Source organism: Erinaceus europaeus, chromosome 11 (assembly GCF_950295315.1).
Source record: "Erinaceus europaeus chromosome 11, mEriEur2.1, whole genome shotgun sequence".
In the NCBI taxonomy this organism is placed as follows: Eukaryota; Metazoa; Chordata; class Mammalia; order Eulipotyphla; family Erinaceidae; genus Erinaceus; species Erinaceus europaeus.
Window position 1 is genome coordinate 106,065,990 of NC_080172.1, and position 72,089 is coordinate 106,138,078.

A 72,089-nucleotide genomic window follows, 5' to 3' on the forward strand; every position below is an offset into this window, starting at 1 on the left:
AAATAGATTCAAAAAGGGTCACAGGAGCAGTGGCTTGGTAGTCCAGGCACCGAGCCCCAGCAATAACCCTAGAGGCAAATAATAATAATAATCATTATTATTATTATAATGATAATAATTCCACTCATTATGTTCTACATGTAAGAACAAGAACAAAAGTTTTTGTACAATGGTTCAAATGTTTAAGGTCCAATGATGAAATATCTTTTTGCTCAGTAGCATACTATAATAAGGCATTTTAAATTGACAAACCAGAGGTTTTTATATTTGTAACAGGATGTCTTCAATAAAACTTCTATTAATTAAAAAAAGGAAAGATTTGAAAGTAGTCTATAAAATGTGAAACAGACTAACAAGTAAAATGCAAAATTTATCTGGAATAAGACAGACATAAACAATATTCACTAAAGAAAGCACACTGTAGAGAAAGAACAGAATAGGCATAAACCCATCAGCAGATGACTGGGTAGAGAAATTATGGGGTATTTACTCCATGGAACAGGACTCTGCCATCAAAAAAGAGGATTTTGTGTGTCAAGTCCTGACACATGATGGTGGAGGAGGACCTAGGTGGGAGGTTAGAGTGTTATGTGGAAAATCGAGAAATGTTACACATGTACCAACTACTATATTTTACTGTGGACTTTGGGGGCTGTGTTGCCTCTGTTGCAACTTCTTGACTACTCCTATTAAGTCAAAGAAGTCACAGACTTCTTTCGTATGGGATGATCCCACTTATAAACAGAAGTTGAGAAAGAAGAACAGAATGAGAAACACAAAGCAGAATCTGACTGAGTTTGGAGTGGGGCACCAAAGTAAAAATCTCTGGGTTCTGGGTGTAGGGTGAGTGTAGATGTTCAGCTTCACTGGAGGAAGGAGGGACACACAGACCTTTGGTGGTGGGAATAGTGTTAATATACACTCCTATTAATGATCAAATCTATGGGGTTACAGTCAACAATATCGATACACTTTTCCCATATTTGGGAGCTACACTCTTCCTTAACCCAGCTTTCTTGCCCTTTCTCCAGCCATAACATCATCTCCCCAGACAATAACCTGGGTCCACCTGCATATGAGATGCCAGGATCAGGCAAAAACTAATAAAGTCATGGGCCCTTTGGAATACACCTAAAATAGGCCTACTAGCTAGTTCCAAAATGGAGACCCCCAAATCTTCATCTGCAATATTCCAGCCTTTAGGTGCATGATTAATCAACAATTTGTATAGCTCCATATGTAATTCTTTTTCAGCCACCAGGTTGCAGATGCTACTGTGATGCCAACCAGACTTCCTAGGGCAGATAACCCCACCAATGTGTCCTGGAGCTCTGCATCATCAGAGCCCTGCCCCACTAGGGAAAGAGAGACAGACTGGGAGTATGGATTGACCTGTCAATGCCCATCTTCAGCGAGGAAGCAATTATAGAATCCAGCTGGACCTTCTGCCTTCTACACCCCATGGTGACCCTGGGTCCATACTCTGATGGGGGATAAAGAATAGGGAAACTATTAGGGGATGGGATACAGAGTTCTGGTGGTGGGAATTGTGCCCCTCGTATCCTATGTTCTTATCAGTGTTTCCATTTTATAAATAAATTAAACTAAGCTAAATTAAATTAAATTTTTAAAAAGTCACAGATATCCAAACAGAAGAGTAACTGCCTTCCAGGTGAAATGAGGAATTTTAATTTTCAAAATGATCGATTTCTTTTCTAGAACAGGCTTCGATTACAGCAAAACTGGGAAGTGTGGAGTTCCAGCACACACTCCGCCTTCCTTCCCTTATCAGCACTGCACACAGAATGGTGCATTCCTTCCAACTGATAAACCTACATTGTCATCTTATCATCCAAGGTCTATAGTTTTTGTTTTTTTTTTGAAAATTTTATTTATTATTAGATAGGGACAGAGAGAAATTGAGAAGGGGTAAGATATATAGAAGAGGGATAGAGAGACAGATACCTGCAGCCCCGCTTCAGCACTCATGAAACTTTCCCCCTGAAGGTGGGGACCAGGGGATTGAATCCTTGTGCACTGCACTGTGTGTGTGCTTAACCCAGTGCACACCACCTGGCTGCTCAAAGTCTATAGTTAACATTAGGGTTCACTCACATTGTTTAATCAACAATGTGCAATGTATGGTGACAAATGTCCTCAACAATGGCATGGATCACATTGAAGAGCTTCATTGCCTATATAGACTGAATTTTTCTAGCCCCACCCTCTACTGTCAAAATTCATGTGTTGACCAGAAGTAGTGGGACTTCCTGAGGCGTGGCTATGGAGCAGCAGCAGCTGTGTTTTTCTTCTCTCTTCTTCCAGGTCAACTAGGAATACCAAAGGAGATTATCTGGGACCACAACAAGACAAGATTAGAATGACTTCAGGAACACACCAAATTGCCAGTAAGTGCAAACAGTGTGGCTCATGAACAGAGAGGAGCCTAGGGAGAGATTAAGTGCCTGGTAAGAGTCCTGCAGTTTACCATTTGAGACACCACCTCCAGAATGTTTCACCAACAAAAAGATGGCTGAAGGGAGGAGAGGACTCCTCAAGGACTCATCAAATGCAACTGTGAGACTCCATTGCTACTGCTCTCAGAATCTGAAGCAATGGTAAGGAGGCCCTGTGCAGACACCAGGGAACAGACAACTAACCAGGAAACTCAGAAGAAGATCTGTACCTCCATGGCCTAGCAGTGGGGTTGTGAGAGTCTCTTTGCATAACCACTAGATTATCTCTGCCCCACCCTGTTTTATCTCTTGGTCAGGAGTCACTGATTAAGCTAAGAAGCCTACTTATAGTTTAAAAGCCCTCAGGCTCCCATAGCCTACAGGGAAGAAAAATAACAAAAGAGGCTGTTAAGGCACTGAGCTCCAACTCAGGGATTAAAATAATATTGAAACAACTGTTAATTTTCATAACTGTGAACTCTTTAATTACCTTACTTACACACAAGTCAATCCAGGGTGATCAGTAATTTGAAAAGTACTGAGAGAGGGACCTCAAAACATGCTATATAAAATGGTTAAACCAACAAGAAGAAATATTAGAGAAATAGACCAGGACAAGAGTCCAGCTAAAAGCCCCCCAAAGGGTGAAGCACAAAACAATTAGGTCAACATCTAAACACTAGTTAAGGAAATAATCACAGGAATGAGTAAAGAGTTCGAAATAATTGTCATCAGAAATGCAGAAACAACAGATGAGACTCTGGAAGAAAACACTAATTATCTCAAGGTTATTAGAGAACTTAAAGCTGAAATAGCTGAGCTAAGAACACAACTAGCTGGACAAGCTAAAACAGTAACAGAATAAGGTAACAAAATAGATGAACTCCAGAAAACAGTAGAGGGGAGAGAGAATAGAATCAATGAGGCTGAAGACAGTATTAGCAAGATCAAGGATGTATTAGAGACAACTAAAAAAGAAGTAAGAGATCTCAAAAAAAGATTAGGACTTACTGAAAACAACAACAGAGACCTATGGAATAACTTCAAAAGAAACAATATATGCATTATTGGCTTACCAGAGGAAGAAAGAGAAGGAGAGGAAGAAAGCATTCTCCAGGCCATAATACCTGAAAACTTCTCTAGTTTAGACAACATCAAAGACATAATGGTTCAAGAAGCCCAGAGGGTCCCAAACAGAATTAACTCAGACTTAAAGACACCAAGACACATCATATTTAGAATGGAAAGGAATAAGGATAAAGAAAGGATCCTGAAGTCTGCAAGAGAAAAACAGAGTCACCTACAGAGGAAAACCCATAAGATTAGCAGCAGACTTCTCCACACAAACACTACAGGCCAGAAGAGAATGGCAAGATATCTATCAAGTGCTCAATGGGAAAGGCTTTCAACCAAGATTACTATATCCTGCTAGACTGTAATTCAGACTAAATAGAGCCATAAAAACCTTCTCAGACAAGCAACAGTTGAAAGAATCAACTATTACCAAGCCTGCCCTGAAAGAAGTTCTGAAAGGTCTCCTATAAACAGTCAGACTACAATAAATATGCTATATATCAGAACAATCTAAAAATCTACAAGAACGGTGTTAAAATATATTCAATCTTTGACATCAATAAATGGCAATGGCCTGAATTCCCCTATTAAAACACAGAGTAGTAATATGGATCAGAAAACACAACCCAACAATATGCTGTCTACAGGAAACACACCTAACTAAACAAGACAAACATAGACTCAAAGTGAAAGGATATAAAACTATCATACAGGCCCACAAAAAAGGGCAGGAACAGTATTCTTATATCTGACATGATAGACTTTAAAATCAATAAAATTAAAAAAGATAGGGATACTTAATGCTCAGAGGATCTGTCAATCAAGAGAACTTAACAATTATTAACATCTATGCACCCAATGAGAAGCCATCTAAATACATCAAACATCTACTGAAACAGCTACAGCAATATATTAACAGCAACAGTCATAGTAGGGGACTTCAACACCCCACTCTCTCAACTTGACAAATTATCCAGGCAGAAAAATCAATAAAGACATGAGGGAGCTAAGTGAGGAGATAGATAAACTAGAACTATTGGACATTTTCAGAGTCATTCATCCCAAGAAACTGGAATACACATTCTACTCAACTCCAGATGGGTCATTCTCAAGGACAGACCATATGTTAGGCCACAAAGATAGCATCAGCAAATTCAAGATCATTGAGATCATTCCAAGCATCTTCTCAGACCACAGTGGACAATCAACACTTAACAATCAACAAAAGATTAGTAATAGTCCCAAAATGTGGAAGCTTAACAGTACATTACTTAAGAACTATTGGGTCAAAGAGGAAATAAGATATCAAAATGTTTTGAGAGTTCAATAAAAATGAAGACACAAGCTATCAAAATATTTGGGACATAGCTAAGCCAGTACTGAGAGGGAAGTTCATAGTCATACAAGCACACATTAGGAAACAAGAAAAAGCACAAATAAATAGCCTGATTGCACATCTTAAAGACCTAGAAGAAGAAGACGAACAAAGGAACCAGAAGGACAGAAATAACTAAAGTTAGGGCAGAAATAAATAACATTGAAAATAAGAAAACCATATGAAAGGTGAATAAAAGTAAATGTTGGTTCTTCAAAAAAAGTGAGCAAAATCAACAAACCTTTAGCCAAACTCACAAAACAAAAAAAAAGAAGACCCAAATAAATCAGATTATAAATGAAAGAGGAGATATCAACATATCATGCAAGGCTTCTATAAACAACTATATGCCACCAAGCTAGAGAACCTAGAAGGAATGTATGATTTTCTAGATACCTACGAACTTCCAAAATTAAATAAAAAGGAATTAGATAACATGAACAGGCCCATTATAGCTAATGAAATTTAAACAGTTATTAAAAACCTTCCCAAGAATAAAAGTGGTGGACCAAATGGTTTTACAAATGAATTTTACAAAACCTTCAAAGAAGAATACCTCTACTTTTAAAAGCCTTCCAGAAGATTGAAGACACTACAAAAAATGGGAATAGATGGAAAATTCCTGAAGATAGTGGAGTTTATATATAGCAAACCTATAGCCAACATCATACTCAATAATGAAAAACTGGAAACATTTCCCCTCAGATCCGGGGAAATTAGACAGGGCTGCCCACTATCACCATTACTACTCAACATAGTGTTGGAAGTTATTGCCATAGCAATCAGGCAAGAGCAAGGAATTAAAGGGATACAGATTGGAAGAGAAGAAGTCAAACTCTCCCTATTTGCAGATGACATGATAGTAAACATAGAAAAACCTAAAGAATCCAGCAAAAAGCTTTTGGATATCATCAGGGAATACAGTAAGATGTTAGGCTACAAAATTAATGTTCAAAAGTCAGTGGCATTCTTCTATGCAAACACTAAGTTAGAAGAAGTTGAAATCCAGAAATCAATTCCTTTTACTATAGCAACAAAAACTATCAAATATCTAGGAATAAACCTAACCAAAGAAGTGAAAGACTTGTATACTGAAAATTATGAGTCACTACTCAAGGAAATTGAAAAGATATAAAGAAGTGGAAAGATATTCCATGTTCATGGGTTAGAATAATTATCATCAAAATGAATATACTACCCAGAGCCATATACAAATTTAATGCTATCCCCATCAAGATCCCAACCACATTTTTTAGGAGAATAGAACAAATGCTTCAAATGTTTATCTGGAACCACAAAAGACCGAGAATTACCAAAACAATCTTGAATGAAGAACAATGAAGAAAGAACAATCTTGAGAAGAAAGAATACAACTGGAGGCATCACACTCCCAGATCTCAAATTGTATTATAGGGCCATTGTCATCAAAAGTGCTTGGTACTGGAACATGAATAGACACACTGACCAGTAGAATAGAATTGAGAGCCTGGAAGTAAGCCCCACACCTATGGACATCTAATCTTTAACAAAGGTGCCCAGACTACTAAATGGGGAAAGCAGAGTCTCTTCAACAATGGTGTTGGAAAAAATGGGCTGATATATGCAGAAGAATGAAACTGAACCACTATATTTCACCAAACACAAAAGTTAATTCCAAGTGGATCAAGGACTTGGATGTTAGACCACAAACTATCAGATATTTAGAGGAAAATATTGGCAGCACTCTTTTCCACATAAATTTTAAAGACATCTTCAATGAAATGAATCCAGTTATAAAGAATACTAAGGCAAGTATAAACCTATGGGACTACATCAAATTAAAAAGCTTTTTCACAGCAAAAGAAACCACTACCCAAACCAAGAGACCCCTCACAGAATGGGAGAAGATCTTTACATGCCATACATCAGACAAGAGGTTAATAACAAAAATATATAAAGAGCTTGGCAAACTCAACAGCATGAGAATAATCCCATCCAGAAATAAGGAGAGGACATAGACAGAATATTCACCACAGAAGAGATCCAAGAGGCCAAGAAACACATGAAAAAATGCTCTAAATCTTTGGTTGTCAGAGATAACAATGAGATGCCACTTCACTCCTGTGAGAATGTCATACATCAGAAAAGGTAACAGCAGCAAATGCTAGAGAGGTTGTGGGGTCAAAGGTGTCATCAGTGTTCGGGGTGCCAGTAGGCCAGACTAGCTTCGCAGCGGTAGACAGAGACTCGGGATCACACGGCTGAGCAGAGAAGCTGTATTTCTTTATTCAGGAGCAACGATTCAAAAACTAGTCTAATCTAATCACACACCATCAACACACCATGTCGTCCTCCATCTTTCTCCTCCAGCAGCAGCCACAGGAACCCAGAAAGTACATAGGGTAGGGAGCGGGGAGAAGGGAGAAGTGTGAAAACTAGCAAAGGCTAAACCAAATCTCCTGGTGGGGTAGAGTGAGACCAAACCAATGTAACAGAAAAGGCTATGTAAATAGACCACAATGTCAAGCAATGTAACAGAAGCAGAACTAGATCCCAGAAGCAGAACTAGAAGCATACCAACAATTCCCCCTTTTCTTTTTAACTAAATGACCATAGTATCAGGAGTGTGGGGTGAACAGAAACCTATATCGTACAGGCATTTTCAAAAAAGAAACTGGCGCAAACATGGAGGAACAAGTAAGTGAGCAACAAGAACCAGTGTGCTGCCAAGGGGAGCCCTGAGGGGGGGCGTTTTTTGCCTCTGTGGGCATTACCTAGCATGGAGGGAGGGTATGGCCTAGAGTCCCAAGGCAGCTGGCTGAAGTCAGTCTTTGAGAAACCCAGCAGCATAAAGGGAAGCTGCTAGTTTTGTGCAAAGTGTCCAAGAGGTGTGCCAGTGAGTCCAGTAGAAATGTCAGTCCAAAGCAGATGTCCACGGAAGAATGCCAGGGGGTGGAACGTTGTATGAGGAAGGTCAGCTGCTGGAATTCTGCTTTTCTGTAGAGAACTTGACAGCTACAATTTAACTTGTAGCAGGCTAGAAGTTTACCACAATTTATAACTCTATTACAATTGGAAGTCTTTTTTAGTATGATTTTAAGGTTGTTTAAAGTTTAAACAATAAAATGTGGAAAGGTAAACAGAGAACCATGGGGAAAAAAAGCCTCAGGCATGAGAATCATTAGCATAACCATTGTGCTATCTACCCCGCCCATATTTGAACACACATAAACATGGTTTTCAAATACACAAGGAGAAAAACTTTTGTTACAAAGACATGTCATTTTAAACACAAATTTAGATCTGTACTATCTAGTTGTTCAAGGGTGCATTGTCCGGCAGTGGCTTCTTGCACAACTTCAGCTCCAGGAATTGTAGGTTGCAATCTCTGGACGAATCTCTGTGTATTCTAGCTCCTCTGCCTTCAGAGCTGAGCTGGGAATCTCGGCCAGGGAGCCCAGTCCTGGCAGGGAGCCTGAGATCTCCAGGTGGTCTGAGATCTGCCCAGACTTCATAGCAGGAGGGTGGGCGGGTGGACTGGCCATGCAGAAGGCGCGGGCTGAGGTGCCCCGGGGTGGTGGCCAGAATAGGCTGCAGCCCTGCCCACCATGCCTGCTGCCCTGCTCCCAGTGGCCGAGCAGTGTGGAGGGAGCCCGCGCCCAATGCCCCGCACCACCGGTTTCTGGGGGTGGGCGGCAGGCAGAAAGCAGTGTGTGGCCCAGAGAGAAATGTTTGAGAAACAGAAAAAAAGTCTCATGTAGAAAGGGAAGAGGCCTTTGGAAACCTCTTCACAGGCAGAAAAGCAGCCATAGTAGATAGGTAGCCAAATTGACTTCACTTATCTGTGTGCAGGTCAGGTCCCACGTGGGTGCCATATGTCATCAGAGTTCGGGTTGCCAGTAGGCCAGGCTAGCTTTGACATGGTAGACAGGGACTTGTGATCACACGGCTGAGCAGAGAAGCTGTAGTTCTTTATTCAGGAGCAACAATTCAAAAACTAGTCTAATCTAATCACACACCATCAACACACCATGTCGTCCTCCATCTTTCTCCTCCAGCAGCAGCCGCAGGAACCCAGAAAGTACGTAGGGTAGGGGGCGGGGAGAAGAGAGAAGCGTGAAAACTAGCAAGGGCTAAACCAAATCTCCCAGCGGGGGAGAGTGAAACCAAACCAATGTAACAGAAAAGACCATGTAAATAGACCACAATGTCAAGCAATGTAACAGAAGCAGAACTAGATCCCAGAAGTAGAACTAGAAGCATACCAACAAAAGGAACCCTCCTACACTGCTGGTGGGAATGTCAATTGGTCCAATGTTGGTATGCTTCTAAATTCTGCTTCTAAGACTCCTTCTGTTTCATTGGTTTAATCCCCCCTGCTTAACACTGTATTCTATTTACATAACCACTGTTGACTAAGCACTACCCTGCCTCCAGGGCATTGGTTTAATCCTCACTGTTTTGCATGCTTTTTCCTTCTCCCCACCCCCTATCCTACGTACATCCTCTTTGGACCTGCCTCTTCCACGTCAGGATATATAAGGACAAGATTGTGATTAGAGATAGCTTAGATTGTGCTACGTTCCACATGCATAAAGACTGAACTGCGTACCACTCAGCCATGAGTCCCTGGTCGTCTCTCTCTTCTGCCTGTGAAGCTAGCCCAGCAGTCCAACCTCTGTGGAGAACAGTCTGGAGAAGTCTCAGAAGGCTAGAAATGGACCTACCCTATGATCCTGCAATTCTTCTACTGGGGATATATCCTAAGGAACCCAAACACACCCATCCAAGAAAATCTGTGTATACATATGTTCTTGGCAGCACAATTTGTAATAGCCAAAACCTGGAAGCAACCCAGATATCCAACAACAGATGAGTGGCTGAGTAAGTTGTGGTGTATATATATACAATGGAATACTACTCAGCTATAAAAAATGGTGACTTCACCATTTTCAGCCAATCTTGGATGTACCTTGAAAATTCATGTTAAGTGAAATAAGTCAGAAACAGAAGGATGAATATGGGATGATCTCACTCTCAGGCAGAAGTTGAAAAACAAGATCAGAAAACACAAGTAGAACCTGAACTGGAATTGGTGTATTGCACCAAAGCAAAATGACTCTGGGGCTTGTGTGTGTGTGGAGGGGTTATACAGGTCCAAGAAGGACAACAGAGGACCTAGTGGGGGTTGTATTATTATTTGGAAAACTGAGAAATGTTATGCATGTACAAACTATTGTATTTACTTTTGAATGTAAAACATTAATTCCCCATTAAAGAAATTTAAAAAATTCTTATCTTCCATCCTACTGTCCACTGTGATGGTATTTAGAATTGGAAACTCTGAGAGATGATTAGTACATGTTGATTAAGGCCTCTTGAATTGTATTAGTGTCATTATATAGTGTCATGTATAGTGTCCCTGCCACTTTGTCAGGACACAACAAAATACAGCTGTCTATGAACCTCCAAGTAGGCTCTTTCTCTCCTGACACCAAATCTGCTAAAGCCTTCAGTTCAGACTTTCAGGCTGGAGCTGTGAGAAATTAATCTCTGTGATTTATAAGCCACTCTGTTTATGGCATTCTATTATAGCCACCCCAAATACCTCAGATGGTGCCTTTATTATTTCCCTATGTTTTACTAGTGATTTAATAATAGTTTACAAGTTTATAAAGGGATAGTTCCCCCACCACTGAAGTTCTGTGACTCTGCTCCCTATGCTAATCATCTAAGTTTTCACTAGGTAAAACACTGCCTTACAATCTGCATCCTGTCTATTCACTCTCCTCTTCTTCTAGCCTCTGAAAAACCACTGGGTTACCTTCTGTGTGTGTTTAAAATGCAGATTCCTGGTCTTCACGGAGGTCCTGACAAAACAAACAAACAACAACAAGAACAAAAAAAACCCAGCTCTCTCCTGGTATTAACCAAACACTCACAATTTTAATAAGATCTCTCAGTGATTCTTATGACTGCCACCTCTCCAGATTCAAAGGAGGTCTCGAAACTTTATATCAGGCTCAACCTGACGCTGTTGACTGGCTACGGAAGAAGGGAAAATGCTAGAAGAAGTGATTCTTATACCTATAAATTTGAGAATCATTGTGGGGGAGAAGGCAGATAACCTGACCTCCAGACAAATGGGTATCACCCACAAAAGGTCAGCCCTGATCTCTTTGCTGCCCTAGTCCAGAAGCCTGGCAAAAGAGATGACTTCCATTCTCTAGTCTTACAACAACCTTGATTTAATTAATTAATTAATTAATCAGTCAATCATGCTAGAACACTGCTCAGTTCTAGCTTATGGTTGTGCTGAGGACTGAACCTGGGATCTCAGAGTTTCAAGCATGAAAGTTGCTTGGCATAACCATTATACTATCTCTCCAACCTCTACTTTAACAATTCTTTGTGTTACATGTATACATACAAGAGGAACACTGAATTATTAATAATTCACTTATCTTTCTAGATAGATTCAGTCATTGAACTAGTCTTGGAACAATTCAAAAAGGTTAGTGCTATTTCTCTCAGGAAATAGTAAAGATATTCTACCCTGAGTCACCTTATTAAAAACGAAGCCCTGGAGTTTATTCAGGGCTCCTGCCACAATGAGAAAATTTAGAGAAACAGGAGAGAGTCCAAAAGGTGTCAAGTTACTGACTATATAATTCCACAACAGGAACATACTGACTTTTGGGCAAAGAAAAACTCTAGGTCCAACACTGGGCTAATGCTTTTGTGTTTCCATTGAAGTATTATTGCAAATCCAGAAATCACACATAGAGTAAAGAAAGTTATTTGTCAGATAATAAACACGGTTTCCAAATTCACATTGCAGCCTTGTAAATTCCAGTATAAAGTTATTGTGATACACATATTTCATCTAAAGAAAAAAAAACTTGCCTACAGATTGGGATTTTGTATTTTTTAAAAGCCACTGATTCTACAGAAATAGTTTGTGCTCATTGTAATGCCTAATGTTTCAGCACTTACTTATCATGATCACCCTATGATTAATAAAATTTTAATCTCTCAAGGTTATATTCATTTAGCCCTTAAAACAAGATAAAAAATTAATGAATCAGTTTCTTTGAAAAAATGCTGCACTGAGAAATCTTTAATCACACATTAATGGTTTTATTTCTAATTGTATATAAATGACTACAAACACACAACAGTTTACAAAATAAATAAGCACACCCAAGCAATTTCCAAGAGAAGTAGTACTTTTTTTTATATATAGTTACTGAGGCTTCACTGCTCTGGGCTGACTTTTTCAGATAGAAAGAGAAGGGGGTGCAGGCAGTGGTGCACCAGGCTAAGTGCACATGGTACTAAGCCCAAGGACCAGGTTAAGGATCTAGGTTTGAGCCCCCAACTCCTCACCTGCAGCAGAGACACTTCACAAGCAGTGAAGCAGGTCTGTAGGTGTCTATAATTCTCTCTCCCTCTCTGTCTCTCCCTCTTCTCTCAATGTCTCTCTGACTATCCAATAACAAAAAAAATAACAATCATTATGAGGTTAAATATACATTTGGTATGCTTTGATTTTATACATACAATATACTATTTAAGCTTTTTATTTATTTTTTTAAGATTTTATTTATTTATTAAGGAGAAAGATGGGAGGAGAGAGAGAAAGAACCAGGCATCATTCTGGTATATGTGTTGCTGGGGATTGAACTCCAGACCTTGTCCTTTAGAGTCCACTGCACCATCTCCCAAACCACCTATTTAAGCTTTTTACATGACTATTTAAAAAACAGAAGCTTTGTAATTTTTTTCTGTCACTAGAGTAATCTCTTCACATCTGCACAGTTCTGCCATTCCTGGTGGCCATTTTTCTTTCTGTCTGTCTTTCTTTTTTCTTTCTTTCTTTTTTTTTCCTTTCTTTCTTTCTGCCACCAGGGTTATTACTGGGGCTCGGTGTCTGCACTACAAATCCACTTCAGTGGAAAGAAAGAAAGAAAGAAAGAAAGAAAGAAAGAAAGAAAGAAAGAAAGAAAGAAAGGAAGGAAGGAAGGAAGGAAGGAAGGAAGGAAGGAAGGAGTCATTTCCCCCCTTTTGTTTATCATTGTTGTTGTTATTGTTGTTATTGCTGTCATTGTTGTTGGATAGGAAAGAGAGAAATAGAGAGAGGATGGGAAGACAGAGAGGGGGAGAGAAAGACACCAGCAGACCTGTTTCACCAATTGTAAAGCAAGTCCCCTGAAGATGGGGAGCCAGGGGCTCAAACCGGGATCCTTACTCTGGTCTTTGCCCTTCGCGCCATGTGTGCTTAACTCACTGCACTACCACCCAGCCCCTTCCTTCCCTTTCCTTTCCTTCCCTTCCCTTCCCTTCCCTTCCCTTCCCTTCCCTTCCCTTCCCTTCCCTTCCCTTCCCTTCCCTTCCCTTCCCCCTTCCCTTCCCTTCCCTTCCCCCTTCCCTTCCCTTCCCTTCCCCCTTACCTTACCTTCCCTTCCCCCTTACCTTCTCTTCCCTTCCCTTCCCTTCCCTTCCCTTCCCTTCCCTTCCCTTCCCTTCCCTTCCCTTCCCTTCCCTTCCCTTCCCTTCCCTTCCCTTTCCTTCCCTTCCCTTTCCTTCCCTTCCCTTCCCTTCCCTTTCCTTCCCTTCCCTTTCCTTTCCTTCTTTCTTTCTCTCTTTCTTTCCTTCCTTCTTTCTTTTCTCTTCTCTTATTTTTTTCTCTTTCTTTCTTTCCTTCTTTCTTTCTGTCTGCCTTTCTTTCTTTCTTTCTTTCTTTCTTTCTCATCCTTCCTTCCTTCCTTCCTTCCTTCCTTCCTTTCTTCTTTCCTTTCCTTCCTTCTTTCTCTCTTTCTTTTCCCTTTTAAATGCAGAAATGAGAGATACAAAGATGGGGGAGAAACTGAGTGGAAAGACTTCTGCAATACAGCTCCCGCCCTGCTCATGAAACTTCTCCCCCCAGGTGGGGGCCAGAGATTTTATTAAGGTCCCTATGCATGGTAGTGTGCACACTTTACCAGGCAACCCACCACCTGATCCCTAAAAGGAAACATTTTAATGGATCCTCCCCCAAGAAAACTAAATGCAACATCAAATAGCAGTTACCCTTCAAAACCAAAAAAAAAAAAATTTGTTTGAAACTGCATTTATTTGAGCCATCTATATTCCACATAAGAACAAAACCAGATGGTAGCTGTCCTTCACCTCTTCAACTTTTGTTTTTCAACCTCTTCACTTTTTTAACTTAACATAATCACCTCCAGTTCCAACAAATGTGTTCCAAACAGTACAGTCTCGTTTTTTTTTTTTTTTTTGTAGAGTAATACAGGAACAAATTCTGGCATTTTAGCCAGTGGTGTTTGTTTCCTACTTATTTCCTCCCTTTAAGAAGAGATTTTTTAAAAGTAATAATTACTGGATATATAGCGACCATCTCCTGTCTCTTAGGAATAGACTCTTGGTAGTCTATATTTAGTAATAATTACTGATATATAGCAACCATCTCCTGTCTCTTAGGAATAGACTCTTGGTAGTCTATATTTAGTAATAATTACTGATATATAGCGACCATCTCCTGTCTCTTAGGAATAGACTCTTGGTAGTCTGTATTTAGTAATAATTACTGATATATAGCGACCATCTCCTGTCTCTTAGGAATAGACTCTTGGTAGTCTGTATTTACTAAGCAGTGCAGTCCGGGCGTGGAAGGATACAAGGATACAAGGCCTAGCTGTAACATAGAGAACACATTCTAAAAGTTATGGCAAAATAAGGAAGAACAAGAATTCAATAACTTCATCAAAGTTAAACTTTCTTTTAAATAAACACAACATAAGGCTGCAAAGATATTCTTGTTTTAAAAATAGACATAAGTCTTGATCAATTGTGGCTGTTAATTTGCTCAAAATGGTAGTGTTTGAACACAAGACACTTGATCTTAAAACATTCATATAACCTTCCAACTCAGCAGTTCCCACTACTATTGTCCACAGCACAGAAAGTCCCAATAGCTACTTTTTACAACAACAGAATATAGATACAGCAGGATCGTCTTCTAATCTGTATTTTCCAGAATTAGGTAGATCTTTGCACTCTGATATAAATGCACAAAGTTCCGTCTCTGGGAAGCCATCTTGTTGGTAATGCTATAAAGAGTAACAACAACAACAAAAAACTCTTGTTAATCCCTTGAAAGTGGCTTTATTTCAAATTCAAATTGAATTTGGTCAATGGAGGGGAACTTTCTAGAGGGATATTTCAACTTCTAATCATTTTCAGGGAAATATAACCTCTAGAGTCACTCCTGCATTTGGCTAAAGTCAGATGGATTTAAGGAGGTTGCCATGACTTCCTGGACTCTCTTATATGAATGGATTTGGCTCATCCCAAAATGGACATGTTGAACCTGAATCCTGAGCACTCCTTCCAGAGAAGTCCAGTCAGTTATAAGCCAAGTCTGAGAACCTCTGTTTTACCCTGGAGCCTTATGAATTCCAGGCCAATGTGAAGTGGGGCACTGACTGGTACCAATCACGAGAAACTCAGTTGATGTAAATTAAGACTGTTATTAGAGGTTGGTCAGTATTGACCTCAGCACAATACCAGATACTTCTGACCAAGTACAGGTGTCTGGATAAAGACCTCAATATTTTAAGGAGCCTTCCTGGTCTTCAAACTCTTTTTTTAGAATCTGTCTTCTCCGCATACAGGTTTATTTGAGGACTTCATGTTTGTATCAGTTAGGGATCTAAGATCTCTGGATTTATCTTAACCAAAAAGAACCAAAATAGCTTAGCTAGCCCACTTGGCATATTCTCTGATCCCACGGAAAAAGGTTAATATCTAAAAGTATATGTGGAGCTGGGTGGTGGCACTCCTGGTTGAGTGCACATGTTACAGTGCACAACGACTCAGGTTTGAGCCCCTGGTCCCTGCCTGTTAGGGGGAAAGCTTCACGTGTGGTGAAGCAGTGTTACAGGTGTCTCTCTCTCTCCCTCTCTATCACCCCCTTCCCTCTTGATTTCTGTCTGTGTCTATCCAATAAATAAATAAATAAACATAATAAAAAGTAATAATACAAAGAGTTTGGACATGGATAAAAATATATATTAGGCACTGGGAAGTGGCACACCGGGTTGCATGCACATGTTACAGTGCACGTGGACCCAGGTTCAAGCCCCTGGTCCCCACATGCAGGCGGAAAGCTTTGTGAGTGGTGAAGCAATGTTGCAGGTGTCTCTCTGTCTATCTCCCTCTTATTTTATTTTTTAATTTTTATTATCTTTATTTATTGGATAGAGACAGTCAGAAATCGAGAGGGAAAGGGGTGATAGGGAGAGAGACAGAGAGACACCTGCAACACTGCTTCACCATTTGCAAAGCTTCCCCCTATAGGTGGGGACAGGATGGAGGTGGCTCGAACCTGGGTCCTTGTATTTTATAACATGTGCGCTCAACCAGGTGCGTCACCACCTGGCCCTCTATCTCCCTATCACTTCCTTCCCTTTTGATTTCTGGCTATCTCTATCTAATAAATAAGTAAAGATTAAAAAATTAAAAATATATGTGTGTTTTGGGATGACGATATTGATAGCTGTCAACTCATGCAACTCTTAATAGATCTTGGATCTATTAAATAACTTACAGTTCTCTGCATGCAGAGTTGAAGGCAGTGAAGTTTTAGAGCACTATGCAAAGGGTTTGGGACAGGCACAACTATACTGTTTCCCAGTCAGCACAGGGACTCTCAGCACACATCTGCTAACCAAGAATGAAGGGCACTCCATTCTTTGAAATCTGACTCAGTGGGGGGCGGGGTGATAGCACAGCAGGTTAAGCACACATGGTGCAAAGCTCAAGGACCAGCTGAAGGATCCAGGTTCAAGCTCCTGGCTCCCCACCTGCAGGGATGGAAGGGCGCTGAATCAGGTCTGCGGTTGTCTATCTCTCTCTCTTCTCTTGATTTTTCTCTGTCTTATCCAACAACAACAACTAGGGAGCAGTGGATTCGTAGTGCAGGCACTGAGCCCCAGCAATAACCCTGGAGGCAAAAAAAAAAAGAAAAAGAAAGAAAGAAAGAAAGGAAGAAAGAAAGAAAGAAAGAAAGAGAGGAAGGAAGGAAGGAAGGGAGGAAGGAAGGGAGGAAGGAAGGAAGATTACTCAGTGAGAATGGCTCTGGCCTCATGAGCAAGGTATGTATGATGATAAACTTGTCATCTATAAACTTAATGGCTTTTTCTTTATGCCCAGACCAATAATACAGCATCATATTTCATTACTCTAAAATCCAAAAAAAAAAAGTCTTCAAGTCAAAGTGTCTATGTCAATACTAAATTGTGTAAGTCATCAGAAATTTAAGTATGTGTGGATATTCATTCTTTCCATAAACCAAAGAACTCAATCTGATTGTTCAAATATCCTTTGTGAGTGGCATTCGAAATAATAATCTGTCAAAGTCATGTTTCCAACTATATCACACATGTAGAGAGAGTGCTTGACACACCAAGCCCTTCACTGCTCAAATCAGGCACTGTACAGGGCCATGCATAGCCTTGCAAAGAGTACAAGTGTGGCAGCACATTCCAAATGTTGAGGTCTAGTTTTCTTTTTCAAAGCCAGGCCCAGAGCTGGCAAGGCAGCACAGAAGTAGAGTGCTAGAGTTGTAAGTGTGAGGTCCCTGAGGGCTCAGGTTCAGTCCCTGCCATCACCCTATGCCAGAGCTGAGCACTCTTTTGGTTTCTGTCTTGTGACAATGGGTAAATAAAATCTTTTTTTCTTCTTTTTAATTTGGATTTTTAAAAATGTCCACAAAATACTGGTTTTCTGATTCCATAATATAGGTCAACACAGGAAGTTGCCTGCTTTTCCATGTGGACCCCACAGCATTGGAGGAAGCCTCAGTGCTGTGGTGTCTCTCCTCCTCCTCCTCCTTTTCCTACTAACTAGAGCACTGCTCAGCTCTGGTTTATGGTGGTATGGGGGACTGAAGCTGGGACTCTGGAGCTTCAGGCCAGATGGTATCTTTGCATAACCATTATGCTATCTACATGTCCCCTCTCACCCCCTCCTTTTCTAGCTGAAAAAAAAAAAAGTTGACCTGGAGCAGTGAAGCCCAGATGACAACTATAACAAATGTTTGGTTTTCTGAACTGCAGATTCACTTACCTAATACTTACTGATCTTTACAATAAGAGGATGAATTTTGTTTGAACAAGCACAATGAAGAGACAAAACTTCCAACATTCTAGAAACTCTATTTCTCCATCATTGTTTCTCAGTGTCTAAAGTCAAAGCCCTTCTTTCCTACCCTGAAGACATGAATGTTCCATCAGTTCCCCACCCCATTAAGTAACATATTTACTGTCATTCTAAAAGTTCTGGGAAAACCATGCTACCTATAACTCTTCATGAACCTACCTTAATGGTCTCGTATGTATCGGTGATGAGTGCAATGAACAGACTTAATATCATATATATAAAGAGACTGATGAACGAGTAGAGGTAAATCCTGCTAAACAGCCAGACTAAGTAGCTTTTTTGCTGCATTTTTGCGAATGTGGCGTACATATCATCTCCGTTTATCAGAGAGAAAAGGCACTCGGAGACCATGTTCAGAGAACGGAACTGGAGAAAAAAAAAACAAAAACAAAGACAGAAAAGGCCACTTTATTAGCATTCCTTCCCACTGGAGACTTCATTTATGACACCATATTCAAAATAATGGGATTAGATTGGCCCCAGTTGCCCTTTTAAGCAAATAGCCTCAGGCTATAAAGAAGCTTTTTTTTTTTCTTGGTGCTATAAATAGCATGTGTTAGCTTACTTTTTTTTTTTTTTTGAACAAGTGCTTTCTCAATTATTCCTTTAATAGAAACAAACTGAAAGCCAGGGAAACTTCATAATGATTATGCAAAAGACTTAATGGTCATGCTTGAGGCTCTGATGTCCTAGGCTCAGTGTCTGGCACGACCATAAATCAGAGCTGAGCAGTGCTCTGGTTAGTCAGCCTCAGTCTCAGCCTCAGCCTCAGCCTCAGCCTCAGCCTCAGCCTCAGCCTCAGCCTCAGCCTCAGCCTCAGCCTCAGCCTCAGCCTCAGCCTCAGCCTCAGCCTCAGCCTCAGTCTCAGTCTCAGCCTCAGTCTCAGTCTCAGACTCAGTCTCTCTCTCTCTCTCTCTTTCTGTTATCTTTCCTTTTGTATCTTGTTCTCTCATAAAAAAATAAAATAAAATAGGAGCAAACTGTATTAAAGGCAAAAGGGGTTGGGCTGCTTCCTCGGGACTCTTCCCAGTCATGTTTCAACCTCCTCTTTACCTCAAGTGATCTCTGAAATGCTTCTGCAGAGAAACCGAGTCCCAACTCTATGCGTTCCAACTCATGTTTTAAAGTCCAATTCTTTTAGGATAATAAAATTATTGTAAAAAATCTAACTCTAGTAACAGTTTTGAAATGATTCTATAAGTTTCTCCCAGTACAACTTTAAAAAATAAAATAAAATCTTTCCAAGAAGGCTTAGCTAGTTTGCCCTAATATACATCAATGAATCAAACTGACTAAACTTGACTTTGCTGAGAACCTGATAATATGACATATTCCATAAAAGGAATTTAAAAAGTATATATTTTTGTTTTATATCAATAACATATAAAGAAAAAGATACATATGGAGAGAGAGAGAGGGAAATAGGGAGGGAGAAGGAGAGTGAGAGGGAGATAGGAAGGGAGACTGAGAGGGAGAGGAAGAAGAAGTAAGAGGGAGCACGTCATGGCACATCTGGTTGAGTGCACTAATTATAATGTTCAAGGACCCAAGTTCGAGCCCCTGGTCCCCACCTGCAGTGGGAAAGCTTTGTGAGTGGTGAAGCAGTATTGCAGGCCTCTGTCTCTGTCTCTCTCTCTCTCTGTCTCTCACTATCACTCACTTCCCTCTCAGTTTTTTGGCTGTCTCTATCCAGTAAATAAATAAAGAGAGGAAAAAATTAAAAAGAGAGAGAAAAGCAAATTTTAAAGGAATCTTGAGTTAGTCCCACCTCACTGGCTTATAAACATAGCAAATACACTGTCTTCAACGTTTTAAGACACATACTGCTTGTAGTGTCAGTAGTTTGTTGTTAAAGAATGATTTAGCATGGGCACTAGTGTAAAAATGTAATAGTAACAGAAAAAAAAGTTGTTTATAAGTACCTTATCATGATAAGGTCCTAGAACAATCCATCCACAGAAGCAATAGCCCAAATAAATCATAGCTGCACAGCAGCAGAATCTTATGACATTGGGCAGTGCAGCTTGAAGGGTCAGAATGAGGAGCTGAGAAAGGAAGAGAACTCATTAAAACCCCTTGTTCTCCCACCACTGCACCACTTTGTAAGATAGAATTACCAACAGCAAGCAGACAACCTCACCAATGAATCCTGAAGTCTCACCTCTCCAGAGCCCTGCCCCACTAGGGAAAGACAGAAATAGGCTGGGAGTATGGGTCCACCTGCCAATGACCATGTTCAGCAGAGAAGCAATGACAAAAGCCAGGTGTCCCACCTTCTGCTCTTCTGCTCCCCATAGAGAATTTTGGTCCCTACTCCCAGAAGGATAAAGAACAGGGAAGATTCCAATGGAGGGGAGGGGATATAGAATTTTGTGGTGGGGAACTGTGTGGAATTGTACCCGTTTTCCTACAATCTTGTATAGCATTATTAAATCACTAAGAAAAACTGTTGGGCATTACACCCTGCTCCATGCTACTATGGTCTATTCACATAATCACTGTTTTGCCTGAGACCCGCCCTGCCTGCAGGGTATTGGTTTATCCCACTGGTTAGAACCTTCGCAACAGCTGCTATGGAAGCTATGTTCGCGCTCTTTTCTTTTCTCCACCCCTTCTCCTAGCCATTCCTTTTCCGATTTGCCACTTCCGGTTTCTAAGATATAAAGGCGTTGTCTCTGATCAATAAAGGCATTGCATTGCGTTCCCACTCAGCCACGAGTTCCTGGTCTCTTCTCTCTCCAGGGAAGCTAGCCCGGCATCAAAAAATTAAAAACAAAAGACATACAGGGAATTCCTTACATTGTACTTCTGAAAGAAACCAAGGTATCGGATGACTCCAAGCCACACAAGCATGGTAGATGTGCCAAGAAGTATGCTGCAGACGTCATAACTTGTTAGACTCTAGAACAGAGTGGGGAAAGAACTCGATTAGAAAGCAGCAATTGATGTGGGCCAGATACACTTAATGGGTAGTGGCAAAGATGGCAAGATCAGGCCCCAAACGTGACTCTGTTTCATGTCGAGTTCTACCAAGCCTTAATAGCTAACTTAGTAACAGTTTCAAATGCTCCACGGGGTATAATCTCAAACCCATCTGTCTGGGGTTTTCGCCTAAACACCTCTGCACAACCTCCTTAATAAGCCTCCCTTCCTTTTCCAAGAAGGTTGGGGGACAGACAGCCTGGGGTGTGTGTGTGGGGGGGTGGATACATGTGACATTCTCTCCTCTTTTTTAATAACTCTGCCAAACTCTTTCCTGACTATACCCCCCCATTCTATTTGATTTATTTAATCTAATTATTTTGCTTATATTCCAACCCATCCAGAAGGTTCTTTTTTTCTTTTTTTCCAGGCAGAGGGTGAGAGATAGAGAGGAGAGGGATACCACTGTTTAAATCTCTCTGTTTGTGTGTTACTCCCATGTGGTGACCGGGAGCTAGAACTCGGATCACTCATGGAAAAGTGTGTACTGAACCGAGTCGGTTGATTAAGTTCTGCCCATAACAGTCCCCATGGGCAGACAGTGGTCTGGCTAGAGTGAGTAGCCAATGCAGAGAGTCTGAGGATAGACGAAGAGGGGCAGGGAGTCCAGGGACTTGTGAGTAATTTATTCTGAATAGGTTGAAGAGATTTAGGAGTTCTGAACTGGAGTGATTTTTTTGTTCTTCCTTTTCTTTTATTGACCATTGCTTGGGCTTCCGCACTCCAGGCTAACTTTTTCAGATAAAGGCATACATTCTTCAGGTGCAGGTGTGTGTGGGGGTAGGGGCCAGTTTGAACCTGAGTCACTAGCATGGCAAAGCAGTGCACTATCTAGGTGAGCTCTCTGGCAGGCCTGAGGAGTGGTTAAGATTACTTGTTGACTACTACTGTTGACAGTAGATTGTCAGAGGGGTGAGAAGGCCGTTACAAAACATGTAGGTGAGAGCTTATGGTGGCTTGGTCTAGGCTGGTAATGGTAGAGGTGATGGGTTGATTTTTTACTGTAGACCAGTTGAATTTCCCCTTAGGTTAGATGTTAGGAAGAGGGAAGGACTCAAAATACAAATCTGTGGCTTTTATCTTGAGTAAAGAAAAAGTGTTAGCACTAAGATTAAGAAACAAAATGGGGGGGAGCTGAGTTAAACACACAGAGTGCAAAACGGAAGAACTGGTGCAAAGATACCCGGTCCCCACCTGTGGGGGCGGGGAGCTTCACGAGTGGTGAAATAGGGCTGTAGGTGTCTCTCTGTCTCTCTCACTCTCTACCTCTCCTTCTCCTCACAGTTACTCTCTGTCTCTATCCAATAAGAAAGTAAGAGAGGAAGAAAGAAAGAAAGAAAGAAAGAAAGAAAGAAAGAAAGAAAGAAAGAAGGAAGGAAGGAAGGAAGGAAGGAAGGGAGGAAGGAAGGAAAGAGGGGGGAAGGAAAGGATTAAAAGAAATTCAAAAGAGGAAAATGCATGCTAATAGAAATAACACAGTAAGGAACAGTAAACTGGGAGTCAGGTGGTAGCACAGCGGGTCAAGCGCACGGGGCACAAAGCACAAGGACTGGATCCCAGTTCGAGCCCCTGGCTCCCCACCTGCAGGGGAGTCGGTTCACAGGTAGTGAAGCAGGTCTGCAGGTGTCTGTCTTTCTCATCTCCTCTCTGTCTTCCCCTCCTCTCTCCATTTCTCTCTGTCCTATCCAACAACGATGACAAAAATAACTCCCAACAATAAACCAACAAGGACAACAAAAGGGAATAAATAAATAAAATATTTTAAAAAGAAACAGTAAACTGAAGACTAAGTAGAAAAAGCAGAAGGACAGTATTTGTAGCTACATCTCTGCATAAGCAAGTGGAAGTGACATCGGCTCAGCATATGGAGATGTGGGTGTTGGCTAAGGAACATATTCACAGAATTAAAGAAGAAGCCAAGTGTGAGGGCACTGATGATGCTGGTAAGTGGACAAACGAAGTGGGAGTTTGTGGGAAGCTGCTTTTTTTTTTTTCTGTTGTTTTTATGGAACAAGAAGTTAAGTCATCAGCTGACAGTGAGAATGGAGTAGGAAAGCTAGAAGTTGTAGGAAAGACAAAGCCATGAAATGACCATCTGCAAGACAGTGGGAGTAAATGGCCTAGAAAAACTGATGGATACCGATAGGATTCATTAAGGTCAGTCATAGTTAACACTGTTAAAAATAACTATGTGCTGGGAGTTGGGCAGTAGCACAGTGGGTTAAGCACACATAGCACGAAGCGCAAAGACTGGCATAAGGACCCCAGTTCGAGCCCCTGGCTCCCCACCTGCAGGGGAGCCACTTCACAGGTGGTGAAGCAGGTCTGCAGGTGTCTATTTTTCTCTTCCCCTCCTTTCTCCATTTCTCTCTGTCCTATCCAACAACGATGACAATAACAGCAATAATAACTACAACAATAAAAAAGGGCAACAAAAGAGAAAATAAATATAAAAATTAAAAAAATAATAATTATGTGCTATACATATCCTTTTTACTTTTCTTTTTCTTTAAAGATTTGTTTTAATATTTATTTATTTATTTATTCCCTTTTGTTGCCCTTGTAGTTAGTATTGATGTCGTTGTTGTTGGATAGGACAGAGAGAAATGGAGAGAGGAGGGGAAGACAGAGAGGGGGAGAGAAAGACAGACACCTGCAGACCTGCTTCACCGCCTGTGAAGCAACTCCCCTGCAGGTGGGGAGTGGGGGGGGGGCTCGAACCAGGATCCTCATGCCCATCCTTGCGCTTTGCATCACCTGTGCTTAACCCGCTGCGCTAACACCCGACTCCCCCTTTTTACTTTTCTTAGCAGTAATTTTAATGAAGCAGGGCTTGATTTTTAAAAAATATTTATTTATTCCCTTTTGTCGCCCTTGTTTTTTTCTTTTTATTGTTGTTGTTATTGATGTCATTGTTGTTGGATAGGACAGAGAGAAATGGAGAGAGGAGGGGAAGACAGAGAGAGAAAGATAGATACCTACAGACCTGCTTCACTGCCTGTGAATTAACTCTCCTGTAGATGGGGAGCCTTTTTTTGTTTTGTTTTGTTTTTTTCAAATTTTTTAAAGAGGACAGAGAGAAATTGAGATGGGGAGGGGGGATAGAGAGGGAAAGAGAAAGATAGACACCTACAGATATGCTTCACCAGCCACTGCAGGTGGGGAGCTGGGGACTGGAATCAGGATCCTTGTGTGGGTCCTTGCTCTCTGTACTATGTACGCTTAATCTGGTGCACCATTGCCTGGCCCCCAACATTAATTCTCTATTCCAAGAACATACCCTATAGCTGTAGATAGTTAGAGCTGCTCCATGTCTACCTAGACCCATTCTTTCCTTCAATTACAGGCCTGCAGTATAGTCTATGGGACCCTTGTGTTTACATGTATGCTTTACATTGGTTTGTTCTAGCCCCCCCCCCAAGAGAATTGGATCAGTCCTGTTAATTTCGCGGGCCTGCTTGGCCCCGCCCCAAGGGACCCCGAGAGAGGGTTCCTGAGTCCGAGAGTTCCTGAGTTCCCCAGTGACAGAGTTCCTGAGTTCCTGAGTTCGAGAGTTTCAGGGTTACAGAGTAAGAGAGAGTTCCACAGTAGAAGAGTTTCAGAGGGCTCTCAAGTACGAGAGTTCCAGAGTGCCAGAGTTGGAGAGTTCCTGAGTTCCAGTGTAAAAGAAAGAGTGCTTGCGCCACCGCAAAGAGACAGCAGAGTTCTGTTTGGTGATTAGTTTGTCTTAGTTTATGAATCGTTGTTCCTGAATAAAGAAATACAGCTTCCCTGCCCAGCCGTTGTCTCCGCGTCTCTGTTACCCGCCGTGAAGCAAGCCAGCCCGGCCGGCAAGAGCCCTAAAAATTTTAACAACAAGGATTTATTCATTTATGAGAAAGAGGCGGCTCTGGGAAGGGAACAGAACAGAGGGGCTGGAGGGAGGGGGCTGGGGTCTTTGATCGGGGCATGAAAGTATATAGCAGACACTCATTATGGAGAACTAGGAAACCACCCACACATGTAGGCAAGTGTGCTATAATTAGTTAACCCTATAATAAAATAAATAAATGTGTATATTGAAAAGTGAAAACCCTTGTAACACATCAATGGGAAAGTAAGAAAATAAGAACATTCTCAGTTTGGATGGAGAGAGAAAAACTTTTGGAATAGTCCACCAAGAGTAATCTGCTTGCACTTTCCCCTTCAGCTCCACCCTTTCTCTGAAGATTTTGGCAGTTTTTGAAGAGGACAACAAAAACTACCTCTTAATTTAGCCATTATGACATACGTATGAACTTCGGTGTAGGTAAGAATTCATGGGTTTATTTCTCAAAAGTTTAGACTGAGTGTGTCTAATGGGATATTTTATGAGGAAGCCAAGTAATTCTCATGCAGAAGTATATGACTCACACTTTCAAATAATTCTGCCTAAAAGATTTCCTAACTAGATTTAAGATCATCATTGTGGATTCCAGTTCACTCAATACAGTGCTTATAAACAACTCTTTATTCTATAAATTTTCAACTCTGTAAAAATAAATAAGCATTAATGCAAACATGATACTAATAATGACCTAAACAAGGGAAAAAATTACCTTAGCCTGGATTTCCATTTTCAGAATTGACCCAACAATTGTCAATATGTCACTAATAATTATCATGATGTACCATCCATTGACAAACGCCATTCGGTCAGAAACAGAAACTTCCTTCTTATAATGAAGAAGGAAAAAATTGACAAATTCCTTTAGAAACAAGAAGTAAATTATACAGTGAATGTCTCTGTAAATCAAAATGCTCATCTCAAATTCAGTCACCTAGTAAGATCCTCACTACCACATATACCAGAGAGTTTCTCTGATGTCTCTTCCTTGCTGACTCTCATTAAATAAACACACGAATAAATGAACACATCTCCGCACTGGGGAGATGACGTAGTAAGTAGTACTGTGAAGGACTGGCAAGGGAGCGGTTCGGAGTTCTGTCCCCAGTTACGTCACCACTTGCCTCTGAGTGACGTTCTGGCTCTCTTTCTCCTCATTAAGAGTTAAACACTTCTTTTTAATTTGTTTTATTAGTGATTTAATAATTATTGGCAAGATAATAATTTAATAATGATTGGATGAGAGGGGGTACAATTCCCAGCACCAGGGTTCTGTATCCCATCCCCTTCACTGGAAGCTTCCCTGTTCTATATCCCTCTGGGAGTATGGACTTTACGGGTTTAGAAGGTGGGAGGTCTGACTTCTGTGTTTGCTGCTCTGCTAGACATGGACGCTGGCAGGTGGATCCATACCCCCAGCCTGTTTCTATCTTTCCCTAGTAGGGCAGAGCTCTGGGGGGCAGGGAGATTGTTTCCAAGATACTTTTTAAATCTCCATACCATTTAAAAAAACACCCCCTACCTGCTGAAGCTGAAATCCTTGAATCACTGATCGAACACAGAGAATTAATGAAGCCAAGCATGTCAGAATAACAAAGGCATCAAAGATCATCATGTAATGAGTGTTCTTCTGAACTAGAAGGAAAAAGAATTGCATATGCCTATGTAGTGGGACACTGATAGGGTGACATAGACTTTTTCTGTTCTCTTCAGCTTATTCTCATTTCTTTTTACCTGTCGCATGGTATATGAAACAGATTAGGCTGCTAACACATGAGTGAGTCAAGCCAAGTCACTGCAAGTACTAACAGCTTAGGTATTGCTGGAAACATCAGATTTTTAAGCACTGAATTTTTCTTTTTCTTTTTTTTTAAAGACTGTTTTTATTTTCTTTCTTTTTCTTTTTCTACATATTAATGAGAAAGACAGGAATTGAGAGAGAGAGAGAGAGAGAGAGAGAGAACCAGACGTCACTCCGGTACATGTCCTGCTGGGGCTTGAACTCAGGACCTCATACTTGAGAATCCAATGACTTAGCCACTGTGTCACCTCCCAGACCACAAGCACTAAGTTTTTCTACTTGCACAGAAGTAGAAATTGGGGAAGTGTGGATTTTTTAGTTAACTGATACGCATTTTAATACTCTGTGTTGTCATATTCACTAGGAAAAAATGTCATATGTAGTTTCTTTATCACCCAAATGAGAATACATAAAATTTCAGAAAATTGAGCCTGGGCAGCCAGCATAATGGTTATGCAAAAGACATGAGGCTATGAGATCCCATGTTCATTCCCCAGCACAACCATATGCCAGGGCTGAGCAGCGCTCTGATCCTTCTTTCAGTATCTCTCTATCTGATTAAATATAATAGGTAAATAAAAATGGTTTTAAAAAAAGAAGTCTAAAAACACTTCAGACAGTTGATACTGAGACACTTAAGATTCTTCCTTTAAGGAAAGAGGTGTTAATGCTTTCTTTAAGACTCCACATATCCCTGAGATCAGTCATTTAATCCCCACTCTGAAAGCCAGTAATACTTGCCACTTACTTGATCCAGATACATGCCAGTCTTTACATTCTCTGATGGAAATGTCATTGTCTAAACGTATCTTAATTCTTCCACTATGGGCCTTGTTGTCAAATGTAATCTGTGAACAATAGGAAAAGGATCGACAATGTGTTTATCAGTTTGAAGCCAATGTACTTCTATACATAATCAGAAGACAGTTCTTCCAAGGTTACAGGAGACATAATCTCACCTCCTATATGTTACTAACTTAATCCCATCGTTGGAAGTTACCACTCTTTCTCTGTGAATTGAGATGGCAGAATTAAATGTCCTACAAGCAACATCCTGTGTTTCTATGGCAACATCAAGATCTGACAGACCTACTGAAAAAGAGAACTTTCCCTCCTTCTCCATCCTCAGTACTTCGAGGTCTCGTGATATGAACAACTGAGTCAACCAGCTTTTCCCTACCTAGCAACAGGGCCTCAGCTAGGGATAGAGTGTTCGTCTCTTTATCTATTAGTATCTCCTCTCAAGTCCTGAAGAGCTGTTTTAAAAGATTATCATTCACGCACAGTGACACAGGTTTGAGCCCCCAATCCCTACTTTCAGGGAGAGGCTTCACACGCAGTGAAATCAGTACTTGCAGGTGTCTCTTTTTCTCTATTTCTTTTCCTCTCTCTTCCTCTCTCTTCCTCTCTCTTGCTGTATTTCGCTCTGCCCCAATCATAATAAAGATTTTTTAAAACAACTTCTTCTTCTCCTCCTCCTCTTTCTCCTCAGTGCCTGCAATACAAATCCACTGCTCCTGGTGGCCATTTTCTCCTTTTTTTTTCTATTTTATTTGATAGGACAGAAAGAAATTGAGAGGGGGAGGGGGAGATAGAGAGGGAGAGAGAAAGGCAGACATCTGCAAACCTTGTAAGCTTCCCTTCTGCAGATGGGGAGCGGGGGCTAGAAGCCAGTTCCTTGCACGCAGGTCCTTGTGTACTTAACCAGGTGGTCTTCACTCAAAGTCAATAAAGATTTTTAAAATGTCATTTATATGAGTTTTACTGCAGCTTCTTCATGTGTGCTAGTCAGACATCACTTCAGATATAAGATACTAAATAAGAGAGTCAACATACCAAAGACTCAGCCTATGATCTGTGCATTAAAAAGTTTGAGACATAAAATCAATTCCCCCCTCATATTAATCAGTGATTTATATGCCTACAAATTAATAAGACAAAGACACAATTCTCTCCACCAAAAGACTGTGTCCCATCCCATTCCCACCCACCCCCCGCCACCCGTGAAACTGAATATCCACTCTTACCCTCAACCCAGAGATTTTTACTTTGTTGCCCTACTTCAAATTCAGCCAAATTCTGCTTTGAGTTTCCCTTTCTCTTCTTCTTTCTCAACTTCTGAGACCTGGGAGAACAGTGTTGGGGAATTATGCAGATGCAGTCTTTGCCCTTAGGTTTTGCCACTTCCCATGATATTCTCGCAGTGCCTTTTTCAACCAATCCTGTCCCAACACATCACTCCTGGTTGTTGCCCTATAAAACCCTCCCACTTCCACTCTCTTTCTCTCTCTTGCTTGGTGGTGAGGTAGCAGGGACAGCCATTTTTGGGTGGCTCCACGTGGCCTGAACCAGCTGTCTGACCCAACAATAAAGATTTGTGTTCCCTCTGCGCTTGGATTCTCTCTCCTTCGCATCCCGCCACCACCACGAAGTGACACCTGGCACCCAAACGTGGGGCTCAACCCACCCAGACGCAGGTAAGTACACAGCCACTTGACCCTCTGCAGACATGGGACAGGCTTTCTATCTCAGAGACGTTTCACTTGGGGCCACACTGTGGATTCTCTTGACCGTAATCACAGTGCTTGGGAGATGTGCAGGGTCCCCTCCCATGTCTCCTATAAGGAGCACTGACTTTGGCCTGAGAAGCAGCCCTAGTCTAGCTGACTATGAGGCTGTCGCCCAGAGACTCCTATTTTGGCAGACATGTCTTAGGCTGCCGCCACAGCTTCTGTGGCCCCTCCCTCTGCCACTTTTGCCAGAGGCAGGACACCCTCCAGGACTCATGATACAAAATGGCAGAATCTGAAAAATTAGTTCACAGAGCCCCAAAACAAAACTTCCCTACCATTTCTTTCTCCCCCCCTCATTCTCTCTAAATATCTTAAGCCTGCTTCTGTCTAACCTCTCTGCTTTCAGTAGTCTTAAACCATGTGAGTGAAAATGGTTCAACTAAGACAGTACAGATCTAAATTCATGTTTAAAATGACATGTCTTCGTAACAAAAGTTTTTCTCCTTGTGTATTGAAGACCATGTTTATGTATGCGTTTGAAGTTTGGTAAACATTAACCTTAAGGTTAGAAATGTAACTTTAAGGCTATATTCTTAACAGGCAAAGTTAAATGAAAAATTTTTCAACATAATTCTCATAAAGGTAAAATTAACTTACATTTAAAGTCTGAGGTAAAAATTAGTTAAAAATCAATATATTTTAACTAAATTTGGTCTGAAAATCCTGCGCACACCTAGGGTGTGTCTCCATCTTGTACAGGTATAACAAAATGTAAAAAAGACGTTATTGATACGTAAAGCTCTCAAATACCTTCTCATTTAGAGGTAGAACCAGCCCAGGTGTAAGATAGATTGCACAATGGTTATGCTAATGATTCTCATGCCTGAGGCTCTAACAATGGTTCTTTGCCTTACCACATTTTATTGCACTTAAATTGGTTAAGGAGTCTTAATGAAATGAGAAAGACCTTCCAAATTTATAAAGATACTTAAACCAATTATAATCATCGAGTTATCAATTATAGTAAACTTCTAACTTGTTACAAGTTTTATTTTTTTTCACAAGTAAGTAATTACAGCTATCAAGCCTTCACATAAAGAATCATCTGTTCATATGGTAAGGTATTAAACTATAAAAAGTTCCTCCATATACAACTTATGTGAATTAACAACATTCACATATTCTTCTACACTTAATTGATGTATCTCGTCTTGCCACTATAGGCCTGCCTTTGTCATCCAACAATTTAAAGATATTTCCCTTTATAACATCACCCATGCCACAGACATCTCTTACTACCCCTGAAGACAAATGGCTGTTGAGAAGGCCCATCAAATGCCTAGGCTCAATTAAGTAAAAAATAAATAAAATAATAATAATAATAAATAAATAGGGAAGACATCCCCCAATACTCAGTTGGATAAAGCACCAAACCTCTTATTCTATAAAAAATTCAAATCAGATGCCCTGCTAACCATGAGAAGCAGATTGTTTGTGTTTCTTTCACAGGAATCCCAGGAAAAGCCATCTGGACTCCTGCACACCCTGACATCAACCACTAGATGGCACGACTACAGTGGCACACCCTCCAAAACCCTAGATGTCACCTGAAGCGATCTGAAGAACCTGATTCACAGACTCCAAGGACAGAACCCATCCTAATGTGATGACTAGATAGAAAGATAGGGAAAGATGTAGAAATATTGTGAGGAGATGGTGAAGCCCGACAGAGCTTAATCTATGAGATGAATCCCTCCAGGTAAGTCTCTCTCTCTACAGAGGGCTTGAGCACAGGGGGGACACATAGATCTCACAAGCTTGGTGGCCATGTAAGTCTTCCCTCCCCCACAAAAACATTCTACATTTTCCCACCTGAGCATGGCATTCCTTAAAAACATTTAAGCCTGCTCCACTCTATATTGCCTTACTGTGTCCATTAGATATAAAGGAAAAGGAAGAGATGTTGGGGAATTATACAGATGCAGTCTTTGCCCTCAGGTTTTGCCACTTCCTGCGATATTTTCACAGTGCCTTTTTCAACCAATCCTGTCCCGACACATCACTCCTGGTTGTTGCCCTATAAAGCCCTCCCACTTCCGCTCTCCTTCTCTCTTGCTTGGTGGTGAGGTAGCGGGGACAGCCATTTTTGGGTGGCTCCACATGGCCTGAACCAGCTGTCTGACCCACAATAAAGATTTGTGTTCCCTCTGCACTTGGATTCTCTCTCCTTCGCATCCTGCCGCCGCGGCGAAGCGACAGAACAGAAGCAACCAGTAGCACAGCTATATACAAATAATGTCAAAGGGCATAAATTATGGTGATGTTGTGTAAGATACAGCAAATCCTAACAAAGGGATTTTTCAAAGTTAACCCAATTGCCAAATAATTTGATGACAGAAAAAACTATCTATTGCCTTCTTAAATCCCAAGACAGCAGGAATCTCCCACTTCCTCTAGAGAGCCTATATTTCCCCCAGTTCTGGAACCTCTAGGGTGGGGCTCACTTTCCTGCATGCTTTTCTAATTCATACCAAATGATATCGCATCTGCTGATCCCAACCTAATCAATGCAATGAGTACCACCTCAGCATACTTCACTTCAGACTGTGTTCAAAGACGTCAGGTGTGGAATATCAACCCTTCACCCTCACTACTCGAGTGAGACCTTTCCTTTCATAGTATTCTCTAATTCCATTTCAGCTGGTTCACTTCCTAACAAAGTCCCAAAACCTAGATATAGATCAGGTCCCGTGAGATAAGGCATATGTGCACATGTATCCATAAATTAGGGCAAAATATATACCTGAAAGCAAAAGCACACAATAGTCTGCAGTGAGTCAGTATAAAGTTCATAATGAAATAGTGTCTACTTAGACTTAGATACCCTTTTCACCTACTTCTTATTACACTTCCCTCACTCACTCCAAAGCTAACCTTATCAAAGTAAGGACTGCAAAAACTGAGTAAGGGCATAAGACTGGCATACTTTAGTTACTATCAGGCCACCCTATCAGCGGGGGCCCTCATCAGGGTGTCCTGAGATTCCCACAAAGACATAATGGGCCTAGACCTTGAATAAATCTCTCTCCCCAGTGTTACCAGTCATCTCTATCAGGAACAACACAATAGACGCCTTTGTGGGCCCCCATAGGACCTTGCCCTCTACTTTGATCAACAACTTTAGAGAATGTTCCATCCTCTGAAGGGAGGCTGGACAACATAGTCTATACTACACCTGAGGAAGATGGGTCCTGAAATTGAGGCAGCTTGGAACATTCCTATTCGTGACCACAGAATGTGAGCTTAGATCTATAGGTCAGAGGTCACATAGGTTCCTAGGCTGAATATGGGCCCCAGATCAAATTAAATTGATGGGTTCACAGTCAACAATATTTATACCCTTTTCCCATATGTGGGAGCTACTCTCTTCCCTGATACAGCTTTCTGGTCCTTTTTCCAGCCATGACGTCATCTCCCCAGACAATAACTTGGATCCACATACATATCAAGTTTCAGGCTCAGGGGAAGAAAAAAAAACTAGTACAGTCATGGGCCTCTGGAATATAGCTAAAATAGGCCCACTAGCTGTCTACAAAATGGAGACCACCCAACTCTTCATCTGCACTACTCCAGCCTTTAGGTTCATGATTAGTCAATAATTTGTCTGGCTTTATATTTTAACTCTATTTTCAGCCACCAGGCTCAAGATGCTACCGTGATGCCAACCAGACTTCCCATGACAGACAATCCCACCAATGTGTCCTAGAACCCCACCTCCCCAGAGCCTTGCCCCACTAGGGAAAGAGAGAGACAGGCTGAAAGTATGGATCGACTCAGTCAACGGCCATGTTCAGCGGGGAAGCAATTATAGAAGCCAGACCTTCCACCTTCTGCATCCCACAATGACCTTGGGTCCATACTCCCAGAGAGTTAAAGAATAGGAAAGCTATCAGGGGAGGGGATGGGATACGGAGTTCTGGTGGTGGGAACTGTGTGGAGTTGTACCCCTCTTATCCTATAGTTTTGTCAGTGTTTCCTTTTTAGAAATAAAAAAGTAAAAAGATAAAAATAAAAAGATACTAAACAAATTTAATGAGTCCGATCACTTGATTTATCTTCCTCTTAGACTTTAAGTTTCTTTCCTCTACAAGCACCCAGGGATATTGTGAGTGTCTGCCCACCTCGAGAGCTGCTGGAGGACCCTGCCCATAGGCTTATCCAAGAAAGATGGTCTGTAGCATTTGAATAAGTGAGGTATCTTGTCAATGAGAAACCATCCTTTTGCCACACAGAAAGCCTCAGAGTCTTAGAAATAACAGCTGTTCACTATATTTCTGTTGAGGAAATAAACACTGGCTTACTATAATCTTATCTCAGTAAAGCTTAAAGATGGCTAGATTCTTTAAAAAGAAAGAAAAAAAAAAGTCTAATGGGTGATTCTGGGGAAAAGCTCACCCAGTAGAGTGCAGGCCTTACCATGCATCAGTTCCTAGCATCACAAGGAAGCACCACGTACAACACAAAGTAGAGATTGTAAGGTTTGATTTTAAAAAAAAAAAAAAGGAACAGTACAGTTTCATATGCTGCTTAACAAGAAAGTCACTTGAAATATAAAACTCAAATAGGCTAATAGTAAAAAGCTGAGGATCAGGCTCTAAGTGAATCAGGAAAAAACTGGAGGGGGTGCACCTGGTTGGGCGCACATGTTACAAAGTGCAAGCACCCCCCCCCCCCGCCACTGCGAGTTCGAGCCTCTAATCCCCACTTGCAGGGAGAAAGCTTTGCAAGTGGTGAAGCAGTGCTGTGGGTATCTCTCTGTCTCTCTCCCTCTCTCTCCCTCCTTTCCCTCTCGATTTCTGGCTGTCTGTATCCAATCCATAAATAAATAAATAAAGATAATTAAAAATTAAAGAAAAAGGAAACTGGAGTAGTTATATTAACAGGCAAAGTAGATTTTGGAGTAAAGAGTATTATCACAGGTAAAGAGTGCTTTGTGTATAAAAACAGAATAACCGGTTCACCAAATGAACACAAGAATAATAAAGAGCTTCAAAACACAAAATGCAAGAATTTATCAAACTGCTATGAATTAGTGCTGATGTACTACCTTGACATTATAGATCTAATTGAGCACATTCAGGAAAGGGTTAATAATTGCTACTGAACGAATAAAATGTCTACCATGCACCAGATAGTTACATAGGGCTGTCATATAGCCTATAAGACATATATAATGATATATGTCTTTTTCTAAGTTTCTCTCCCCCCCCCCTTTATTTGACAGGACAGAGAAAAATTGAAAGGGGAGGGAGAGAGAGTGAGAGGATAAGAAAGAGAGAGATTTGCCGCACTGCTTCACAGCTTGTGAAGCTTACTCCCTACAGGTGGGGGCCAGGGCTTGAACTCAGGTCTCTGTGCATGGTAATATGTGCACTCACTGATTGCACCATCACATGGACCCCTGTTCCATCTTCTCTTCTTTCCTCTTCTCTTCTGTTGTCTCCTCTCCTCTCCTCCCCTCCCCTCCCCTCCTCTCTCCTCTCCTCTCCTCTCCTCTCCTCTCCTCTCCTCTCCTCTCCTCTCCTCTCCTCTCCTCCCCTGCCTTCTCCTCTCCTCTCCTCTCCTCCCCTGCCTTCTCCTCTCCTCTCCTCTCCTCTCCTCTCCTCTCCTCTCCTCTCCTCTCCTCTCCTCCCCTCTCCTCCCCTGCCTTCTCCTCTCCTCTCCTCTCCTCTCCTCTCCTCTCCTCTCCTCTCCTCTCCTCTCCTCTCCTCCCCTGCCTTCTCCTCTCCTCTCCTCTCCTCTCCTCTCCTCTCCTCTCCTCTCCTCTCCTCTCCTCTCCTCTCCTCTCCTCCCCTGCCTTCTCCTCCCCTGCCTTCTCCTCTCCTCTCCTCTCCTCTCCTCTCCTCTCCTCTCCTCTCCTCTCCTCTCCTCCCCTGCCTTCTCCTCTCCTCTCCTCTCCTCCCCTCCCCTCTCCTTCCCTCCCCTCCCCTACCCATTTTCCCCCCTCTCCTCTCCACCCTCCCCTCACCTCCCCTTCTCTTCTCCTTCCCCTCCTCTCCCTTCCCCTCTCTTTCCTCTCCTCTTCTCCTTTCTCCTCTCCTCCCCTTCCCTCCCTTCTCCTTTCCACCCTCCCCTCTCCTCCCCTCCCCTCTTCTTTCTCCTCTCCTCCCCTCCCCTCTTCTTTCTCCTCCTCTCCTCTCCCCTCTTCTCTCTCCTATCTCCTCTCGCCTCTCTTCTCTCTCCCTTCTTTCCTCTTTACTTTTTTCTTTTCTCTTTTCTTTCTTTTTTTTTTTTTAACTACAGCACTGCCCAGCTCTGGCTTACACTAGTGTGGAGGGTTAAATTGAACCTGGGACTTGAGAACCTCAGATAGGAAAGTCTTTTTGCATAACCATTATGCTATTCCTCCACCCCATACATAATTGTACATCTTAGATGCATTGCTAAATCCACAGGGATGATCACATAATAATGGCAAAAAAAAAAAAAAGGAACACCTTCATGTTGTTAACAGGTCAATGTGCTTTTACAGTTGTGCTGAATCACTAGAAGAAGCCCAATTTCCAAGTGTTTCATTCATCTGTTTAATAGGTATTCAAGTTGCCATATTATCTGAGGAGAATGAAAAGATTACTAGTATGGTTTCTGCATTCAAAGAGATTTGAACCAGGCAATGGCACACCTGGCTAAGAACACACATTACAGTGTGCCAAGGACCCAGGTTCAAGGCCCTGGTCCCCATCTGCAGGGGGAAAGCCTCATGAGGGCTGCAGGTTAATCCTTAATGAGCTCATCTGTGACTCATTTAGAAAATACATCCCATCTGCTTTTCTTTCTCTCGTTCTATCTACTCTTCCCCCTCTCAGTTTCTCTCTGTCTCTAACCAACAATAAATAAAGTTAAAAATGAGAAATATGAAAAATGCACAACTTACTTCTTAATATTAGGGTGAAAGTGTGTAGTCTAATTCAAAACAGTCTTAAAGTTTTAGTGTTTTTCTTGTCAAATGATATGCACAGTTATTACATTTTACTAGATTCCAAAAACTTTTTTTTAACAACTCAGAAAAGTTGACTTCTTACAACCAAGTTAGCTCAGTATCCTGGACACAGCTTTGGATACAAACTACGACTGAAATGACACAAGTCGGGATCACATGCAGGTGAGTCACATCCATGGGGTCTTCATACACCACTGGACATCTGACTCTGATCCTCGTGAGTGACAGGCTCACATGAGAGAAATCCTGTGCTTTCCGGAGAACATTAATAGCACCATTTGTACATAGCAGTGGTAGAGTGGCTGAAGGGGTGGGGTGGAGGGGAAGCCTAACCAGAACTCTCAGAGGCAGAACAAGAAAGGTACTGTGTGCAGCAACTCAAAGGCTGCAAACATCCATGACAAGGACTCTGATTGGCAAGAGCCCTTGGCGATGACCTTAAATAAACAGCCAAAGACGACTAAGAACTGAGCACACAGAGCCTACGGACCTTCTGTTTCTTTGGTAGTTAAACACCCCCTCTGTGCCAGGCACTGTTCTTGGTACTGGTGATACAGCTGTGAACAGAATAAGGTTCCTGCTCTCACAAAATGTATACTGGGAGCAGAGGACAGATAATTATAATAAATAAACAGGCTCCTATGGCAAAATTGTGCTGGTTGTTCACCAATGTGTCCTCGAACCCCATCTCCCACAGGGAAAGGTAGAGACAGACTGGAGTATGGATCAACCTGTCAACACCCATGTTCAGTGGAGAAGTAATTAATTTCAGAAGCCAGACCTCCCAACCTTCTACTCTCCATAAAGATCTTTGGTCCATATTCTCAGAGGGATAAATAATAGGAAAGTTTCCAATGGAGGGGACGGGATATGGAACTCTGGTGGTAGGAACTGTATGGAATTGTACCCCTCTTATCCCACAGTCTTGTCGACCATTATGAAATCACTAATAATTTTTTAAATGAAGTTAAAAAGTAAGAAAACACAAAGGTGTATTGCACCAAAATAAAGGACTCTGGAGTTGGGGGGAGAGTTCAGATCCTGGAACATGATGGCAGAGGAGGATCTAGAGGGGGTGAATTATTATGTGGAAAACTGAGAAATGTCACACGTGTACAAACTATCGTATTTTACTGTTGACTGTAAACCATAATCCCCCCAATCAAGGGGGAAAAAATAAGAGAAAACAAACTGAGCTGGTTGTCCCAACGCCTTCTCTCTGCACATTCGAGTAGAAATAACCTACACATCTGATCAGACCCTAACGCAAACAGATGAGGTAGAAACCTCACCCTCCAGACTTGAAGCAAATTCAGCCCAGTTCAGACTTACAGTCAGAGTAAAGTCATAACAGTCAGGCAGCTCATGATGACGAATTGTCTGCAGATTAATGGCCTTCAGTTTAAACTGCAGCTCCACCGTTAGGAGTCTAGAAAACAGCGGAGACTTTAGTGCAATGAAACCAGCTGCGCATAGACAATTTGCTGTCTCCTCTACTTGGCTCACCTGTGAAAGTCCAGTGTTAAGTTGAACTTCTTTCCTTCGAGCTCTGCCATGTGAATAGGTTCGCCTGGTTCTATAAAGAAGCATTCTGCATAGACAGAACAAAACACAAGACAGTCCTTAAAGAAAACTTCACCTTGACAGAATAATACATTGGTAAAAGTAGGCATTCAGATCCCAGCACTTTTTCTGAATAAAAATTTCAAGCTAGACACCCATACCACCTGATTACAATGATTTTTTTGTCTTAAAGATGTAACAGTGGATGATACATTGGACTCTCAAACACAAGATAGCTGAGTTCAATTCCTGGCATCACATTTGCCAGAGTGATGCTGTCGTGTTTCTCTCTCTGTCTCTCTCATAAGTAAATTAATATTTAAAAGATTTTAAATACATAGAGGTGATATTTCTGCAGTAGACAGAGTATACAGAAAGATCTGAACTCTATCATGAGTGTTGAATGGAATACTATCTTCCTTCTTACCTTTTAAAGCATAAATTTTTAACCAATCCCTTTATTTTAATTTTTTTTTTGTATTCTGGGTTAAGTTTTTGAAACAAGTGCAGTATCTAAGTCAGGATTTTCTAAGCTTAGAGGATCTCTTCTTAAGAACTCTCATGTGCTGACATTTTATCCTCAATGCACATCAAAAAGGGAAGCTAGTAGTTTGCAATGAGTCGATAAATGGAGCAACCAAGTAGAAAGACCTAAAAAGACACCATAACGTACCTAATGAAGTAGTTTCCACTTAGACCTAGATACCCTCCTCACCTACCTTCCATTGCATGTCCCTCAATCACTCCAAAGCTAACCTTGTCAGACAAAGTAAGGACAACAAAAGCGGAACCTGGGCAAAAGGCTGGCATACTTTAATGATGACTCTTTAGTAACTATCAGGCCACCCCATCAATCTGGGGCCCTAATCAGGGAGTCCTGGGATTCCCACACAGACATGATGGACCTAGACCTCAAATAGATCCCTCTCTCCATTGTCACTGGTCTTCTTCATCAGGAAAAACATAATGGACCCCTTTGTGGGCCCCCATAGGACCTTGCCCTTAATGTGAATCACCAAGGGTTGAGAATGCTCCATCCTCCAAAGGGAGGTTGGATAACATACTCTATCTACCATCTGAGTAATTGGGTCCTGAAATTGGTGCAACTTGGAATGTTCCTACTCATGACCACAGAATGTGAGCTCAGCCCTACAAGGATGCAGAGGTCACATAGGCTCCTATACTGAAAATGGGCCCCAGATCAAATTGATGGCTTTTCCCATATTTGGGAGATACTCTCTTCCCTGATCCAGCTTCCTAGCCCTTTTACCAGTCATGACACCATCTCCCCAGACAACAACTTGGGTACACCTACATATAAGAAGTCAGGCTCAGGTAAAAACTAGTAAAGTCATGGGCCCTTTGGAATATACCTAAAATAGACCTACTAGCTATTTCCAAAATGGAGACCCCAAATCTTCATCTGCAATATTCCAGTCTTTAGGCTCATGATTAGTCAACAGTTTGTTTGGCTTTGTACGTTAACTCTTTTTTCAGCCACCAGGTTCCAGATGTTACCATGATGCCAAACGAACTTCCCTGGGCAGATTACCCCACCAATATGTCCTAGAACTCCGCTTCCCCAGACCTCTGCCCCATAGAGAAAGAGAGAGAGGCAGGCTGGGAGTATGCATCGACCTGTCAATGCCCATGTTCAGCAGGGAAGCAATTCCAGAAGCCAGACCTTCCACCTTCTGCATCCCATAGTGACCTTGGGTCCATACTCCCAGAGAGATAAAGAATAGGAAAGCTATCAGGAGAGGGGATGGGATACGGAGTTCTGGTGGTAGGAATTGTGTGGAGTTGTACCCCTCTTATCCTATGGTTTTGTCAGTGTTTCCATTTTATAAATATTTTTTTAAAAAATTACAGCTTTTTCACAAATTTAATGTATAATTTAACCCAATAAGTAAACCCTGGTTTCTTGAATTAGTCTATTCTCTTCAGTGATATGTGGTTAATGTGTGACTATTTAAATAAATACTTATTGGCAAAAAGGGGGGGAGCTGACATCTTAGAATAACTTCGCTCAGTTATATAATCTTATGTTTTTCTACCCTTTCAAGAAACAAAGTCCCAGTAACTATTACTTAAAGTAGTTCAGTAGTTGCTTCCAATTCAATGATTTGAGCTAATATTTTAAATACACGTTGTAAAGAAAAAATTGCTAACAAGTGATAAACTGTGACTAGTGAACTATGTTATTCTAACTTCGGGTTCTCATGATTTCTTCAACTTTCCCCTAACATAGTGAACAGTGAAATGCTAATGAGGGTAAGAAATTTTATACATCACACAAATCCAGCACCAGGGGGCAGTGCAGTATGACTGTCTATACGTCACACAAATCCAGCACCAGGGGGCAGTGCAGTACAACAGCTAGGAATACAGTTGCTCTGGGCGGGACTTGAGCACTTACTACTAGCTCTGTCTTGAGCAGATCACTTAACTCTGTCAAACTTCATGCCTTAGTCTTTTACAAACTAGGAATAATAATAATCCTTGCTTCGTCAGTTTTCTTTCTTTATGATCAAGAGTCAACTGAAAGGGCTTAGGACAGTGCCTGACACATGACAAAACCTAGATAGTTCTTACTATAACTTAGTGGTCTTACTCAAAGTTGTCAGAGATGAAGTGACTGATTTTAAGTATAAATTAAGAAAGTGAAAACTCTAACTTATAGAAGAACATCACCAGTTTCAATATCTGGATCAATGTCAAAGGTGTCATTCCCCGGGTAGATGTTTCCTTGCTTGTAGAAGTGCTGACAGATTGACATAGCAGACTGTTCGCTAGCTTTGTTCTCATAAGCGTGATTCCCAACTGAGATATTGCGCAGCTGCAAATACTACGACCAAAAAGAGACAGAAAATGGGAACACCAGTCAGCAGATGTGGAACCGTGTTATCTTGTCTTTCCCTAGCACGCACCCACTGCCCTCTGAGTGGAGACTGTCAGTTGATTTCCTGCTTTACCACTACAGTACAGGAAGTGGAACACAACTAGAAATATTTATTCCTTATCTCTTTAAGAATCCAGATTAGTCATTTGCACAGCAATAGTTCTTTGTCCTAGTGCATCTTCTAAGTAAAACAAGATGTTACTTTTTTTTTTTCCACTTAGTGAAAAGAGGGAACGGAGTTAAAAAAAAAAAAAAGGTGGTGTAGGGGGGCCGGGTGGTGGTGCACCTGGTTGAGCGTATATATTACAGTGCGCAAGGACCCAGGTTTGAACCCCCGCTACCTGCAGGAGGGAAGCTTCACAAGTGGTGAAGCAGGGCTGCAGGTATCTCTCTGTCTCTCTTTCTCTCCCTATCACCCCCCTTCTCTCTCAATTTCTGGCTTTCTCTATCCAATAAATAAATAAAGATAACAAAAATAACTTTTTTAAAAAAGGTGGTGTAGGGAGATTAGTTAGTGGTAGGTGAGGTATGGTAACACATGTTTTGAGGTGGTTTGAAATTTTATCTCTGAAGCAACAACAGTCATGTAAAATATTTCAATTAAAAAAACAGGGAGGGGGAATATATCAAAAACTGAAAAAAATCATAAAGTTGATAAATAATGATACATTATCAAAGTCAGTAATTTACATTAAAAAGTGACTTTACAGCTGAATCATATGGTACCTTGAGATTGATGGAACTCAGTGAATTTCTGTGGGAGGAAAATACAAGACGAAATGCTTCTGAGCTTACTGTGGACGATGTTGTTTGGCACAATTGATGGTAAAAGATAAGGATATGGTATCGCTTGGAATTAATAACAGTGGGATGGATATATAAAGAGAAATGATTCTTCTGAAAGATATCATATAAATCAGATGTGATTAAATAATAGAAGCAATTTATACTTTGCAACTGCAGAATCTTTTCTGTGCTGACACTTGCTGAACTGATCAATGAGCTACCTGGTATCATATCTGATGCTAAACTTTCACTCCTTGTCTAACTTCTCCTCAATGTCTGTTGTAACTGACTGCTTTCTCCTTTATGGGGTACTTTCTTCACCTGACTTCTGGGATGACAAGCTAATCCTCCTCCATCACCTTTGAGGACTCCTTCTGTTGACATACTCTATCTCCAAGTGCCCTTGAGATCCATCCTTGCTCTCCTTGTCCACATTCTCTTAATAAGTGATCTCGGGGGTCTTAGTTTAAACACCATCTATAAACTGACCACTTATAAATTTACATCTCCTTAGCTAGCCACTGAATTTAATATATGAGTAACAGTCTTCTGCATGACATATAGGTTGTCATATGGGAAATCTTAAATATGAAAATACAACCAGACCAAAAAAAATTTTTTCTTCCAAAATAATTCCCTCCCCCAAAAGAATGGCTCCATAAACCAGCTATTTAGACCAAAATCTAGGAGAAATCTTTTAGTCTTCTTTCTGACTTCATTTCCAATCCATCTTATTAAACCTCTCTCTTTCTCATTCTGCGTCTTTGACTTTTCTGTTACTGTATTTAACAAACAAAAGAAATTTTAAAAAGACAGCTCACTGAGTAGGGGGTAGGGCATGTTCCTTGCCGTGAGCTCAGCTCAGTCCGGGCCCAAATCCCAGTCCCAGCATCAGGCGGGAAACCACCTGAGAAAGCTCCAGTGCCCTGGTGACCCCCACCCTCGCCTCCATCCCCCACTCCCATCTGAAATAAGAAAGACAAAAAGGCACCCTGGGAACAATACAATTGCATATATCTAAGGCCCGGAGAACTTGCCGTTCATTTAAAAAAAAAAAATTATGTCCTAAAACTAGGGAGAAGTGGTATAATGCCTATGATGTTCTGTTTTGTTTTTTAGTCATCTCTGCTATCGGGTAGAGAAAGACGCATAGAGGTAGTGAGGGGCAGACAGTCCATTAAATGAAAAAGCAGGAAGAAAACACACAGCAAATTGCCAAGCAGAATAGAAACCAGAGTGGCCGGAACATTGTTGTGTGATGAAGACAAAGCTGGGAAGGCGGGTAGGGACAGCAAAGCAGCCATGCCTGCACTGGAACCCACATGCCTTCCTGAGTGCCACTCTGTGTGATACAGTCCTCACAGGAACTGCCAAAACACCCAAACTTTCTCACCACAAACACTTATGTGTCTTGAGCTTTATGTATAAAATCTTGAAACACAAAATATCCGGGGTGGAGGGCTACCACGATCCACTAACATCCTACACTGTGCTATAGCCTGGATTCCTTGTTGAATTCATGAAGCTCTTTGTGAAGGTTTGATAAACAGGTTTATTGGATGTTCAGGGCCAGGGGGTTAAGACTTGATTCAGCTCAAGGGAAGTGCTGTCCCAGAGTCTGGGACAGAAATATGGCATGAGAATATGGCAAACATCTGAGTGTCTATTATGTACTTCTACATTCATCAAGTGCAATGATACTAAACACTGAGATAGATAGATACATAGGCAGATGACAGAAGTATGATATACTCAAAAAACACGATGCAAAGGGAGTCAGGCGTTAGCACAGCGGATTAAGTGCTGGTGGCGCAAAGCAGAAGGGTTGGCATAAGGATCCCAGTTCGAGGCCCCGGCTCCCCACCTGCAGGGGAGTCGCTTCACAAGCGGTGAAGCAGGTCTGCAGGTGTCTTTCTCTCCCCTTCACTGTCTTCCCCTCCTCTTTCCATTTCTCTCTGTCCTATCCAACAGCAGTGGCATCAATAACAACAACAATAATAACTACAACAATAAAACAGCAAGCGCAACAAAAGGGAATAAATAAAAAATTTAAAAAAGAAATGTGATGCATAAATATAATGTGATTTAACATAAATTCTTACAAAAGCAGTGAAAAAAACGGTGAATCAGAAAGAGAGAATCCCACTAAAGGTAGAAATTTATAAAGTGGGGGTCGGGCGGTAGCGCAGCGGGTTAAGCGCACATGGCGCAAAGCGCAAGGACCCGCAGGAGGATCCCGGTTCAAGCCCCCGGCTCCCCACCTGCAGGAGGGTCGCTTCACAGGCGGTGAAGCAGGTCTGCAGGTGTCTATCTTTCTCTCCCCCCTCTCTGTCTCCCCTCCTCTCTCAATTTCTCACTGTCCTATCCAACAACAACAACAGCAATGATAACAACAATAATGATGACAACAAGGGCAACAAAGCAGGAAAAAATGGCCTCCAGGAGCAGTGGATTCGTGGTGCAGACACTGAGCCCCAGCAATAACCCTGGAGGTTAAAAAAAAAAAAAAGAAATTTATAAAGAACCCTTCAGCTACAAGAGTAAATGATTCCAAGAATATTGTGATTTGATTTGATTTGATATTTATTTATTTAAAAAATATTTAGACAGAGAGGGGGAGAGAAAGATAGACACCTGCAGATCTGCTTCACCGCCTGTGAAGTGACTCCCCTGTAGGTGGGAAGCCAGGGACTGGAATCAGGATCCTTACACCCGTCCTTGTGCTTTGCACCACGTGCGCTTAACCGGTTGCATTGCCGCCTGACTCCCTGTGACTTTACTTTTAAAGAAGATTCTTATTTTAAACAAATGTTCACATAAATATATATACATATATTTTTTTATAAGAGAGAGAGATTCGAGTACTTCTTAGAAGTGGCTTATGGTGGTGTCAAAGACAGAAGCTGTATTCTCTGGGGCCCAAGTTTATAAAGTTTGTATTCTAACACTGGTCTCCCTCCCTAGCCCAAGATTCTAAGGTTTTTAATTTAGGCAACTGGCCAGAAAGTAGAAACAGGTCAAGGGAGTGGGTGAAAAGAAGCCATAAACCTGCTGCGGTGGGGTGGTTCTGAGATACTCTTGAGCAGTCTGACACCAGGCTCACCTCATCTTGGTGAGAGCTGGGGCAGTGCAGGGCAGTGCAGGGCAGTGCAGGCAGTTTCTGCAAGAAAGTCTTTGAGGATTGCACAAACTTTAGGGGCAGTTAAAAGGGAATAACCCGGTATAAAAAATGACCAAAATTGGTTAGGGAAATCCAAGTTATTTTATAAACACAAAATAACTAGGCCTTTGACATCTGAATATGGAGGCATATACAATATAAGAAGCAAAGAAGCCTTGCTTCTATGACCAAACCATTAGATCAAGAAAAGTCTTACACATTTGCCATAGGTGAGCAACATCTTGAGGGCAAACTCTTCCAAAGAAGGAGGAGGAGGAGAATTAAGCAGGTAATACCTTCAGGTTCTGACATTTTTAGGAGCCCCACCCCCAGCCCACCCTCATACTATCAAGATATTTGCTTCCAGAAAACAAAGATCTTTCTCTACTACCAGCCCATCTTGTCCTCCCTCACTCTTCTCAAAGCACCAAGAGTAACTACATTCATTAAGTACAAAATTCCTACTTATCCATGAAGACGGTGACCAAGGCACTTTTCCCCCTTAGCTAACAGTGTCTGCTAAGTGCTTGAGAGGCGCTAAGGACCCACCTGCCCAAGATAAACCATTTTAATTAACATCGCTCGCTTATACATTGAATAAGGAATACTTTTTTATTAAGCACATGGAAATCTGATAAGTAGAATAAACTGACAGTCCAGGGTTACATTTTTTTAAGACTGACATCACGCCTACAAACAAAAGAAAAAAAATTTTAGGGAGAACTTAATGAACTTTTTACCTCTTACCTGTTACCCAACCCCCTACCTAGATACAGAAACCTGAGTAGTTTATCAAGTCTAGTAATCTAAAAAAACAAGACTCTTAAATTTAATATCTCCAGTATTGTACTATTTTTCCCTTATAAAGGATAGACTAGGGGCTGGGTGGTGGCACACCTGGTTGAGCACATATGTTATAGTGTGCAAATACCTGGGTTCGAGCCCCCGGTCCCCACCTGCAGAGAGAAAGCTTTATGAATGATGAAGCAGGACTACAGGTGTCTCTCTGTCTCTCTCTCTCTCAATCTCCCCATTCCTCTTAATTTCTGGCCATCTCTATCCAATAAAAACAAAATAATCAAAAAAATTATAAAATAGATATTTTAAAAATGTTTTTTAAAAAGGACAGGCTATACTTCTGTTTAACAATGAATGAGGCTTGCTTCTATTGTTTCTGTCCCTACAGATTTCTGACCAATTTTCACATTCCAAATGCCAACAGGAAAAATATATATATAATTTTGGCATTTTAGATCCTCACTATGTCATAGATCTTTCCAAATAATGAAAAGTCATTGCCACAGTGAAACACTTTTTTGAAGAATGGTTGTGATAATTTTGAAATGTGCCCTACAAACTAACCCAGATGCAAATAGTGAATTCAAAAAGCACATTCAATGATAACTGGAAACAGGAGGTATTAGATCCTGAGAACGGACTGCTTATAGCAAAACAAATTGGCTAGAAACTCAGAATAGGAATTTGACTCATCAAAAACAAGCTTACATATTTTGTAGTTAAACAGTATTCTATAAAACCAATTATTAAAATGAACTTTCTGATTTAGTTGTGACACTCTGGAAACCTAATATATACTCTGCAAAGTAATAACATTACTTGTTAAGGGCCCCTATAAGGTCTTAAATATAGGGAGTTGGATGGTAGCACAGTGGGTTAAGTGCAGGTGGCACAAAGCACAAGGACTGGCCTAAGGATCCCAGTTCAAGCCCCTGGCTCCCCACCTGCAGGGAAGTTGCTTCACAAGCAGTGAAGCAGGTCTGCAGGTGTCTATCTTTCTCTCCCCCTCTCTGTCTTCCCCTCCTCTCTCCATTTCTCTCTGTCCTATCCAACAACAACAATAAAAAAAAAAGTCCAAAAAAAAAGGGCAACAAAGGGGAATAAATAAATATTTAAAAAAATTTTTTAAATGTCTTAAATATATAAATATACTTAAATTATAATCTAAACTATGTATTACACACAGTGTGCCAGCTTGATACTTATAAATGAGGAAAAAATACGATTCCAAGCTCCATAGTAGAAGTGTATTTAGGTAAAGGGATAGAACGCTCTTAAGAAAGGACAGTTGCATGTACAAACTATTGTATTTACTGGCGACTGTAAAACATTAATCCCCCAATAAAGGAAAAAATGTTTTAAAAAAAGAAAGAAAGAAAAGAGATAGAAAATAAGTCTGTCTATCCTAAAGTCCTAATAACTACTTACTTATATGACTAATAATTTCAAATCTTTGAAGTTTAAACCCTAGCTCTAATTCTTCTAAGTCTTTAAAAGTTTCTGTTTAGGGGTCAGGCAGTAGCACCCCAGTTTGGCACACATATTACCATGCCTGAAGACCTGGGTTCAAGCCCCGGCTCCCCACTTGCAAGGGAGAAGCTTCACAAGCACTGAAGCAGGTCTGTGGGAGTCTTTCTTTCTCTCTCCATGTCTATTTACCCTCCCATCTCAATTTCTATCTGTCCTACCAAATAAAAATAAAATGATAAACTCTTTTTTTTTTTCCTCCAGGGTTATTGCTGGGCTCCGTGCCTGCACCATGAATCCACCGCTCCTGGAGGCCATTTTCCCCCCTTTTGTTGCCCTTGTTGTTGTAGCCTCCTTGTGGTCATTATTATTGCCATTGTTGATGTTGTTCGTTGTTGGATACAACACAGAGAAATGGAGAGAGGAGGGGCAGACAGAGAAGGGGAGAGAAAGACAGACACCTGCAGACCTGCTTCACCGCCTGTGAAGCGACTCCCCTGCAGGTGGGGAGCCAGGGGCTTGAACAGGGATCCTTATGCCGGTCCTTGCACTTTGCACCACATGCGCTTAACCCACTGCGCCACCGCCCGACCCCCGATAAACTCAATGAAGGTTTTCATCTAAACAAAAGCTTTTATCCATTTCTAGTTTTTTTTAATATTTATTTATTTATTCATTTCCTTTTGTTGCCCATTTTTTTATTGTTGCAGTTACTATTGTTGTTGTTATTGATGTCATCATTGTTGGATAGGACAGAGAGAAATGGAGAGAGGAGAGGAAGACAGAGAGGGGGAGAGAAAGATAGACACCTGCAGACCTGCTTCACCGCCTGTGAAGTGACTCCCCTGCAGGTGGGGAGCCAGGGGCTCCAACCGGGATCCTTATGCTGGTCCTTGTGTTTGGTGCCACCTGCACTTAACCCACTGCACTACCAACCGACTCCCATCCATTTCTAGATTCATAAAATTTTATAGGCTATGTTTTTCCAGCAATTTAAGAGTGACTTTATACATTTCAGAAACAATCACCATTTTAACTTTAATGTTAGTTCCTGCTGTGTACATGCTAACAATTTTCCACTCTATTCTTTGTAAGAAATTCTTGTCTTTGATTTACCTGGTTCACTGCAAAAGTGACCTGATCATAGACATCATTTTGCGTGTACACCGCATATGTGTCATCCATTCGGTCCATATATCCTTTTAGGAAAAGGTGTTTGAACGCTATAGTGTTCTCTTCCTTGAAAGCCACCACCATCTGGTTGCTTAGTCCAAAAAAGACCAGCTTAAAAGAAACAGCGAGAGGGTAAAAAGCAATGAAATAAAAGGCTTCCATATAATCATTTAATTTTCAAAGATTTTAGTGCCTCATTAACCATAAATATATTTCAAAGAAATTAAACTTGTACACATGCATTTATGAGAAAGAGAGGGTATGACACCACACAGCATCTGAGGTGCTCAGGACTTCACATATGTGGGCCCTGCACTCCATCCCTGGACTCTTATCACTAGAAGTTAAACTTCTAGAGGCAGGGTAGTGGTGCACCTAGTTGAGCACACATGTTCCAATGAGCAAAGATCCAGGTTCAAGCCCCTGATCCTCACCCACTGGAGGAAAGCTTTAGCAGTGAAACAAGGCTGCAGATGCCTGCCTCCCCCCCTCTCTCTCTCTCTCTTTCTCTCTCCCTCCCTCCCTCCCTCCCTCCCCCTCTCCCTCCCCCTACCCCTCCCTCTCCTTCTCCCTCTCCCTCTCTCCTTCTCCCTCTCTCCCTCTCCCTCCCCCAGCCCTCATGATTTCTCTCTGTATCTACAAAATGAATAAACTAAAAAAAAGTACTTTTAGTAGCTTTGACTTAATTTGTACTTAAGGAAAAGGTGAATTCTTATTTCTAAAATGAAAATAAGGCAAGAGAGGTAGCCTAGCAAGAGAGTATAAGCCTTGAATGTCTGAAGCCATGGGTTCTAGTCCCCATACCATATGACAAGAAGATAAAAAAAAGCAGAATGTCATGGATCATAGAGGGGGGCTGTAGTCTGTCTCTAGGTGTAGAATTCTCTTTCTTACACATACAATCACACACAATAGAAGTATTTATGAAGGACTGAACTCAGAATTTTATGTGAAATTCAGTTGTTCATAAGCAAATAAGGCATATATACCTGTATTCTTGTCAAATTAAGATAAGTTCTTTCCATCAAAACCCAAACTTTATCACCTTCTCTTTCCACTTCTACCTCCCTCTACCTTTCTCTTTTCTACTCTATCAATGTCTCTTTCATAAACACACACATTGTTAATTTAAAACCTATATACTAATTTAAATCCTAGATAGAGGCAAGATGTATTATATATATATATATATATATATATATATATATATATATATATATAAATAAAATAAAACATAGAACACCTATGTAGTATATACTCTCTCAGGGACATTCCACATATTGATCCTACACCATAGTTCCCAATATACTTGAATGATTAATGTGAATTTAAGTATTTTTATTTGATAAGTATCTATAAGTAATTTTATTTAACTATTTATTAAATATTTTAATGAGAGATTCAAGTACAGAAAGAGACAGAGAGACATTAGTGCACTGCACACCCCTGGTTTATGGTGGTTCTGGGGATTGAACCTGGGACATCAGAGCCTCAGGCATGAAAGTCTTTTGCATTACCATTATGCTACCTTCCTGATCCCAGAGTTAATTTTGAAACAGTTCTACTTTACAGATAACTACATGAAAGCTCAGAGAGGTGATTCTTTTTTGAGTCACATCACTAGAAGAGTAAAGACAAAATTTGAACACATCTCATACACTAAAACTAAGCTCCAACGCCCCTCTCACGTTACACTGAATAACACAGTATTTGATGGGGAAAGGGGCAAGGAATAGACAGCTCTGGTCCCTGTCTCATTGCACCCCCCCCCCCCGCAATGTATGCTCTGTAGTCCACACATATCACCACTCTGCACCAAACTCAATGGCACCAAAGTCAATTTTACCACCACCCCCGCCCCGTAAGCAAACACTCTGATATTTCAGAGATTGTCTTCCCACAGAAGCCTCCAAAGAACGCCCAAAGATACGTTTACCAATTTACTCAAATGCATGAATAGTTTTCACATGCCAGACAGAGTGAGGTACTGTGGGAGACTAAGAGAAACCGAGAGGTTCTATCCTCAGGGGCCTATTAATAGATTGGCAGGAAGGATTACTAGTGGCAGAAAAAAGAACAGTTGTCATTCAGAATGATCCAGGTAGTGAGAAAGGGGAACGCTCAGTTGGACGCCTATGATTGTTACTGCAGACACAAAAATCTCAAAATTAAGGGGAAGGGCTCCATGTTTTCCATGAGAAGAGGGCATCTATCATGCAGTCAAACTCATTTGTTCAATTACAAAGTTGTCTTTCTGTGACATTTCATTGACTTCTCAGATGTAGCTTAAGGAAATATCACCACCAAGCAGCCCCCAGTTCCTTCTAAAAGCTAACTTATACCGAGACACAGCTGGCCAGCTGGCCGGGGAGAGCACCAGCCCTTGATCCCGTCTAAGGTCCTGGGACCCAGAGCAGAGTCCCAGCATGACATGGGAGTGACGCAGCACTGAGGGGGGCACATGCGCGGTGGAACAGTGCTGTGTTATCTCTCTGTATCTTCTTTCTCTTCTCACTCTTTCCCTAACAAAAACAAAAAAAACAAAAATTTGCTCCAAGAGTGGTGGTTTGCCACATGCAAGAGACCTGAGAGCTCATCTAGGATGGGGGGAGACAGCATAATGATTATGCAGAGACTCTCATGCCTGAAGCTCCAAAGTTCCAGGTTCAATCCTCTGTACCACCATAAAGCAGATTATTAGTGCTCTGGTGAAAAAACAAACAAACAAACAACAACAACAACAAAAACTAGCTCCTCTAAACATTTATGTGTCTACTACTAGCATGTTTAACTTATTAAATCATTGGTCAATTATTTTTCTTTCAACCATCCTAGGAAATACATGAAGAACAAATAAGCTTTCAAAAAAAAAAAAAAACGAGTACTTAAAAACACAAGTCTGAGAAGGAAGAATAAAATTTAATTTTGAATCTTGGTTCTATCCTTCTAGTTTCCTAACTGTGATAGATTTTTCTACCTCAGCATTTTGTCTGTGAAGTACAGATAACACTACCTACCTTTGATTGCTTTAAGAATTGAATATGATGCTGTCTGAAATACAGTCTGAGTCAGCAAACTTCAACTAGACCCTAACACTCCAAATAGAAATAATCATATTCACCTGGTACAAACTCCCCACTTGTGGCAAACAACATAGATAATTTTCACTATTTTGACATACTCTGTAATTACTTGGAAGAATTGCTTTTTATAAGAAAGCAAGGGATATGCTTTGTTATTGTTTGTTTATTTATTTATTGGATAGAAACAGCCAGAAATAGAGAGGGAAGGGGAAGATAGAGAGGAAGAGAGACAGAGAGACACATGTAGCCCTGCTTCACCACTTGTGAAACTTTCCCCCTGCAGGCCAGGAATGGGGGCTTGAACACTGTACCACATGCACTCAACCAGGTATGCCACTACGCTGCCTTCTGGAAGTTAATAATTTCAATTTCAAATTCTCAAACATTTTATTGAAAACTGAAGATCAATTTTCATGGTGCTACACTGAAGAAAAAAAGAGGTTCTGTCTTTCGTGTCTTGGGGCTAGTCATGTAACTTTTTAAAACTATAAACAGCAGCCTTCTGGAAATAAATGATGCTAGTAGTTATCTAATAAAAGTGTAGTTGGAATTAGATACATAATGACCTAGAAAAGAAAAGTCACTTATTCAAGTACAATGTTCCTTTACGTAATACCTAGTATGAGAAACTTAGGCTAGAACTAGCCAAGTTCATATAATTGTAAAATTACCTTAGCTTCTAACAATCCTAAGATTTGTTCTCAATAATCACATAAGATTGATAAGTTACCGAGTTAGTGATTTCAGATTTTTTTCTACAAATGTTTCTCCTTGAATACCAGCTGTTTACTTATCTTTAATTTTTTCACCACACTAAGAGGAAGTGCTAATAAAAATGATGTCACATATTTTCCTACAAAAAAAAAAGAAAGAAAGAAAATAGGGAGGCGGGTGGTAGTGCAGCGGGCTAAGCGCACGTGGCACAAAGCGCAAGGACTGGCATAAGGATCCCAGTTCAAGCCCCCAGCTCCCCACCTGCAGGGAAGTCGCTTCACAGGTGGTGAAAGAGGTCTGCAGGTATCTATCTTTCTCTCCCCCTCTCTGTCTTCCCCTCCTCTCTCTATTTCTCTCTGTCCTTTCTAACCACAACGACATCAATAACAATAACTATAACAACAATAAAAAAAAAACAAGGGCAACAAAAGGGAAAATAAATAAATATAAATTTTTAAAAAACTTTAAAAAAGAAAATAGCATTTTGCCCTTTTATTTTAAGAGAAGGTAGTCACTTTTACCAACAGGAAGATATATATTACAGCTAGAGTATAAAATCATGAAATATGGTTCCTTACCCTCAAAAAAGAAAAAAATTTTCAGAAAAATCAAGGAAGTGAGACCCAAAAGCTCCTCAAACAAATCTATTTTGCTACCTCTGCTCCTCTTTCCCTGGAACTTCACACTCTCTGTTGCAGAGTTCCCATGATCACCAGACCATGAAAATCTAAATGACTGCCTTCACAGAAGCCTTTGAAGTTTCTGAAGTAGAGAAGAAAAGAATCCTCCTATTGGGTAATGGCTAGTTTCCTGGCCTATGTTAGCAACCACCAGCTAAAGCAAACACTGGGAGTTTTCTTCTCTTGAAAACTAAGATTGTGTGATGAAAAGTATAACTGAAAGATGAGAAGGGAGAAAGAAAGGGGCAAAAGCCCCCAAATCTTTTTATAAAAATATTAAGGAGGGCAGGGGTAGGTAGCATAATAGTTATGCAAACAGAGTGTCATGCCTGACATACCCAGGTACTAGCCCCTGTAGCACCATAAACCAGAGCTGATTAGTGCTCTGGTAAAAAATAAATAAATAAGTAAACAAACAAACAAACATTAAAGAAAGAAGGGTTTAAGATCTCCTGATGTGTTGTTCTCTGTTATGCAGACAGTTAGAAGCTATATAAGTCAATGCCTGGCTTTCTCTTTGTTATTAAAAGAGGCCATTGTCAACCTCATGATCTAAAAAGCTTACCTGTATAGTCACCATTGCAATTTTTAGTATCTGTATGGCAAGCTTCCATGGTTTTCGACCTCGAGCCCAGAACTTCTCACAAGGATTCATGAAAAAAAATTTGAGTTTTCTCCTCATCTGATCTTCCAGCAGAAGCTCCTCGGTGGAGGACGTACGCTGGTGAAAAGCGTAGCGATTTTCCTCTTCACGAGAGCTGCAGCTGCTTATAACTACCTCGGGGCTTGCCATCTCTAGGGGAAAGGACAAAACTGTTTCCAGTCTGCAAGTAAAATCACGAGTCTCTACTCTTTGAGACTATGGGATAGTTGAAGAAACCCAAGTAAGACATCTGGTTTCAAATAATCATCATTGTTCTAAACTTCGTTTTATTTTTTAAACTTTTATGTTTCTTCTCCTTGATAGGACAGAGAAATTGAGAGGGCGAGAGGAGATGGAGAAGGAAAGACAGGTATCTACAGCACTGCTTCACTGCACGTGAAGCCTCCCGTGGGCAGGTGGGGACTGAGGGCTCGAATGGGGTCCTTGAGCATTGGACCATGTGTGTTCAAACACATGAGTCATGCCCTGGCATCCTTAACTTCACTTAAAGTGTTTACAGAATCGATTCGAATATAACACATCATTTTCCTGTTGATATTTGCTTCAGTCACTAATTTTCACCCACAGAAAATTGTCAGATTCAAAGGCTGCTCTTACTAGCAAAGATCATATGCACATACAACTTACGACATGGACACATACATGTGATATACTGCAAATGTCTATTTGTGTGTGCTATTCATAGACCATATCTGACACTTCTGTGACCTTGGCCAAATCACTCACCCTCTCTGAATTTTAGTTATTTCTTTTCTGAAATGAATAAAAATACCAACCCTCTCCTAGATCTCAAATTGTATTATAGGGTCATTGTAATCAAAACTGCTTGGTACTGGAACATAAATAGAAACACTGACCAGTTGAATGGAATTGATAGTCCAGAGGTAAGCCTCCACACCTATGGACATCTAATCTTTGACAAAGGTGCCCAGACTGTTAAATGGGGCAAGAAGAATCTCTTCAACAAATGGTGTCGGAAAAAATTGGGTTGAAACATGCGGGCGAATGAAACTGAACCATTATATATTCACCACACACAAAAGCAAATTCCACACACGTAAGTAAATTCCAAATCAATCAAGGACTTAGATGTTAGACCAGAAACTGTCAAATACTTAGAAGAAAATATCGGTAGAACTTTTTTCCATCTAAATTGTAAAAGCATCTTCAATGATACTAATCCAAATTACAAAAAAGACTAAATCAAACAAAAAATCAATGGACTACATCAAATTAAAAAGCTTCTTTACAAAAAAAAAAAAAAAAGCTTCTTTACAGCAAAAGATACCACCACCCAAACAAAGAGACCCCTTACGGAATGGGAGAAGGTCTTTACATGCCATACATCAGACAAGAGGCTAATAACCAAAAATACTGACCCTCACATGACTCTAGCAGCCATTAAATAAAAAGGCAAATAAAGTTCTTGCATAGTCTAACACTAAGTAAGCAGCCCCCTTACCTTACAGTCCCCACAGATAGATCAAATCCCTAGACAACCAGCAAAAATGTTAAGGGAAATATGAGCCTCTGGAGACTTCACAGTTCTGCAAAGTTTGTGAACGCAGAGCTTAATTGAAGCCCAGATCCAAATTGGTCACATCACTTGCATTTGCTTTTCCTGAAGGGAGTTTTTATGTAACACATTTTACTTACCAAAGTATTTCAAACTTAGTATTTTTTGTGCCTTTGAAAAAAGAGGGGGGGCACCATTATTGCTTACACAAACAATTTTTCCAACAAAAAACAAAAAGTCACTTAAGAATCTGGGATGTATCTTGGATTTTTCTCTCAGGCTAGCCATATTTGGAGGCCTGTTTGAAACAAAATACCCCAAACCACCAGAGAGAGTAGAGTCTTTTGCAAATTTAAAAGAAAGGCTGAATGATATTTTTACCAGAATTTTGGCTCAGAGATTGAGTGGTGGGGTTCAAAATATAATTATAGATAACCTGACAGGTGACCATTTAAGTATCATACTGCTTCTTAAGTCTATCATATATTGGTGGCGGGGGGCGCTCAATACAAGTTTGCTTAGCAAATCCAGTATCTCTGGAAAAGAAAAGATATTGACTATAAAAAGAAGACAATGTAAATGTTTCAATTCTTGATTAATAAGGATGTCACTGAACATAGAACCTATTTACAGGGCTGACAAAATAGCTCAATTGGTTAGTTCACCGCTTTGCCCTGTATGTGACCCAGGCATGAGTCCAGCCACCACCAAACTGAAGAAAGGTTTAGTGCTTCCTATTATCTCCCTCTCTTTTCTCTGACTCAATCTTTCCATCTGAAAAAAGGTCATCCACAAGTGGAGAAGATGAGAAAATAGATCAAGAACATATTTACAATAGCATATGCAATATCCTAAAAAATTAAATGATTGTATTAGAATTTATTAACATGTGAGTCAGGTGTGATGAAATGCTTGTCAAAGTACAACTCTTAGGGAAAGACAAAAAAGAAAGAATTTTTAATCTCTTGAAATTTCACTCAAAAACATTTTTTACCATTCTAAAAGGTCTTGGAATTAGTACCGGCATTCAGTACCTGCATAACTCCACCTCTCCCAGTAGTTCCCCCCCTCCTTTATAAAGGGTCAGAGACAGAGACAGAGATAGATTAGGAGAAATACCAGCACACTACCAATGAAGCCTCCCAGCTTCTACCGCCATTGGTGACGGGGGCCTTAAACCTAGGTTCCTAGAGCATGGCAACATGTGAACCGTACTGGTGAGCCATGTCTCAGCAGCCAAAGTATTGCATTTTAAACAGCATTTAAAGATGCCTCACCCAGGCTGGGTAGCACAGTGGTTATGCAAAAAGGCTTTCATGCCTGACACTTCAAGGTTCCAGTTTCAGTTACCAGTACCATTATAAGTCAGAGCTAAGCTGTGCTCTGGTAAGAAAGAAAAGAAAGGATAAGAAAAGGATAAAGGAAGGAAAGAAGAAAAAAGAAAAGGAAAGGAAGGAAGGAAGGAAAGAAGTGAAAAAAATACCTATGGAAGTTAGCATAAAACTTTCATTTTACTCAAAACTCTCAAATGAGCAGCAATATAGTAATAGTGATGTTGTTACTACTCACGCATATGAGTGAATTATGGATGTGAGGTCATTAAGCCCTTTCTATTTTTATGCCAGGAAAATTAAACTTTAAACAAAGTGGTCACGTGCTATGTAACAGTAACCCACTGGATCAAAGAGAAAATAAGCCACCACTCAATGTACTCAGGATATCACATGCAGTTGCCCCAGAAGTAGGATATTTCATTCTGTCTGTCATTCACAAAGACAGACAGCTAAAAATACTGCAGAAAATTAGTTTTACCACATACCCAAAACTCTTAAAAAAACACTTTAAGAAATTGCTCTCTGAAATCTGGGAAAAGTCCAACTGGCTTTGGTGAAAGAATAGTGGTACTTTTATAATGAAGGCTGTGGCTAAAACACAGCACGGAGAGGTAGGATATTGTATCTTTAAAGCGCACAGCTTTGCAAACAAATGTTATGCCAATAAAAAATGAAAAGCAAAGGCCAACCGATGATGCACCTGATTAAGTGCACACATTACAGTACACAAGGGCCTGGGTTCAAGTCCCTGACCCCCACTTGCTAGGGAAAAGCTTCACAAGTAGTGAAGCAGGGATGCAAGTGTCTTCCTGTCTCTTTCCCTCTCTGTATCCCCCTCCCTCTCAGTTTCTGGCTTTAGCCAATAAAAAATAACAATCAAGAGAAAAATTAAAATTAAATGAAAAGCTAAAACTGGAACCCTTCCAGGTTCCTCGATGCTGATGATGTATGTGTTGGTCCACAATCCTTCACACTCACCAGGGACACAGGATGCAGGGGAGATGGAGAAATGAGTGAGTCAGGAGAAAATCTACTGGCAGCGTAAGAAATGCTCTTGGACTCTACAGACTTACACAGAAAATTTATTCATAGCCACCAGAAACTTCACTGGATAGAGCTACAGAAAATTACAGCCAGGCTGTAAAAGCCTCACAGGTGCCCTCAGATAACAGAATCGTTTTCAGACATTTCCTACTTCACCCAAACACAAAACTTAAGTCTTTCTTTCTGTCTGTCTTCCTTCACTTATTTTTCTTTTTTCTTTTTTAAAGCAAGTGCTAAGACTGACTTTATCAGCCTGGTATTTCGTTGGTGAGCAGAGTGCGAAGGGCACAGCGATTATCCAGAGTCCTCTTGCCACAGGCGACTTCCTTTCCCCCAAGCAGAGTTTCATGCTCTCTGCAGACACCTCAACCTGGCTGGCTGGAGGTTAGGGGGCTCCTAGCTAAGAACATCTGGCTTAAGCTCCCATTTGCACCTGCCCGCCAACCCCACCCTGCCTAGAATAAAGAATATATTGTGTATGTCTCTCTCTCTCTCTCTCCACACATACATAGAAACAGATATGGTATATATAATATATATACACTATATATATATTATACACATCATATATATATGACAGGTAGTGGTGTACCTGGTTGAGCATGCACAAGGACCCATGTTCAAGCCCCTGCTCCCCACCTGCAGAGGGAAAGCTTCACGAGTAATGAAGCAGGGCTGCAGGTGTCTCTCTGTCTCTCTTCCTCTCTATCTCCCCCTCCCCTCTCAATTTCTGTCTCTATCCAATAATAGAAAAATAGTGAGATGTATATATGTATATGAGATAATATATATATATATGATATACAGAGAGATGATATAGAGATAAACAGACAGAGATTTTACTTGTCTGAAATAAAGGAGTCCAGAGAGCCAAGCCCAACTTCTTTCTTTTATCTTTCCAGGACAGACCCCAGACCTCTTCCTCCCCAACCCCCAACCCTAAGCTCAAGCTGGGGGCCTAGGTGCGAGCCCCCTGTGACAGAGCTGTGGGTCAGGGTGAGGGGTTGGGGTGGGGAGTTGGGGGCCATGGGGGGCCCAGCAGCCTCTCTGTTCCATGAGCGACCTCCGGGGGCCACCGCTACTGACCTTGGACTTGCTCCCGAGTAGGCGCTGTGCCGAACCGCTGCAGTTCGCACCCTGCCCCGCCCAGTGCCCCTTCCATGGGCGCCTGCACCCCGGGGTCCGCCCCTCCCTCTGCGTGTCTCCGAAGGCTGGCGACATACCGGTCCCTCCTGAGCGCCAAGGACTCACTTCCCAGGACACCTGATGCCTCGCGGCGGCGCCGGGCGGAGCTCACCTGCGGAAGGGGCTCACCTGGTGGCGGGCGGGGGAGGCTGCGGGGCCAACCTGCGGCGAGCCGAGCCCGGAGCCGGGTGTCTCGGTGCAGCCCAGTGGAGGCGCCGCAGGTCTTCTGGGCTGCAGGGGCTCGAGGCCCGCAGCACCCACCCCCAACCCCCGGGCCTCTGAAGCTCTGCCCAGTCCAAAGGGAGCTGGGCCACCCAGAGTCCCCGCCCAAGGCAGCCTCCCCCCACCCCCTCCCGCTGGCGAACTCGTGACCCTCCTCCCAGCTGACCGACTCCTTCTCTGGGCCACCTGTCAGGGGCACCCCACCCTCTCCCCATCAAGTTCCTCTCAGGCCATCCACTTTGCCAATATTTTTTCTTTTTATTTTCTTCTCTTTTTATTTACTATTTATTTATTTATCATTAGATAGTGACAGAAAGAAATAAAGTAGTGAGGGAGAGGTAGAGAGAGAAAGAGACAGACACTTGCAGCCCTACTCATTCTTGAAGCTTCTTTCCCTTCTTGCTGGGAAATTGTGCAGATGTCTTCTCCGTGGCCCGCACAACAACGCCTTCTTCAAGTGGGGACCAGGGTGTTGAACCCGGGTTCTTGCACACTGTAATGTGTCCACTGAACCAGGTACGCCTACGCCTGGACCCCTTTCCTTCCCTTCCTTTTCCTCCCCCACCCCTGGTAGCCATTACCCCTCACCCCCGATTTTCTTTTCTTTCTTTTTTTTTCCCATTTTTTTCTTTTTTCGTTTTTCTTCCATTTTGTTTGATAGAACAGAAGGAAATTGAGAGGAGAGAGGAAGACAGAGAGAAAGAGAGGAAAGGAGGAAAGAGAGACATCTGCAGACTCACTTTTCCTTTCTATTTTCTTAGCTAGGACAAAGAGACGTTGAGGGGCTAAGGAGAGATAGCGAGAGAAAGACGGACACCTTCAGACCTGCTTCACTGCTCCAGAAGTGTGCTCCCCCCACCCCTGCATGTGAGGAGCAGGACTCAAACTGTGTTCTTGTGCATAGTATTGGTTTAGTCAATGTTTCCTTTTTATAAATAGAAAATTAAAAAAAAAAAAAACTAACTCCTAAACCTCACCTGTACTTGTCCTTATCTTACAAGGTTTTAGCAAAAACCCTAAGTCAGTTTAACCTCCATCCCATATCTGATCACGCTCTGTGTCTTAGTAAATCGGTCATCTTCAGCTGCCCCCCAGGTGATGTCAGTGTGCTCTGGTCTGTTCTCCTCAATGAAGTTTACTAGGTATTTCAGCCAAAGCTCTGTTTCCCTTACTGTGTTCTCTTAGTAATTTTTCCAACCTGCAACTTCTACCTTCCTAAGTTGGCAATTTCAACATGTCTCTAGGTAACACTGCTGAAACTTATAGAAGGTCTAAATGTTTCATTAACTGAACACTACCCAGTCATGCTCACAGCATTTCCCAGTCACCAGGGGTGTAGGCTCAAGCCCCCAGCCCTCACCTGCAGGGGAGAGGTTCATGACTGGTGAATCAATGCCATAGCTCGATCATACTCCCTGTCTCTCTCTGTCTCTCTCTCCCTCCTCCCTCTCTCTCCATATATATAATATATATCTTCCCCTTCTTTTATTTTTTTAGTTTTTTTTTAATTTGTTTATTGGGGGTTAATGCTTTACAGTCAACAGTAAATACAATAGCTTGGACATGCATAACATTTCTCAGTTTTCCATACAACAATACAACCCCCACTAAGTCCTCTGCCATCCTGTTCCAGGACCTGAACTCTCCCCCCACCCCACCCACCCAGAGTCCTTTACTTTGGTGCAATACACCAACTCCAGTCCAAGTTTGGCTTAGTGTTTTCCCTTCTGATCATGTTTTTCCAGCTTCTGCCTGTGAGTGAGATCATCCCATGTTCATCTTTCTGTTTTTGACTTATTTCACTTAACTTCTTCCCCTTCTAACTTCTATCTATATATATATAAAATAAATAATATGTGCATTTTATTATTAATAAATATTACCAAAGTACCCTCCAATGCATTTAGTAAGTATTGTATGGTCTGCCTTCTATATAGGAACATTGGGTGAAAAAAACATATATAAAGACAAAAATTTCTACCCTGTAGAGTTTACATTTGACTAAACACGGACAGTTATTGGTTATAATAAATACATTATAAAGCATGTCAGAAGGTAATAAGTACTATGGAGGGATGAGATAAATCAGAGACAGGAGAATGAGGAGTGTTGAGAAGCTGCCATTTTAAACAAGGGGGTGGGGATAAGGCCTCACTGAGAAGTTAATATTCAAGCAAAAACTTGAAAGATATCTGATTCAAGTGTCCCAGACAGAGAGAACAGCCAGTGCAACTCGGGATCATGCTTGGTGTGTTTGTGTAAACACGATGTATCTACAGCAGTGTGAGCTCTGGAGATAAATAGAAGCAGAGGAGGTTAGTCATAGAAGACAAGTTGTGTTGGGTCTTGTATATCTTTGTAAGAATTCCGGAGAGGCCTTTGAGGGGAAACTTAGTATGATTTGACTTACATTTTAAGTGTGTCTCCCTCACTTCCAAGCTGAAAAGACCTGACCAAAGGGTCAAAAGATTGAAGTAGAAGAGTTAAGAATGAAGCTTAGATTTGGCTTGATGACCTTAAAAATGAGATTGTCATCAAGCACGGCAAAGACTACTGGACAAACAGGTTGTTAGTGAGAATAAGGAGTTAGTTTTCAACAGCATCTCAGATTATTGGAGGTTATTTAGTTTGTTTTTGAGTCCATTTCCCTTACAGACTGACATTTCTTAAAATACACTATGAAGGGAGTTGGGTGGTAGTGCAGCAGGTTAAGCACACATGGCGCAAAGTGCAAGGACCAGAGTAAGGATCCCAGTTCAAACCCCCAGCTCCCCACCTGCAGGAGAGTCGCTTCACAAGAAGTGAAGCAGGTCTGCAGATGTCTGTCTTTCTCTGCCCCTCTCTGTCTTCACCTCCTCTCTCCATTTCTCTCTGTCCTATCCAACAGCAATGGCATCAATAACAACAATAAAAATAAATAAATAAAAACTACACTATGAATAAATTGCTAGAAAAATGGAATAAAGACATTTCAAAATGCACATTTCAATTCTGATCATATGTAACATAGTCACACTATCAAATTACTAGAAAGTTCTTAAGCATGTCAATGTCTGTATTTCATTAGTTGTGGATGGATAATGGATAATGGATAATAGATAAGCTAGTAGTAACAAGTATTTCCTTGCTGATTGGCCTGGGGGTTATACTTGGGATAACACTCATTCAAATGGAAATATTTAAAGGGTAATAAATATTCAAGTCTATGTTTAGTAATCTCCAAAGAGGCAATGCTTATAAATTCACATTTTACAGAATTTAAGATTAAAATTTGGGTCATGCATATATACCATGTTTAGGACACTGTGCTAGTGTTGTTTTGATAGTTCTGGGACAAAGAAACCAGTTAAGATTTGTGGGCAATCTGGGTCAGCTAATAACTTTGTTTACCTTCATAGTCATGTTCTTCAAAAGTTTTACCTATTGGAAATAAGAATAAGTTGATATCTGTTAACAACTGTGTATCCTGTTATGATATTTAATGCATTTTTTCCCAAGAATTGACTCTCTCCTCCAGTAACTACAGCTTTGTACCAAACTCTGACTGTTCTGTTGTTCTTTTCAATTCTCATCCAATAAGCTGTGATACTGTTTCCCAAGTACTTTGCAAACCATCAGAATCAGCAGTTTAGGGCACAAACAAGGACACTCCATTTCCATCCAACATCCCTTCATCCCAGGCATACTGATGCAGGAGGGGGGAAAAAAGGACATACGGATTCTTTATTCTTTTTTTAGTGCTAAGGATTCTCAGCACTAAAGCAAGTACTAAGAAGCTGCTTTCTACTCGGTTTGTCAGACTATCATTTTAAAACACTGTGCAAAGCTCATTAAGATGTCTTTATAAATGAAAGAAATATATTTAGTACAATTTATTTTTATTTTATTTATTTATTTATTTTGCCTCCAGGATTACTGCTGGGGCTTGGTGCCTGCACCACAAATCCACTCTCCTGGAGGCCATTTTTTTTCCCTTTTGTTGTTGTATCATTGTTGTGGTTATTGTTATTGTTGTTATTGGATAGGGCAGAGAGAAATGGAGAGAGGAAGGGAAGACGAGAAAGACACCTGCAGACCTGTTTCACCGCCCGTGAAGTGACCCCCGTGCAGGTGGGAAGCTGGGGCCTCGAACCAGGATCCTTATGCTGGTCTTTGCACTTTGCGCCATGTGCTCTTAACCCACTGCGCTACTGCCTGACCCCCCACAGCTTATTTTTGCCACCAGGTTTATCTCTGGAGAGCTCAGTGCCTACACAACTCCATTGATACCAGAGCCTGGATCCTAGAACTTAATTTCTAACTTTTTTTGATATCATGACTTGTGACTCATACCTCCCCTTGGGTGTCTCTAAAGAAATGACAGAAAAGCTTGCTGTCTCATTCAGATCACAAGGTTATAATCTTCACTTCCTTAATTCCAACAACCAAGGATTAAGGATTTTTTTGGTAATAAATGGAAATTATGTAGATGAATACAAAGAAACATTTGTTAGAGAAATTTTTCTAGATTTGCTTTAAAGACTAGTCAGTCAATTAAATGATTCAACATAAGTTTTATTAACTACTAGTGTCAGATGCTGTACAAACCAGTAGAGTTACAAAGCACAGTGGTGCCGTTCCTGCCCTGATGTTCAGTAGGGAAAAGAGACATCAAATAAGTAAGTCATTGCAACATAATTTTATACTCACTTATATAGTAGAACAGAAAAAAAAATCAGTTAATTCTGATGTATGTTTGGATGGCTTTGTAAAGAGGGTGATATTTGAATTGGGACTTGAAAACTAAATAAAAGCTACCAAGAAACTAAAGTGTAGGAAAGCATTAGTGACTGATACAGAGGTAGAAATTGAAGCAATGAAATGAGCAGATGCACAGTTGTACAGGGGTGTGGTATATTGGGACAACAGTCCTGCACGACCAGAGCTCTGTCTATCCACCTGGAGCTTGTAGACTCCCGGGCCATGCAACAGGTGCCTGGGATGATGGAAAGTCACACACTGGGCATGTCACAGAGGCCTCAGGCTTCTTTGAGTTTATTCAATTGTTGTTTATAATGACTTGAGGAAACATTTGTAATTTTACTGAGAGGTAGTGAATATATAAAAATGTATATACATTTATTTATTTACTTATTTACCACAACATTGCACAGACTCTGTGTTGGGGACTGATCTGGGACTCGGACTTGGAGTCACAAGCATAGAAATCTTTTACATAATCATTATTCTATCTTCCCTGCCACTCAAACTCATTTTAAATAAAATGTAATAAAACAAATTAAAAAGAAACTAAACGTGGAGGCCAGGTGATGATGATCCAGGATAAGCACACATATCACTATGCACAAGGACCCAGGTTCAAGCCCTTGCTCCCCACTTGCAGGAGGAACGTTTCGTAAGCAGTGAAGCAGGGCTTCAGGTGTCTCTTTTTCTCTCTCCCTCTTCATCTCCCCTTTCATCGCAGTATCTTTCTGCCTTGTCAAAAATAGAAAGAAAAAAAAAGTCCAACAGGAGTGATGGATTCATAGTGCAGGCAGTGAGCCCCAGCGTTAACCCTTGTGGGAAAAAAAAAAGTTCTTTAAATGAAACAAACACATTTCGATCGCAGGAGTCTATTGCAAGCTGTGACCTAATTGCTCTCAGTCTGTTACTAATTTCCAACCCCCATGGTTTCATGCTCCTTATCTTCTAGAGACTTCACTTGAGAAGTAATAAGATCTGAGTTAGAATAATAGCTGTTGTCTTCCAGTTATTTTTCAGGTGTCATATTCTTTCAGATACAGTCCTGTTTTCATATTCTATTTCCGACTGAGTATACTTACTTGGGATAGTATTAGAACTGAATATCTGCTTTACAACACTGTGTGAAGGTTTAAAGTGATAGTGTGGAGGAGAAAGGTCAAATAAAGAAACTATTACTACCAAAAGGTGAAGCCTATCTAAAATAAGAGAGTTAGGATGACCGAGAAATTATTTGAAAGCTATAGATGAAAGGAAAGGAACAACACTTAATGGTGGGCAATAGAAGTGGAATCAGGGGAGTAGGGCGGTAGCGCAGAAGGTTAAGCACACGTGGCGCAAAGCACAAGGACCAAAGTAAGGATCCCTGTTCCAGCCCCCAGCTCCCCACCTGTAGGGCCGTCGCTTCACAAGCAGTGAAACAGGTCTGCAGGTGTCTATCTTTCTCTGTCCCTCTCTGTCTTTCCCTCCTCTCTCCATTTCTCTCTGTCCTATCCAACAAAGACGACATCAATAACAACAGCAATAACAACTACAACAATAAAACAACAAGGGCAACAAAAGGAAATAAATATTTTTTAAAAAGTGGAATCAGAGAGGACTCCAATTTCTAGCTTTTCAATATGATGAATAGAAAACTTACCTTGGCTGGGGGCGGGGGGTGGCTGGGTGGTGGCACACCTGGCTGAGCTCATATGTTAAGGCAAATGAGGACCTGGGTTTAAACCCCTAGTCCCCACCTGCAGGGGGAAAGCTTTGCGAGTGGTGAAGCAGTGTTGCAGATGTCTTGCTTCCTTTCTCCCTCTCTGTCTCCCCCTACCCTCTCAATTTCTGACTGTCTCTATCCCATAAATACAGATAACTTTTTAAAAATTGAAAATTTACCCTGTAATCCTACAATCTTGTAACCCAGTATAATCACAAATTAAAAATAAAGGAAACGCAAAAAGATTAGTAATATATGCAGCTACTAATAACAGAAATTTTATTGTTTAGGGGCCAGATGGTGGTGCACTTGAGTAAGTGCATATGTTACCATGTTCAGAGATCTGGGTTTGAGTCTGTAGTCCCCACCTGCAGGAGTAAGCTTTAAGAGTAGTGAAGTAGAGACAAAGGTGTCTCTTTCTCTTCCCCTCACTATGTCCCTTTCCTTTCAATTTCTCTGTCCTAAAAAATTAAACATTAAAAAGTAAAATGAAATACTCTTATTTATGGTGGAAAACAAGATAATTTCTCCAAGATATCAGAAAGATAATGAATTAATTTTTAGCTCTCTTAAATAGTGATGTCTACTGGATAGCAAATAAGTTTCTCATTTCCCATTTAGTCTCTTTACTTAGTAACCATTAACACTAAACTAAGTGTGCATATGAAAATGCCTAGTACGCAGTGAAAATTCAAATCTCTTATTTAAAAGATGTAAAGATTAAAAAAGAAGTCACCGATATGCTTTCACAGATGGTTAAAGGGAAAAACAGATACAAGGCCAGTCAGCAGAGTGTTAGTGAGAAAAGACTCGGGACTGAGACTGAAGAGAAATGAGGCTTTCCATGTTGCTGAACAGAAGAGTCTGAGGAAAGATTGTTGAAACGATAACAAGACCTCTCCCCTAGTGGAAAAAAAAATCTATATTTTTCATTTGCAAATGTGTTAGAAATTTCAAAAAAAAATCTACTGAGCCAGGTTGGGGGGCAGTGAAGAGGGGGTGAGGGGTGAGGGTTGGGTGGTGGCCCCCACTCCAGCTCACACCTGAGGCTGGGCCGTTTCACCAGTAGTGAAGTGCGTCTGCAGGTGTCAAACTTTCTCTCTCCTCTGTTTTTTTTTTAAATTTTAATTTATTAATAGTTTGTTACAAAATTGTAAGATTACAATGTATAATTCCACAAAACACCCACCACCAAGCTTTTGTACCTCCACCTTCCTACCTCTCAAAGATAACCATCATAGTTTTCATAAGTCTTACACTTTGCTTGCTTCTGTTTTTTTTTTTTTTTTTTTTGGATTTTTTTGGGGGTGGGGGGCAAGTTCACATAAACCAGATCTATAGATTCCACATATGAGTGAAACCATCTGGCAGTGGTCTTTTCATCTCTCTACTTATTTTGCTAAGCATAATCACCTTCAGTTCCATAAAATTTGTCCCAAAGAACACACTATCCTCTTTTTTGAGTGCAGAGTAGTAATCCATGGAATACGTATCCCATAATATCTTTAGTCAGTTATTTGTTGATGGGCATTCAGGCTGCTTCCACTCTGGCTATTGTGAATAATGCAGCTATGAACATAGGGGTGTGTATGTCCTTTTGAATTAGTGCTTGAGTGTTTCTGGATAAGTGGTATTGCTGGGTCATAAGGTAATCCCATTTTTATTTGTTTAAAGACTCTCCATATAGTGTTCCAAAGGGACTGTTATCAGTTTGCAATCCCACTAGCAGTGGGGTTTCCACCACAGCCTCTCCAACGCCTATCATTTCCTGGTTTGTTGATGTAAGCCATTATTTCAGGTCTGTTTTTCTTTATTTCCAATAAAATAATAAGGAAAAAATAGAAAGAAAAATGGGTGGGGGGAATGTAACCGGAGTGGTGGATTGATTCGTCATGCAGGCACTGAGTCCCAGTGGCTATAAATATAAATATAAATATATCCATAGGACATTTCCCCTCCTCATGTGAAATCTTATTTAGTGTTAATAAGTATTACATGTGTTATGAATCTACAAACACTTCCTCAAATATTTCATGGGTGTGGAAACTAAGGTAAACTGGGCTAGGCAGCAGCACACCGGCTTGAGAGCACAAATTACAGGCTCAAAGACTCAGGTTCAAGACCTGGGTCCCCACAGGGGGAAGCTTCACAAGCAGTGCTGCAGGTGTCTCTCTTTTTCTCCCTTCTCTATCTCTCCCTTCCCTCTCAGCTTCCATCTTTATCCAAAAATGAAGTTTGTTTTTTTTTTAAATTAAGTCAGTTGCAGCAATCAACTGTACTACTTTCGGATTACAAAATTACGCTGTTATAATTTTTTTTCAAGGAAACAAGGGAACTAATGTTCAACGAGATGAGCTTCACTATGTGAATCTCAAGAGATCTATCATTACAGAGAAAATGAGCCTTGGAATTAATCGAGGATTTAATCTTCTTCCTTTGAGACTTACACATCCTGTGTGAGCTCATCTCAATACAAAAATCATTTTGGCACAGGAAATTTGTGACATGTTTTAAGAAGAGTGGGGCCCCCGTGGCACCCACAGGAACCTGATATTCTCTTCCTCACTAAAGAATCGAGGTCGCACAGCTCAGCTTGCAGGTAGGGTCAACAAAACTACTCTAAGAGATTCAAGTCTGAAACCTTCACATCCACCTTCACTCCTGGCTGCTAGAGAACACGTTCTAGAAGTATCTTCCTCAGGTATGGTTGCAGTGGGTGTGAAGCTCACACCCAAGCTGTCAAAACTGAGGTCAAGCAAAGCCACAGCCTTCCCAGATGCTTAAATTGCACTAGTGGCTGGCCCTAGTTTCACCTTGCATCACAGCAACCAATCATGAACCGGCTCTGAAATAGACTGGCAGGGAGTGGGCATTGTATTGGTGGAGGCATGTTGTCAATCTCAGCAAAGGCAGAGCCTCTTTTCTCTTAGCAACGGGTGCGTGATAGCAACAGCCTGCCAAGGCACTATTTAAACTCTAGAGACTTGTTTTTCTGAGAAAGGAGAGTCAACCTCCCAACAGTAAACCCCGAAGAAGCTTTTCTCCAGGGCACTGCGAAGAGTCATCTTTCTTTCCTTTCGGTTTAACAGTATCAGGTAAGGGAATCTGAAAGGGACAGGAGGCTACAAAGTGCCTACAGAATTTTCCTAACTCTTTCTTAAGGGTGTTTGAGGAACTTTCTTTGTGCCCATGCTTTGTTAGACGTAGTGAAAACTATAAATAAAGTACAGAACTTCCCCTTTCAAAGAATTTTGAACCTCAGGCTCAAAGACAAAAATAGCAACAAACAGCAGTTAAGAGGCACTCAAAGGTCCCTTAAGGCAGGTATTACATGTACTGGAGTTGAAACTTTGAAGAGTAAATAAGGTAAGGAAACAAAACAAACAAACAAAAAAAGGTGTATATACACATTTGTGTATACTCCCTAGCTGGGAGTAGGGGGAGTGGAATCTGAAGATAGTGCTGTTAAGGAACTCTATTAATAATCAAGATGACTGAAGGCGAGGTGGGTAGAGGAAGAAAGGAGACTTTTATTTACGTGCAGGCCAGGAGCTCAGATCTTTCTGATAACTCTGGCCCCCAGACAAAGGGACATTGCAGGCTTATATAGGGGGTACAGGCTTGAGAACAAGTGTCATGACAGAAGCAGAGGCTGCAAGGTTAAGGGATGTGGGACTTGTACCCATTGCTCAGGGTTTGGTTGCCTTACTTACTGTTATCATTCCTACATAGCTGTGTCTGAGAAGGTTCAGGCTCAGGATAAGATACACCTCTGGGGGTGGGGGGGGGGGGTACCTTTTAGGAGGGTAGAATCTAACCAGGGTTACAGAAGCTGCCTTCTCAGTAAAGGTTCAGTCTGACCTTCATGTCTCTACTTGTTCTCACTTGCATGCACACACACACACACACACACACACACACACACACAGAGAGAGAGAGAGAGAGAGAAAAAACATACTCAGTGTTAAGTGTTTTCTGACAACAAGAAAAGCACAGTAGTGGGGCCAGCTGGTGGCGCATCTGGTTAAGCCTGGAGACTCTGGTTAAACCTGGAGACCCAGGTTTAAGCCCCTAATCCCTACCTGCAGGGGGAAAGCTTCACAAGTGGTGAAGCCTTGAGCAAGGAAGTGAAATGTAGATAAGTATCTGGCTGCTGGGAGAATGGCTACTAATCCTTTGAGGCTAGAATAGAACTGAAAGGGATGTGGTGAGGCCGACTGTGGAGGATGTTAAGGTTAGAATTTAGCGTGGCATGCAATGTCTGTCTTGGAGGTCATTAGTGCAAGAGTGGTTCACAGTGATTTTCAAAATGCCAAGTCCCAAATTTAGTCAGATTTGCAGAATTATAGTGGGTCCAGAAATCTCGCATCTCAAATGAGTTCCACTTCTGTGCTAAAGAAGGAGGATGACATTACAAATAGAGATGCATCTTATATTCCCCAGTTCCATGGGACATGACTTGTTAAAAAATGTACATTTTAGAAAGAGAGCCCTGAAGGCCTTCCCTGTGGGTAACTGTTCTGGTTGTGAAAAAAAAAATGGCAGGAAGACCTGCCATATGTCTATGACCTAGCTAGGAGTAGGGGGAGTGGGATCTGTGGATAGAGCAAGCGTGTACACACACGCACATGCACACACACAGAAACAGAGAATGGTCATTGTCAATGTTACATAAATATACGCATCTGAGGACAACAACAACACAATACCCACACAGTAATGGGGCTAGGTGATAGGGCACTTGGTTAAGCCCTCATGTTATAGTGCCCAAGGACCCAGATTCAAGCTCCTGGTCCCCACTTAGGGGGAAAGGTTCATGAATGATGAAGCAGGGCCGCAAGTGTCTCTCTCTATTTCTCTCCCTTTCTATCTCCTCTCCCCTCTCAATTTTTTTCTCTCTCTTCCTTACAATAAATAAATAAATAACTCAGTTATAATATTAGTATATCCTGTGGCTTCATCATGAAAATATCACAGTTGCTTTCACGTTGCATTAGATGTATAGAAATGTATTAACTACGTCAACCATTTCTTCAGAAATAAGGTCTTGATTTGAACCAGTGCTGAATGTTATCACTAAAAGGTTATAAAGAAGAACTTGTGGGAACTTTGGGTGGGAGCATGGGGTTGGGGGATGTCATGTAGCTGGTCTGGGTTTCTCTCCCATGAAATAAGTAAATCTATTGAAATTTTGTCTTAAAATTAAAAAGTTAGCTGGTAAGATAGCTTAACTAGAAGTAAGCTTGGTTGGTGATGTACATAACCCAAGTTTGATCACAACCCCCTCTGCCCTGGTGGGAAACTTTGGTGCTATGCTGTGGTTCCTTCCTTCCCTCTGTCTCTCTCTCTGTGTCTTTCTCTATTTGAAAAACTTGTCCTAGAGCAGTGAAGTCCAGGCTAAGTAAATAAGCACATGAATTGCTAATTTAAAACATTTTGTTAACTACTTCAATATAATCGGTCTCCTTAAGGTTCCATGGCTTTTGGCCTTTTTTTTTTTTTTAGGAATATTGCCTTATAGCATTACATGGGTTTGGGGGTACACAGCTGTATATATGTCACATTGTGTTTTAAATCAGAAGTTTAGTTTTCTGTCTATCACCATGCAATTTAATCCCCTTGTTTTTATCTGATACATGGTTTCCCTAAGCCATCAAATGAGTTAATGGTACAAAGTAGTGAGGATCTCCATGTATAAAGGGACATGCTGAAGGGCCAGGCGGTGATGTACCTGGTCAAACACACACATAATAGTACACAAGGATACAAGTTCAAACCCTTGGTTCCCACCAGTGTGGGGAGAGCTTCATGAGTAATGAAGCAGGACTAAATGTGTGTGTGTCTCTCTCTGTCTCTTTCCTTCTCTATATATCCCTTTCCATTCTCAGTTTCTCTTGTGTCTCTATCTAATAATATATATAAATATATATTATATAATGTATAGCATATATGATATATACAATATATAATACATATGTTCTATATATGTGGGACATGTTGAAAGCCTGCGTGCACACAAGAGGTTATGAGGGAAAGGGACTTGGGATTCAGCTAACATACATAAGGGAGAAAAGTGATGGAATAGGATCTCTCTACATGAGATTTTCCCAGTCTAGGAAACAGGTAGAAATAAGATGGAAGGGGAGGCGGGGATATATAGAATAGTGGTTATATGAAGAGACTTTTTATGCCTGAGGCTTCAAGGTCCTAGGGCCAATCCCTTGTACCACTGTAAGCCAGCACTTAGCAGTGCACTCGTAGATAAATAAGTAAATAAATATTAAAAAATGAGTCGGAAAGGAAGAGAGAAGAGTAGTAGTAGCTTTACAAGACAGTTATCTCAGGAAGGCAGATGTAGCATATTTGTGCTCGTCTGAAGATGGCTAAGAGCTCAGCAGAATCTTGAAACTCAGTCAGACTATTGGAAGAGATTGGTTAAAAAAAACAGAAGTTATTGAAGGCATGTTTAGCAGACTCCTTTATTTATTTATTATTTATTATCTATTTATTTATTTATTTAGCAGACTCTTTTATTTTATTCTAAATCTCTTTTCAAAATAGTGAAAGGAAATTTTTGAATTTACAAATATAATTGGAGGGGGAAAAAAGTGATGACCATTAAAAAGGCCAGACAATTGAAGAAGATGCAGGGAAATAGCTCTTACTAAGGGAGACCCTTGGTGAAGAGACAGTGCCTGAGCCATAGGTCTCCTCTTTGCTAAAGAGAAGTCACACATACATGTAAGCTGCAAATGGGAACACATAAATAGAGCAAATCAGTTCTTTTTTTTTAATAAATTAAGTTTTATTTATTTATTTTCCTTTTTGTTGCCCTTGTTGTTTAACATTGTTGTGGTTATTAATGTCGTTGTTGTTGGATAGGACAGAGAGAAATGGAGAGAGGAGGGGAAGACAGAGAGGAGGAGAGAAAGACAGACACCTGCAGACCTGCTTCACCGCTTGTGAAGCGACTCCTCTGCAGGTGGGGAGCCGGGGGCTTGAACTGGGATCCTTACCCAGGTCCTGGCGATTTGCGCCACGTGCGCTTAACCCGCTGCGCCACCGCCCGACTCCCAGCAGATCA

General features: G+C 41.1%; 2 protein-coding genes across 4 annotated transcripts in view; one reads left to right on the forward strand and one right to left on the reverse strand.

Annotated features, from left to right (window-relative positions):
* Positions 1-14,645: 14,645 nt before the first annotated feature.
* Positions 14,646-58,478, reverse strand: MCOLN3 (mucolipin TRP cation channel 3). The gene is made up of 13 exons (XM_016188882.2): positions 58,451-58,478; positions 53,161-53,390; positions 48,062-48,229; positions 40,527-40,680; positions 37,776-37,860; positions 37,602-37,698; positions 27,505-27,604; positions 26,478-26,590; positions 25,668-25,817; positions 20,908-21,009; positions 20,031-20,153; positions 18,268-18,474; positions 14,646-14,996 (listed from the first exon to the last, which is right to left on the reverse strand). The coding sequence occupies exons 2-13, from the start codon at positions 53,386-53,388 to the stop codon at positions 14,862-14,864; spliced, it is 1,662 nt and encodes a 553-aa protein (XP_016044368.1). The 5' UTR covers positions 53,389-53,390; positions 58,451-58,478; the 3' UTR covers positions 14,646-14,861.
* Positions 58,479-67,973: 9,495 nt separating this feature from the next.
* The window catches only part of DNAI3 (dynein axonemal intermediate chain 3), a 110,631-nt gene continuing 106,515 nt past the window's right edge, over positions 67,974-72,089 (forward strand). For all 3 annotated transcript variants that reach the window (XM_060202265.1, XM_007524741.3, XM_060202266.1), the window contains exon 1: positions 67,974-68,100. The gene's annotated coding sequence lies outside the window, so the exon portion shown is untranslated. The remainder of the gene's footprint in view (positions 68,101-72,089) is intronic.

Bases quoted from the DNA above. Each gene is read 5' to 3' on its own strand.
- MCOLN3 (XM_016188882.2), bottom strand. From the start codon at position 53,388: ATGGCAAGCCCCGAGGTAGTTATAAGCAGCTGCAGCTCTCGTGAAGAG. The intron at 26,591-27,504 runs GTAAGTGGCAAG...TTTTCCTTCTAG, and splicing joins CTGGCATGTATCTGGATCAA to TTCAGAAGAACACTCATTAC. The intron at 18,475-20,030 runs GTACTTATAAAC...TTTTTTCTCCAG, and splicing joins TAGGACCTTATCATGATAAG to TTCCGTTCTCTGAACATGGT.